The following is a 72,089-nucleotide window of genomic DNA, read 5'->3' as shown; positions in this document are numbered from 1 at the left end:
CCATTTGCCTACCTCCTGTCTTTTCGGTGTGACTACCTCCCGATAACTCTTATCTATCTCTGCCTCTGCCTCCCGAATGATCCGTAGTTCATCCAGCTCCCGCTCCAACTCCCTAACTCGGTCTGATAGGAGCTGCAGCTGGATGCACCTTTTGCAGGGGTGGGGTGTTTGCAGTCTGGAGAGAGTGGGGTATCAAAACAATCTTAGATCTGTACATCGATGGCCAATTTGCATTATTCACACAAATAAGCACTAAGTTCAACCTTCCAAGTTCACATTTGTTTTCAGTATCTCCAAGTTAGACACTACGTTAAGGAAAAGTGCCCACACTTCGAGCCGATTTCCATCACCCATCCCTTTCTTGAAAACCTCTTGCTCCCTCCAGACTCCAAACAGTTAATATCAAAATTTGTGAATTGCTTTACTCCCTTGCTTTCTGCAGATTTTATTAGGGAGGCCTGGGCTAGGGACTTGAACTCAGAGACATCAGCGGAACTTTGGGAGGAGGCAACGTCCCGGGTTCACTGTTGTTCTATTAATTCACGCTACAGGTTGATCCAGTACAAGGTGATGCATTATTCTAAAACAAAACTGAATCGTAGCTTCCCATCTGTGTCTCCTGATTGCGATAAGTGCCGCTCTGCTGAGGGCTCACTAGCACATCTTTCCTGGTTTTGCCCGACATTTGCCCGACATTTTGGACTGCAACTTCTGAGTGACTCTCAAAAGCCTCTTCTAGAGACACTCAGCCCAATCACGACCTCGCCATCTTTGGATGTTCTGCAGTGACTCTTGAGTTGCCACACGACCTGCAGATTGCTCTGCATCTCGGAATGGTGGTGGCTAAGACAATAGACAATAGGTACAGGAGTAGGCCATTCGGCCCTTCTAGCCAGCACCGCCATTCACTGTGATCATGGTTGATCATACACAATCAGTACCCCGTTCCTGCCCTCTCCCCATATCCCTTGACCCCGCTATCTATAAGAGCTCTATCTAACTCTCTCTTGAATGCATCCAGAGACTTGGCCTCCACTGCCTTCTGGGGCAGAGCATTCCACATATCCACCACTCTCTGGGTTAAAAGGTTTTTCCGCATCTCAGTTCTAAATGGCCTGCCCCTTATTCTTAAACTGTGGCCTCTAGTTCTGGACTTTCCCATCAGCGGGAACGTGCTTCCTGCCTCCAGCATGTCCAATCCCTTAATAATCTTATATGTTTCAATCAGATTAATTAAACTCCATGATGTGGGAATTAGAGGTAGAATTTTTAATTGGATTAAAGATTTTCTTAAGGAAAGAACAATTCAAGTAAGAATAGGCGGAACAAGCTCCAAGTCAGTTAAAATAGATAATGTTACCCCTCAAGGAAGCGTCATTAGTCCAGTTCTTCTTAATGTCATGATAAACAATATATTTGATCAGGTGGGGACAGGATTTGGCAAATCATTGTTTGCAGATGATGGTGCAATCTGGAAAAGAGGAAGAAATGTCAAGTATATATTAAAGCAGGTACAAAAGGCTTTAAGATCAGTTTAAAACTGGGCAAATAAATGGGATTTCAGTATTTCTTTTAAAATTTTTTAACATAATTTAAAAATATTTTAAAGTCTGTGTCTCCTGATTGCGACAAGTGCCACTCTGCTGAGGGCTCACTAGCACATCTTTCCTGGTTTTGCCCGACATTACACAACTTTTGGACTGCAACTTCTGAGTGACTCTCAAAAGCCTCTTCTAGAGATATTCAGCCCAATCACGACCTCGCCATCTTTGGATGTTCTGCAGTGACTCTTGAGCTGCCGCACGACCTGCAGATTGCTCTGCATCTCGGAATGGTGGTGGCTAAGAAACTTATTCTTCTGACCTGGAAGTCTACTACTCCACCTACCTTTGCACACTGGCTCAGGGAGATCAAACACGAGGAAATCTGCAGATGCTGGAAAATCAAACAACAACACACACAAAATGCTGTGTTTGACAGTGCTTCTCCCTATAGATGCTGCCTGGCCTGCTGTGTTCCACCAGCATTTTGTGTATATTGTTGGCTAAGGAAGATGTTGTCTATTATACAGATGGAAAGATTGTGTCTGCAAAAAACCAATACACAGAACATATTTGAGATTTCTTTGGCCTTACATATTTCTTTGGCCTTGAGTATTGAGTACAGAAGATGGAAAGTTATGTTGAAGTTATTTGGAGATGTTGGTGAGGCCTGATCTGGAGTATTGTGTGCAGTTTTGGTGATCGAGCTACAGGAAAGATGTAAACACGGTTGAAAGAATTACAAGAAAATTTACAGGGACGTAGCTGGGACTGGAGGACCTGAGTCATGAGGAAAGATTGAATAGTTTAGGACTTTATTCCTGTAACACCCAGCAACCCCTGATTTAATCCGAGCCTGACCATGGGACAAGTTACAATGACCCCCAGCACCCAGCAACCCCTGATTTAATCCGAGCCTGACCATGGGACAAGTTACAATGACCCCCACCACCCAGAAACCCCTGATTTAATCCCAGCCTGACCATGGGACAAGTTACAATGACCCCCCACCACCCAGAAACCCGATTTAATCCGAGCCTGACCATGGGACAAGTTACAATGACCCCCACCACCCAGAAACCCCTGATTTAATCCGAGCCTGACCATGGGACAAGTTACAATGACCCCCACCACCCAGAAACCCCTGATTTAATCCGAGCCTGACCATGGGACAAGTTACAATGACCCCCATCACCCAGCAACCCCTGATTTAATCTGAGCCTGACCATGGGACAAGTTACAATGACCCCCACCACCCAGAAACCCCTGATTTAATCCGAGCCTGACCATGGGACAAGTTACAATGACCCCCACCACCCAGAAACCCCTGATTTAATCCGAGCCTGACCATGGGACAAGTTACAATGACCAATTAACCTACCAACCAGAATGGGTTTGGACTGTGAAACTGGAGAACCCAGAGGAAATCCACATGGTCACGGGGAGAACGTACAAACTCCTTACAGGCAGTGATGGGACATGAACCCAGGTCACTGGTACTGTGAACCATTGTGCTAATCGTTATGCTACTGTACCGTCCATGCAGAAAACTGAAATGTCTGTACCTCCCCCGCTTTTCTCAACAGTCTATCTTCAGTAAATGGTCAACATTGGTTTCCCTCCAGTCTTCCGGTCCCTCACCTACAGCTATCGATGACACACATATCTGCAAATAGACTCCACACTTTCCTCCTGAGCTTCCCACAATGTCCTGGGACACACTTGATCAGGACCTGGGGATTTAAAGACGTTTCTGCATTTTCGGACCTGCAGCACATTTGCTTCTGTAATGTGGTAGAAAATGAGGTCGATCATCTTCTGTAACATGGGGGAATTGAGGGCCCTGCGGAACTGGTACAGAAGAGGAATTCAGGCCTGGGACAGGGAAATGATGACAGAAGGTTTAGAAGGATACGGGCCAAATGCAGGTAAATGGGCTGAGGGGTGATCTGACAGAAATATATAAAGTTATGAGAGATGTAGATTAAGAAAATGGTTGAAATCTTCTTCCCACAGGAGGGGATCAAATACAAGAGGTCACGTGTCTGAGGTGAGAGGAAGGAGAGGAAGGAGTTTAAAAGTGAATATTTGAACAGCGAGTGGTTGATATTGGAACTTGCTGCCAGAGGAGGCAATGGAATCAGATACGTGTTTAACAGACACTCAGACAGATCTTCAATAGACAATGCATAGAAGGAGACTGACCTAAATAGGTCAGAACAGAGGTGATGGGCCGAAGGGCCCATTTCACTACTATACAATGATGACTCTGTGACTTTAAGTGAACTGAATGACTGAGACCCCACAGCCTCCAGTTCAGAGAATTCCAGATACACCATCCTCTGAGGGTTCACCCCATCCTGAGACAGTGACCCCTGACCCTTGACCCCTCAGACAGGGGAAACATCCTCCCTGCATCCTGCCTGTTGCATTTGGAAAGACAAGGACAAATCAGGGACAGTCAGCACGGCATTGTGCATGGAAAATCATGTCTCACAAATTCCAGTTTGTTGAAGAGGTGACAGAGAGGATTGACCAGGACAGGGTGGTAGACATTGTCCACATGAGCTTCACCAGGGCCTTTGATGTTGATCATAGACCACACGTGGAGTATTGTGTGCATTTCTGGGTCCCCGACTCTGGGAAGATGTCATTACACCGGTCAGGAAGCTTCAGGAGGCTGTAACAATGGCTGGAGGGCTTGGGTTAAAAGGAGAGACTGGATAAACTGGGGACATTTCCCTGGAGCAATGGGTGTTGAGGGGTGATCCCTTACCAAAGTATATAAAATCAGGGGCAGACGTAGGGTCATGGTCTTTTTCCCCAGAAAGGGGGAGTCCAAAACCAGAGGGCAGAGAGGGAAGGTGAGAGGGGAGAGTTTTTTAAGGGAGCTGCAGGGCAACCAGTGACCAATCGTCATCTGGGATTGATTAGTAAGAGCAAATTAAAGGAAGACGGGCAAGCACAGCGGCCATCGTCAGAGTGGACACCGACTGAGTGGACATCGTCAGAGTGGACATCGTCTGAGTGGACACCGTCGGAGTGGACACCGTCAGAGTGGACACCGTCAGAGTGGACATCGTCCGAGTGGACACCGTCAGAGTGGACATCGTCAGAGTGGATACCGTCAGAGCGGACACCGTCCGAGTGGACATTGTCCGAGTGGACACCATCAGAGCGGACATCGTCAGAGTGGACACCGTCAGAGTGGACACCGTCAGAGTGGACATTGTCAGAGTGGACATCGTCCGAGTGGACACCATCAGAGTGGACATCGTCTGAGTGGACATTGTCAGAGTGGACATTGTCAGAGTGGACACCGTCCGAGTGGACATCGTCCGAGTGGACATCGTCAGAGTGGACACCGTCTGAGTGGACATTGTCAGATTGGACATTGTCAGAGTGGACACCGTCAGAGTGGACATCGTCAGAGTGGATACCGTCAGAGCGGACACCGTCCGAGTGGACATTGTCAGAGTGGACATTGTCCGAGTGGACATTGTCAGAGTGGACATTGTCCGAGTGGACATTGTCCGAGTGGACACCATCAGAGCGGACATCGTCAGAGTGGACACCGTCAGAGTGGACACCGTCAGAGTGGACATTGTCAGAGTGGACATCGTCCGAGTGGACACCATCAGAGTGGACACCGTCTGAGTGGACATCGTCCGAGTGGACATCGTCAGAGTGGACACCGTCAGAGTGGACACCGACTGAGTGGACATTGTCAGAGTGGACATTGTCAGAGTGGACATTGTCCGAGTGGACATCGTCAGAGTGGACACCGTCTGAGTGGACACCGTCTGAGTGGACATTGTCAGAGTGGACATTGTCCGAGTGGACATCGTCAGAGTGGACACCGTCTGAGTGGACACCGTCTGAGTGGACATTGTCAGAGTGGACATTGTCCGAGTGAACATCATCAGAGTGGACACCGTCCGAGTGGACATTGTCTGAGTGGACATCGACGGAGTGGACACCGTCAGAGTGGACACCGACTGAGTGGACATTGTCAGAGTGGACATTGTCCGAGTGGACATCGTCAGAGTGGACACCGTCTGAGTGGACACCGTCTGAGTGGACATTGTCAGAGTGGACACCGTCTGAGTGGACACCGTCCGAGTGGACATTGTCTGAGTGGACATCGACGGAGTGGACACCGTCAGAGTGGACACCGACTGAGTGGACATTGTCAGAGTGGACACCGTCTGAGTGGACATTGTCAGAGTGGACATTGTCCGAGTGGACACCGTCCGAGTGGACATTGTCTGAGTGGACATCGTCAGAGTGGACATTGTCGGAGTGGACATTGTCCGAGTGGACACCGTCCGAGTGGACATTGTCTGAGTGGACATCGTCAGAGTGGACATTGTCGGAGTGGACATTGTCAGAGTGGACATCGCCTGAGTGGACATTGTCAGAGTGGACATTGTCAGAGTGGACATCGTCAGAGTGGACTTCAGAGTGGACACCGTCAGAGTGGACATCGCCTGAGTGGACATTGTCAGAGTGGACATTGTCAGAGTGGACATCGTCAGAGTGGACATCTTCAGAGTGGACACCGTCAGAGTGGACACCGCCTGAGTGGACATCGCCTGAGTGGACATTGTCAGAGTGGACACCGTCAGAGTGGACATCGTCAGAGTGGACACCGTCAGAGTGGACACTGTCAGATTGGACACCGTCCGAGTGGACATCGTCCGAGTGGACACCATCAGAGTGGACACCGTCTGAGTGGACATTGTCAGAGTGGACACCGTCAGAGTGGACATCGTCAGAGTGGACACCGTCAGAGTGGACATCGCCTGAGTGGACATCGTCCGAGTGGACACCATCAGAGTGGACACCGTCTGAGTGGACATTTTCAGAGTGGACACCGTCCGAGTGGACACCGTCCGAGTGGAGATTGTCGGAGTGGACATCGTCTGAGTGGACATCGTCCGAGTGGACACCGTCAGAGTGGACACCGTCAGAGTGGACACCGTCTGAGTGGACACCGTCCGAGTGGACATCGTCCGAGTGGACATCGTCAGAGTGGACACCGTCAGAGTGGACACCGTCTGAGTGGACACCGTCAGAGTGGACATCGTCCGAGTGGACACCGTCCGAGTGGACATCGTCAGAGTGGACATTGTCCGAGTGGACATTGTCAGAGTGGACACCATCGGAGTGGACACCGTCTGAGTGGACACCGTCCGAGTGGACACCGTCCGAGTGGACATCGTCAGAGTGGACATCGTCCGAGTGGACATCGTCTGAGTCGACACCGTCTGAGTGGACATTGTCAGAGTGGACATTGTCAGAGTGGACATCGTCAGAGTGGACACCGTCCGAGTGGACATCGTCCGAGTGGACACCGTCTGAGTGGACACCGTCAGAGTGGACACCGACTGAGTGGACACCGTCTGAGTGGACATTGTCAGAGTGGACATTGTCCGAGTGGACACCGTCCGAGTGGACATTGTCTGAGTGGACATCGTCAGAGTGGACATTGTCGGAGTGGACATTGTCGGAGTGGACATTGTCCGAGTGGACACCGTCCGAGTGAACATTGTCTGAGTGGACATCGTCAGAGTGGACATTGTCGGAGTGGACATTGTCAGAGTGGACATCGCCTGAGTGGACATTGTCAGAGTGGACATTGTCAGAGTGGACATCGTCAGAGTGGACATCTTCAGAGTGGACACCGTCAGAGTGGACACCGTCGGAGTGGACACCGTCAGAGTGGACACCGTCAGAGTGGACATCGTCCGAGTGGACACCGTCAGAGTGGACATCGTCAGAGTGGATACCGTCAGAGCGGACACCGTCCGAGTGGACATTGTCCGAGTGGACATTGTCCGAGTGGACACCGTCCGAGTGGACATTGTCTGAGTGGACATCGTCAGAGTGGACATTGTCGGAGTGGACATTGTCCGAGTGGACACCGTCCGAGTGGACATTGTCTGAGTGGACATCGTCAGAGTGGACATTGTCGGAGTGGACATTGTCAGAGTGGACATCGCCTGAGTGGACATTGTCAGAGTGGACATTGTCAGAGTGGACATCGTCAGAGTGGACTTCAGAGTGGACACCGTCAGAGTGGACATCGCCTGAGTGGACATTGTCAGAGTGGACATCGTCAGAGTGGACATCTTCAGAGTGGACACCGTCAGAGTGGACACCGCCTGAGTGGACATCGCCTGAGTGGACATTGTCAGAGTGGACACCGTCAGAGTGGACATCGTCAGAGTGGACACCGTCAGAGTGGACACTGTCAGATTGGACACCGTCCGAGTGGACATCGTCCGAGTGGACACCATCAGAGTGGACACCGTCTGAGTGGACATTGTCAGAGTGGACACCGTCAGAGTGGACATCGTCAGAGTGGACACCGTCAGAGTGGACATCGCCTGAGTGGACATCGTCCGAGTGGACACCACCAGAGTGGACACCGTCTGAGTGGACATTTTCAGAGTGGACACCGTCCGAGTGGACACCGTCCGAGTGGAGATTGTCGGAGTGGACATCGTCTGAGTGGACATCGTCCGAGTGGACATCGTCCGAGTGGACACCGTCAGAGTGGACACCGTCAGAGTGGACACCGTCTGAGTGGACACCGTCCGAGTGGACATCGTCCGAGTGGACACCGTCAGAGTGGACACCGTCAGAGTGGACACCGTCTGAGTGGACACCGTCAGAGTGGACATCGTCCGAGTGGACACCGTCCGAGTGGACATCGTCAGAGTGGACATTGTCCGAGTGGACATTGTCAGAGTGGACACCATCAGAGTGGACACCGTCTGAGTGGACATCATCCGAGTGGACATCGTCGGAGTGGACACAGTCCGAGTGGTGACCTTCAGGCTTTAGCTCTTCGAGGATTCGCACAGAGAAAGCAAAGGAAAGAAAAGCTCAAATATTTTCCTTCTCTTCTTTTTATCTGCTCAGCCAGGACGGTAGAGATGCCAGGCAGGACAGTCAAATGCACCTCTTGCGGGATGTGGGAAGGCAGGGAGACCTCCAGTGTCCCTGATGACTGCAACTGTGAGATGTTCATCCAGCTGCAGCTTCTAACAAACCACGTTAAGGAGTTGGAGCCGGAACTGGATGAACTCCGGATCATTCGGGAGGCTGAGTGGGTGAGTGACAGGACACATAGAGAGGTAGTTACACCCAAGGTGCAGGACACAGAAACTGGGTGACAGTCAGGAAGGGGAAAAGGTTTAGGAGCAAGTGCAGAGCATCCCTGTGGCTCTCCCTCTCAACAACATGTATATCACCTTGGATACTGTCTGGGGGGGTGGGGAATTGACCTATCAGAGGAAAGTCACAGTGGTCAGGTCCCTGGTACTGAGTCTGCCTCTGTGACTCAGGAGGGAAGGGGAAGAAGAGGCATGCTGTGGTGATAGGGGATTTGTTAGTTGGGGGAAAGGACAGGAGGCTCTGTGGGTGAGAATGAGATTCCCGGATGAGATGTTGCCTCCCGGGTGCCACGGTCTGGGATATCTCGGATTGAGTGTCAGCATTCTTAATTGTGAGGGTGAATAGCCAGAAGTTGTGGTTGATTTTGGTACCATATTGGGTAGGATGAGTGACGAGGTTCTGCAAAGAGGGTTCAAGGCGTCAAGTGCTGAGTTAAAGGGCAGGACCTCTAGGGTTGTGAGCTCAGGATTGCTATCCGTGTCACGTGCTGTTTGGGCCAGAACAAGCAAGATTATACAGTTTAATATGTGACTGAGGAGTTGGTATAGGAGGGAGGGCATAAGATTTTTGGATCATTGGGCTCCTTCCAGGGAAGGTGGGACCTGAACAGAAGGGACAGTTTGCACCTGAACTGGAGGGGACTAATATCCTAGTGGGAAGGTTTGTTAACGCTGCACAGTGGGGTTTAAACTGGAGTTGTGGGGGATGGGAACCAGAGTGCCAGAACAGTTAGTGGAGAGGTTGTGGAGGTAAGAACTCAGACAATGTTAGGAATCAAAAGGTTGAGCACGGTGCAATAGTGTCCTGAGCTGCGTATATTTCAATGCAGGAAGTATCGTAGGAAAGGTGGATAATACTGTTGAAGATGAGGTAGCTGGTTTACAAACAGAGGCAATGAGTAGTGAGGAGAGGCTGTTGATAGGGCAAAATTGTATTCAACAGGATGAGTTGCAACGTAAAATTGAAAAAGTACTGAAGGTGTTGTATCTGAATACACACAGTATACAGAATACAGTAGATGAACTTGCAGTACAGATACAGAATGGCAGGTATGATGTTGTAAGCATCACTGAATCATGGATGAAAGATTACAGCAGGGAGCTTAATGTCCAAGGATAAACATTGTATCGACAGGACAGGCAGGAAGGGAGATGGGGTGCCAAGACTTAGGGACATATGATCATAATATGATCAAATTCACCCTGGAAGGGAAGCTAAAGTCAGATATATCAGGATGACAGTGTAGTAAAGGGAATTACAGAGGCATGAGAGAAGAGTTGGCCAGAATTGATTGGGAAAAGAACACTGGCAGGGACATTGGCAGAGCAGGAATGGCTGGAACTTCGGGAAGCAATTCAGAAGGCACAAGATATCGACAGTTCTATCTCCTGTGATCACAGTTCCATCTCCTTTGGAGAGGGATAGGAACAAGCAAGTTAGGAAAATGTTCAATTGAGTAAGGGGAAATATGAGGCTATCAGGCAGGAACTTGAAATTATAAATTGGGAATAGATGTTCTCAGGGAAATGGATGGCAGAAATGAGGCAAATGTTCAGGGGATATTTAAGCACAGTCCTACCTAGGTACATTCCAATGAGATAGAGAAAGGATGGTAGGGTACAGGAGCAGTGGTGTACAAAGGCTGTTGTAAATCTTGTCAAGAAAGCTTACGAAAGGTTCAAAAAACTGAGCAATGATAGAGATCTATAAGATTATAAGGATAGCAGGAAGGAGCTTAAGTAGGAAATTAGGAGAGCCAGAAGGGGCCATGAGAAGGACTTGGTGCCTTAAGGATTCAGGAAAACCCCAAGGCAGTCTACAAATATGTGAAGAGCAAGAGGATAAGATTTCAGAGAATAGGACTAATCAAGTGTGAGGTGGAAGCATGTGTATGGAACTGGAGGAGATAGCAGAGGTACTTAATGAACACTTTGCTTCTGAATTCACAACGAAGAAGGATCTTGGCGATTGTAGGGATGACTTACAGCAGACTGAAAAGCTTGAGCATGTAGATATTAAGAAAGAGGATGTGCTGGAGCTTTTGGAAAGCATCAAGTTGGATAAGTCACTGAGACCAGATGAGATGTACCCCAGGCTACTGTGGGAGACGAGGTAGGAGATTGCTGAGTCTCTAATGATGATCTTTGCATCATCAATGGGGTGTTTGCATCATCAAACGAGTGTTTGAAGGAAGTGTGAGGATCCAAAGGAGGTTATTTAGAGTGAGGATGTTCTGGTAGGCGGAGGAGAGTGGTGGTGGAGGGGAATGGATATGTCCATCCACGTGTAGGGTTCTCAGATTATTAGCTATTATGTTAACTGTTAATTGCATATATAAAATGGCTTCTCTGTAGCGTTATAATGAAATGGCCTCTTAGTAGGGAACTGATGAGGTAATGCTCTGTTTAGTTGAAATGTTTGGGTTATATTTATTGATAACGGAGGAACTAACCAATGGAAGCAATGTTGTTCTATCTGTATGTGTGGGAACCCAGAGTCAGTGGCGGGTTTTTTGGGAGGAGAATTGCAGAGGGAGGATATGCTGGACGCACTCTGGTCGACCACTGAGGTTGGTCCCGGGTGGAGGGTCGAAGAGGTCGAAGAAGATCGACTGGGGACGGAAGGTTTTGATAATTGAGCTCCAACGGTTGTGCACAAACTGATTGAACTTTGATAAGTTTTGGCGCCTTTTTCTTTCTTTTAATATTGTATCGCTATTAATTACCTTAATAATTACCTTGGATCTTCAACTTCCTCACAGACAGGACCCAGGCTGTAAAAATAGGGGACAAGCTCTCCTCTACAATCACTCTGAGCACCGGTGCCCCACAAGGCTGTGTACTCAGCCCCCTGCTGTACTCACTGTACACCCATGATTGTGTAGCCAAGTTTCCATCAAACTCACTATATAAGTTTGCTGATGACACCACAATTGTAGGCCACATCTTGGGTAATGATGAGTTTGAGTACAGAGAGGAAATTAATAACCTGGTGGCATGGAGTGAAGACAATAACCTATCCCTCAACGTCAGCAAGACGAAAGAATTGGTTGTAGACTTCAGAAGGAGTAGCGGACTGCATGACCCCATCTACATCGGTGGTACGCAGGTGGAACAGGTCAAAAGCTTTAAGTTCCTCGGGGTGAATATCACAAATGATCTGACTTGGTCTAACCAAGCAGAGTCTACTGCCAAGAAGGCCCACCAGTGCCTTTACTTCCTGAGAAAGCTGAAGAAATTTGGCCTGTCCCCTAAAACCCTCACTAATTTTTATAGGTGCACCGTAGAAAGCATTCTTCTAGGGTGCATCACAACCTGGTATGGAAGTTGTCCTGTCCAAGACCAGAAGAAGCCGCAGAAGATCGTGAACATAGCCCAACACATCACACAAACCAATCTTCCATCCTTGGACTCACTTTACACCACACGCTGTCGGAGCAGTGCTGCCAGGATAATCAAGGACAAGACCCACTCAGCCAACAAACTTTTTGTCCCTCTTCCCTCCGGGAGAAATTTGAAGATTGAAGAGAGCTTGAAGATTCGTACAGCCAGATTTGGGAACAGCTTCTTTCCAACTGTGATAAGACTGCTGAACGGATCCTGACCCGGATCTGGGCCGTACCTTCCAAATATCCGGACCTGACTTGCACTACCTTACTTTCCCTTTTCTATTTTCTAATTATAATTTATATTTAAAATTTTTATTATATTTACTTCGATTTGTACTTCAGCGAGCACGAAACACAGAAACAAATATCATTGTGATGATTGTATGCTCTAGTATCAATTTTTTGGTGACAATAAAGTAAATTATAAGTATAAGTACCTGGTTCTAGTAAGATTTACGAAGCGTAAACCGTAAAACATACATTGTGTGTTGTCTGATATTGTTTGTGTGAATTTGTTCCAATGTGCATTACACTGCGTCTACGCAAATGGGAGACACAATTTGGGTGGGTGGACAACTTTTCCCGTAGACAAACACATGCTGACAGCCCCACACATTACACTTGTGGGGTTTCTTGTCCCGGATTTGCATTATTTGAATTTGTCAGATACAATGTAATTCGCCCCGGTTTAAACGAGGGGGATGGATTCGGATAAGATTGAACTCTGGGTATAAGATTGAGGACATAGCAGTTAATCATGCCTGTGTATTAAGTGGGGTGGTTATGCGTATCTTGGACGAAGTGTTAATTCGATGTTTGAGTATAGTTAGAGCTATCGGTAAGGTCGAAATCATAGGCAGAAAGATTGGTAAAATGGGGGATTTAGGCTTTGTGTTAACACAGATTGGTGCTGACGTCTCAGCAGTGGGACTGCCACCGTCTATTGGTGACTCAGTGATGTGGGCCATGGGGCATCAACATTGTCATAAAGGAAAGGTTTGATGGGTCTGATGGGACACCAGAGGCGTTGCCAGCCGCTGGGGGTGGAGATTTTCATGAGCAGATCCTATCATTTTTGAAGGACGAAGGAAGAGGGACGTGGCCCGGGTGGGGAAGACACAACGGCCCAGTGTCTGTTACTGAGAAAATGGCCTCGATTGAGGTTGAAGAACCAAATGTTATACCGGGTAACGTCACCCCCGGACTGGTTGGGAGCTGGTCCTGGTTGAGAAATATGACGAACTGCATGACGACTCTAGACACTTGGGGGTGGAGAAGACCTATGAGTTGCTCAAGGACTGGTTTTATTGGCCTCAAATGAGGTCAGAGGACAGAGGTCAACAACTACTTCAGGTCCTGCATATGTTGCATACGCCGGAAGACGCTGCCCGGGGGGCAGGCTGCCCCTTTGTCCCACTTGCAGAGTGCGAGGCCTTTGGATCTGGAGTGTATGGATTTCCTGGCCATAGAACCCAATACCAGCAACACGGCGAACGTCTAGGCCATCATGGATCATTACTCCAGGTATGCTCAAGCGTTCCCCACCAAGGATCAGAGGGCGACTACAGTGGCAAGAGTGCCATGGGAGAAGTATTTTGTGCATTATGGCCTTCCCCGACAGATACATAGTGACCAGGGACGGGATTTCGAGAGTAAGCCCATCTATGAGTTACTGGGCATGCTGGGAATTGAGAAATCGAGGACCACGCCCTATCACCTGCAGAGCGACCCCCAGCCAGAGAGGTTTAATCGGACCCTGCTGGATATGCAGATCAGCAAAAAGAGTCAATGGAGTCAACATATTGGACATCTGGTTCACTGTTACAACTGTACACGCAATGACACTACTGGGTACTCACCCTATTATCTGATGTTCCGGCACGAGGCAAGGTTGCCCATTGACCTGTGTTTCGGGACGGCCGCAGGTGAAGTATCGCCGAAGCCTTACTTGAAGTACGTGGCTGATATGCAGAAGGAGCTGCAAAGGGCTTATGGGTTGTCTGGGGAGGCGGCCGCCAAGCAGAATCGGGGAAATAAGAGGTATGACCAGAACGTGAAGTTCTCCCAACTCCTGCCGGGAGACCGAGTCCTCACAAGGAATTTGGGATTACCTGGGAAGCAGAAGCTGGCTGATCGCTGGTCGGGCACATCCTCTGTGGTGGAGTCAGTTGCCCAACTTACCGGTTTTCCGAGTGCGGCCCGAGGATGGGAAGGGGCCCGTCAAGATTCTCCATCGGAATCACCTGTTGCCTCTGGGGCGAGATGTACGGGTACAGCGGGAGCCCGAGGTGCCAGCCGCACGTAGTACCAGGACTTTGCGTCCACTCAGGGTGGAGGAAGAGCCCACACCGGGAGAGACGGACCCAAGCCCAGACCCTGTGAGGGATAATGACTCACATGATTGGTACATGCTGCCGTTCACTGACGCCCCCGTGATGGAGGGAGAGGTTCCTGGCCCTTCCCCCACTGGGTTAGACAGTGATGGTCACTGATGAGCATTTGAGAGCACCACAGGGCGTTGGAGAGGAGGATGTGGGGGCTGAGCAAAAGATAGAGGGTTCTGAGGTGCAGAGGGGTTTGGGTGACCACTTGCAGGGAGGTTCGCCTCATGGTTTCCATCCAGATAGGTTGGCCCATGTGGCACTTGAGGAACAGGGTGTGATCTCCACTGTTTTGGGGAGTTAGGCCACTGCTTTCTGCTCTTGGATTGGGCTGTGTGTTCTGCAGGAGGGGTTGGTGAATTATCTGAATGTCATGAGGGCATGTCTTAATTCGGTGGGAGAAGAATGCAGGGTTCTCAGATTATTAACTGTAATGTTAACTGTTAACTGCATATTTAAAATGGCTTCTCTGTAGCGTTATAATGAAATGGCCTCTTTGTAGGGAACTGATGAGGTTATGCTCTGTTTAGTTGAAATGTTTGGGTTATAATTATTGATAACAGAGGAACTAACCAATGGAAGCGATGTTGTTCTATCTGTATGTGTGGGAACCCAGAGTCAGTGGCGGGTTTCTCGAGAGCAGAACCGAAGTGGAAGGAGGTGCTGGACGTGCTCTGGTCGACCACCGAGGTTGGTCCCAGGCGACGGGTCGAGGAGGTCAGAGAAGATCAAATGACGACGGAAGGCTTCGATAATTGAGCTCCAACGGTTGTGCACGAACTGATCGAACTTTGATAAGTTCTGGCTCCTTTTTCTTTCTTTTTATATTGTATCACTATTAATTACCTAGTTCTACTAAGATTTATAAAGTGTAATCTGTAAAACATACATTGTGTGCTGTCTGATATTGCATGTGCGAGTTTGTTCTGGTGTGCATTACATTGTGTCTGCGCAAATTGGAGACATGGTTTGGGTGGGTGGACAGCTTTTCCCCTAGACAAACACACGCCGATAGCCCCACACATTACACATGGTTGGGACGGGTATCCAGAAAGGAACGGAGAGCTCTGAGGCCTTCCTGATGTGGGATGGAGGTGTATAGGGACTGGACATCCAGAGTAAAAATAAGATGATGGGGGCCAGGGAACCTGAAAGTTCAAGCGCGTGTGAGGTGTCATGGATGTAGGTGGGAAGGGACTGAACTGGAAGGGGGGGGTTAAAACAGAGTCTAGAAATGCAGGTATGAGTTCACTGGGACAGTTTGTGGATTTTGGGTAGGAGGTAGAAACAGGAAGTGCGCGATGTGGGCTGTGAGAGTCTGTTGGTTTATAATAGACCGATTCCCTTCCTCCACCATCAACTGCATCTCTTCCATTTCACACACGTCTGCTCTAACCCCATCCTCCCACCACACTACCAGGGATAGGGTTCCTCTTGTCCTCACCTACCACCCCACCAGCATCCGCATCCAGTGCATACTTCTCTGAAACTTTTGCCACCTCCAACTGGATCCTACCACGAAACACATCTTTCCTTCCCCTCCCTACTTTCTGCAAGGATCTCTCCCTATGAGACTCCCTTGTCCGTCCGTCCCTCCCCACTGATCTCCCTCCTTTCTGCAAGCAGAAAGGTGATTCACCTTACCCTACATCTCCTTCCACACTTACATTCGGAGCCCCAAACTGTCCTTCCAGGTGAGGAGACAATCCACCTGTGTGTCTGTTAGGGTCATATGCTGTGTTCAGTGCTCCCGGTGTGGCCTCTTGTATATCGGTGAGACCCGACGTAGATAGATGCTTCATCAAGCATCTATGCTCCGTCTGCCGGAAAAAGCAGGATCTGCTGAGTTCCTCCAGCATTTTGTTTGTGTTGCTCAGATTTCCAGCATCTGCAGATTTTCTCTTGTTTGTGATTTGACAAATTAATGCATGGCTGAGAAGCTGGTGCAGGGGGCAGGGCTTCAGTTTCTTGGATCATTGGGATCTCTTCTGGGGGAGTTATGACCTGTACAAAAGGGACAGGTTGCATCTGGAACTGAGTGGGACCAATATTCTAGCGGGCAGGTTTGTTAGAGCTGTTGGGGAGGGTTGAAACTAATTTGGCAGGAGGTGGGAACCAGAGTGAAGGGACAGGATAGGAAGTATGGTAACAAACCAAAGATAGCTTACAGTCAGACTGTCAGGAAGGGCGGGCAGGTGATGGGACATGGTCTCAGTCAACAGGGTGAGTATCAGTACTTCAGGAACACAGAATCAAAAAGGGTAGCAAATACAGTACTCAAAGTGTTATATCTCAATGCACAGAGGATAAGAGGTGGATGATCTAGTTGCACTATTACAGATTGTTGGGAATGATGTCATGGACATCACTGAATTGTGGCTGAAGGATGGTTGTAGTTGGGAGATGCACGTCCAAGGTTACATGTTGTATCGGAGGGATAGGAAGGTAGGCAGAGGTGGTGGCGTGGCTCTGCTGATAAAGAATGACATAATTTCTAAGGTAAGGACATGTTCACAACAGCTTTGTGGGCTGAAGGGCTTGTATTGTGCTGTAGGTTTTCTATGTTTCTATGTTTCTAAATCAGTAGAAAGATGTAAAATAGGATTGGAAGATGTTGAATCCTTGTGGTTTGAGTCAAGAAACTGCAAGGGTATATACAGGCCTCCCAATAGTAGCTGAGATGTGGACCACAGATTACAACAGAATCTGGAAAAGAGTGTCAAAAGGGTAATGTTATGACAGTTATGGGAGATTTCAACATGCGGGACAACCGGAAAAATCAGGTTGGAAATGGGTCTCAAGTGAGTGAGTTTGCTGAATGCCTGTGAGATGGCTTTTTAGAAGAGTTTGTCATTGAGCCTACGAGGGGATCAGCAATACTGGATTGGGTGTTATGGAATGAACTGGGGACGATTAGGGTGTTTAAGGTAAAAGAACCCTTAGGAGGCAGTGATCACAAAATCATTCAACTTGAAATTTAATCAGGAGAATGTAAAGTCTGACATAGCAGTAATACAGTGGAATAAGGGAATTTACAGTGATATGAAAGGAGTTGGGCAGAATAATTTGGAAGGAGATGCTGGCAGGGATGACAGCAGAGCAGCAATGGAGTGAGTTTCTGGGAAAGATGAGAAGGTGCAGGATGGATGTATTCCAAAAACAAAAAAAATGGAAAAGTAGTACAAGGGTAGTCAAAACTAATGTAAAAGCAAAGGAAAGGGCATAAAGCAAACCAAAAATTAGTGAGAAGAAAGGATTGAGAAGCTTTTAAAAACTACGGAGCACAACTAAAAGAATAATTAGGAGGAAAAAGATGAAATATGAAAGTAAGCTAGCAAACAATATCGAAGTGGATAATAAAAGCCTTTTCAAGTGTGTAAAAGTAAACAAGAGATTAGTGTAGATGTAGGATTGCTGGATAAATGAGGCCAGAGAGGTAGTGACAGAAGCCAGGGTGGTGGCAAATGAACACAGTGAGTGCATATGATTTTACAAGGGAGGAGGTGCTCACAAAGCTGAAAGACTTAAGGGTACATAAGTCACCCAGACCAGATGAACTGCAGACTCAGGGTCTGAAAGAGACAGTGGTACAGATTGTGGAGGCATTAGAAATGATCTTTCAAAAATCATTGGAATCCGGCATGGTGCCAGACGACTGGAAAATTGCAAATGTCACTCCATTCTTTAAAAGAGGATGGCAGCAGAAAGGAAATTATGACCAGTTACCCTGACCTCAGTGGTTGGGAAGATGTTAGAGTCAATTGTTAAGTTTGAGGTTATGGAGTACTTGGTGACACAGGACAAGATAGGACAAAGTCAGCATGGTTTCCTTAAGGGAAAATCTTGCATGACAAACCTGTTGGAATTCCTTAACAAGATTAAACATAGGATAGATGAGGAGAATGTTGTATAAATGGACTTTCAGAAGGCCTTTGACAAGGTGCCACATGAGGCTGCTACCAAGTTAAGAGCCCATGGTATTACAGGAAAGTTACTGACATGTTTAGAGAATTGGCTGATTGGTAGGTGGCAGTGACTGGGAATAAAAAGATCATTTTCTAATTGGCTGCCAGTGACTAGTGGTTTTCCGCAGGGGTCGGTGTTGGGGCACCTTTTTATGCTGAATATCAATTATCTAGATGGTTTAGTTGCCAAGTTTGCAGATGATACGAAGGTTGGTGGTGGGGGGGGGGGGGGTCACGTGATGTTGTGCCATTGATCGGGCGCTTCCCTGAATAACTCCTACAAAAAGTTCTTTACAACCTGTTTATATTGCTGACATAAAACTTTGATATAAGCAATGGTTAAAAGGAAATATCACGGAAATCCTACTGGTGCTATCGCTGTCGGCCTTCCACTCCCAGGAGCATTTGGAGGTGAGATATGTGGGAGCAATGGTGATGAGGCCTGCTCGTTAGACAGTTTCTCTGAGCCTGTGGAAGGTCTGAGGATGGTGGCAGCACGGTGCGGTGACCTCGCGGCCATGGTTCATGAGTTGGCCGATGCAGTCCGGACTTTAGCCAATAGGATGGACAAATTTGAGAGTCACTTAGATCTTATCATGCAAGAATCTAAGGAAATGAAGCAGACTTTGGAATCTTTAAATTTGCAAACCCAGGACTTAGAAAATAATACAAAGGATGTTGTGAATAGATTACAAAGCCTGGAAAAAGAAAAAGATTCCTGGAGAACTGAGAAAGTAAAAATAATGGATAAACTGGACTCCCTTGAAATCTATAGCAGAAGAAATAATATCAAAATAGTGGGTTTAAAAGAGGGACTGGAAGGAAGAGACGCAGTAATTTTCTTTCAAGAATGGATCCCCAAAATTCAGGAGAAAAAGCATTTTAACAAAGAATTCAATATAGAAAGAGCCCACAGGACTTTAATCCCCTGACCACTTCCAGAGCAAAGGCCGTGCTCTATAATTAAACACTTTTTGAAGTATCAAGATAAACAAAAAGTATTATAAGCTGCAGCGATAGAGGCCAGAGAGAGAAATGGCCTATTAGAGTTTGAAGGGAGAAAGATATTTTTCTTTCCGGATATTAGTGTGGCCTTGTTGAGAAAAATGAAAGACTTTGACTTAACAAGGAGGTTATTAAAGAATAAAAGTCTTCAGTATTCTCTATTATATCCAGCAAAGCTGAGAATTGCTCTGTTGGATGGAGGGAGGAAATTTTTTACTAACCCCCAGGAGGCGATAAACTTTATTCAAAAAATATTTGAGACATCATGATTCAGAATATTCTTCTGGAACAAGCCTAGAAAGATGTATCTTGGACAAAATATATGAAGAAAATTTTTTGATTTTCTTTATTAATATAGATTAATTTTGACAACATTATAATCTTGAACTTTGAATCTATATGATTATGGATAAAGTCTATTATGATTTAAAATATTGATTATGGATGGTGTTTTTGAATTATACTACTTAGGAACTATATAGTTCATCTAATTTTGTTATAACTAGTATGAATAGCTTTGATTAGATAGATATCATCTTATGATATGTTGAATTTTTGGTATGCTGGATATGTATTAAGTTACAATAAGGGTTATATTTAATAAGTTTCTTTGAATTCTCTTCTTTGGATATATTGCTATATTAAAGATAATTATTTTCAATATTATAGATTATGTTAGATATCTACTAATAATGGGTGTAGAATATAATTTATTTTTACAGAAGTTTAATTAAGTTAATGGGGGAGTGGATAATTTTTTTGTTCTCTTTTTAAAAAGAAGATTAATTATGCTATATGTTAAAGAATGTCCATCTCCAGTGTGATGTTTATCGGACCTCACAGTAAGAGGGGTTAAGACACTGGGGACTAAGTGCCAGCTGGGAGGGTTTTTCTCTTTTTCTTTTTCTTTTTTTTAAATTTTCTTTCCTCTTTGGTTTCCTTTCTATTTTCTATACTCTGTTGAGAATGGCACCAAATATCTCAGAGTCACTCAAAGAAGTGGGATTAATTTATACGTTTTTTGTGGGCAGGATTTATCAACCGATACGATCTGATAATTATTAATAGAGCAATTAAATTTTTAAGTCTTAATGTTAATGGGATAAATGGACCAATAAAAAGGAAAAAGGTCCTGGCATATCTTTAAAAACATCATATTGATATTACCTTCAAGAAACTCATCTTACAGTGACAGAACATATCAAAGTAAAGAGAGGGTGGGGTGGTCAAGTAATAGCATCCTCCTTTAATTCTAAAGCCAGAGGAGTGGCAGTATTGATAGGGAGGAATTTACCAGTGAAGGTGGAGGGTACTATCATAGATCCTGCCGGAAGATTTGTTATGGTCAATTGTCAAATATATTTAGAATGCTGGACACTTTTGAATTTATATGTCCCCAATTATGATGACGAGAAATTTATCCAAATATTTTTTTGAAAGTGGCTCAAGGATATGAAAATATCTTAATTGGAAGGGATTCAGTTTCTGTCTGGATCCAATTTTAGATAGATCAGTTAAAAAAGTTGTGAAGATCAAGGTAGCAAAAACCACCCTGGCCTTCATGAAGGACTTGAATATAGTAGATGCTTGGAGATGGCAGCATCCAAGGGAAAGAGATTACTCTTTCTATTCAAAACAATATGATTCCTACTCCAGAACTGACTTATTTCTAAGATCAGCTAAATTAGAAAGTAGAATCATTCAAACAGTATATGCTGCTAGCCTACTCTCGGACCATCCACCTTTAATTTTAGCAATTGAAATGCCTGATAAACAAAAGACATTATATAGAAGGTGTTTTAATCCTTTGCTGTTGAAAAGACCAGAGTTTTGCAGTCTTATGAGAGCCCAAATAGAATTGTTCTGTGAAATGAACTCACTCAATAATTTCTTATTATGGGACACATTAAAAGCGTACTTAAGAGGACAGATAATTGGATATGTTACAGGTATAAAAAATAAATATGTACCAGAATTAAATGAATTGGAGAAAAAAATAACACAAATAGAAAAAGATTGTCAGAATTCAACAACTAAGGAAAATTATAAAAAAATTAATAAATAAAAAATAGAGTATAACACAAAGCAAACTTATAGAATAGAAAAAATGATACTAAAATCAAAACAACAATATTATAAATTAGGAGAGAGAACCCATAAAGTACTATCTTGGCAATTGAGGGTGGAAGTAACCTCCAGAACAATAAATGCGATTCAAACAGGGGAAGGTAAAATTTCATATAAGCCAAAAGAAATAAATGATACTTTTAAGCAGTTCTATTTGGAACTATATAAATCAGAATCAGTGGGTGACTCCCTGAAAATTAATGATTTTTTGTCTAATTTACAACTTTCCAAATTGAGTCAACAAGATCAGGAAGAATTGAATGCCCCTTTTTCTAGGTATGAAATTGGAAGAGCCCTAGGCTTACTACAGGCTAATAAAACACCAAGAGATGATGGTTTCCCCCCTGAATTTTATAGAGAATTTAAGGATCAATTAATGCCCCTTTTTATAAGGGTTGTGATCAGGCTGAGGAGACCCATACTCTACCAGAATCCTTTTCAACAGCAATTATTACGTTGGTTCTTAAGAAGGATAAGAGATTCGTTCTTTTCCCGTATCCATCTGGATTCCCATTTATATATAAAATCTTCTGGTATATTTTCTCCTATCTTATCTAACTCTAATAAACTTTCTAATCTAATATATCTCTAATATCTAATATAACTAATAACTTTCATAAGTCGAGGGAAAGAGTTTAAGAGACGCGATGTAATGATTCAGCTCTATAAAACTCTAGTCAGGCCACACTTGGAGTACTGTGTCCAGTTCTGGTCACCTCACTATAGGAAGGATGTGGAAGCATTGGAAAGGGTACAGAGGAGATCTACCAGGATGCTGCCTGGTTTAGAGAGTATGGATTATGATCAGAGATTAAGGGAGCTAGGGCTTTACTCTTTGGAGAGAAGGAGGATGAGAGGAGACGTGATAGAGGTGTACAAGATATTAAGAGGAATAGACAGAGTGGACAGCCAGTGTCTCTTCCCCAGGGCACCACTGCTCATTACAAGGGGACATGGCTTTAAGGTAAGGGGAGGGAAGTTCAAGGGGGATATTAGAGGAAGGTTTTTCATTCAGAGAGTGGTTGCTGTGTGGAATGCACTGCCTGAGTCAGTGGTGGAAGCAGATTCACTAGTGAAGTTTAAGAGACTACTAGACAGGTATATGGAGGAATTTAAGGTGGGGGGTTATATGGTAGGCAGGGTTTGAGGGTCGGCACGACATTGTGGGCTGAAGGGCCTGTACTGTGCTGTACTGTTCTATGTTCTATATTTTATTCTAATCCATGCCGGTTTATCTTCATCAGAAAAAGATGCAATGAATCTAAGTTGATTTGCTTTATAATAATTCTTCAAATTTGTGAGTTGTAACCCTCCTAGGTCAAATTTACATGTCAATTTTTCCAATGATATTCTTGACATCTTACCTTTCCAAAGAAACATCCTCACACATTTATTCAGCTCTTGAAAAACTTCTGCGGTAGTTGTATTGGTAATGTTTGAAATAAATACTGTAATCTAGGAAATATATTCATTTTTACAGCATTAACTCTGCCTACTAATGTTATTGGTAACATCATCCATTTATCTTCTTGAATTTTTTTCAATAATGGCAAATAATTAAATTTATATAAATTTTTATGTTGTTATCAATTCTTATACCTAAATATCTTATACCATTTATCGGCCATCTAAATTGAGGTACTAATCGACATTGACTATAATCTCCTTTAGTAAGGGGTAAAATTTTGCTTTTATCCCAATTTACTTTATACCCTGATATTTTCCCATATTCTTCCAATCTAAAAGATAATTTATGTAACAAATGCAATGGGTTTGTTAGATAAATCAGAACATCATCAGCAAATAGATTTATCTTATATTCCTCCCAATTAACTCTAAAGCCCGTAATATCTGAATCAGTTCTAATTAATTCAGCTAATGGTTCTATCGCCAGTACAAATAGGGCAGGTGATAATGGACAGCCTTGTCTAGTTGACCTTGTTAACTGGAATGATGTTGAAATTTAGCCATTTGTCACTATTTTTGCTTTGGGATTAGTATTTAAGGCTTTAATCCAGTTTATATAAGATTTTCCTAACCCATATTTTTCCAATACCTTAAATAAAAAGTCCCATTTCAATCTGTCAGGAGCTTTTTCTGCATTCAAAGCAACTGCCACAGTCATTTCCTCCCTCTTTTGTGCCAGATGAATTATGCTAAGCAATCGGGTTACATTGTCTGCTGATTGTCTATTTTTAATAAAGCCTGTTTGATCCATATGTATTAATTTTGGTAGATATTTAGATAATCTATTAGATAAAATTTTTGCTATTATTTTATAAACTGTATTCAACAAAGAGATAGGCCTATATTATGTTGGTTTTAAAGGATCTCTATCATTTTTTGGGAATACTGTTAAAATCGCTGTCGAAAAAGATTCTGTAAGTTTATGTGATCTTTCCACTTGATATATTAACTCCATAGAGGGAGGGATTAATAAATCTTTAGTTTTTTTTATATAAAATTCAGGCGGAAAGCTATCTTCTCCTGGAGTTTTATTACTCTGAAGTGATCCAAGAGCTTCTTCAACCTCTTTTAATGTAAAAGGCATATCTAATCCTTTCTGATCTTCTGAATTCAATTTTGGAAGAGTTATTTGTGATCTCAGCAACCGTATTTTGTGATTCTGATTGATATAATTTTTTTGATGAAGATAAACCAGCATGGATTGGAATAGAGTTAGATAAGATACGAGATGATATACCAGAAGATTTTATATATAAATGAGAATCCAGATGGATACGGGAAAAGAAAGTATCTCTTATACTAAAACATTTGATTGATTTATGGATAATGATAATGATAAGATAATGTTGATGATGAGATAAAGAAATCTTTGTAAGCAAAGAGATCTCTAATTCAAAATAGACTCATTCCTTTTACAATGGATAACCAACTTTTATATAACTGGGTTCAAAATGGGATTAGATATATAGGTGACTGTTTTGAAGGAGGTAAATTGATGTTGTTTGATCAATTAAAAGATAAATATCAAATAGCACTCTTTTCTGTTATTTCCAATTAAGGGCTTACTTAAGAGATAAACTGGGTCAAACAATGTTAATGCCAAAGCCTAATGAAATAGAAATTTTAATTCAAAAAGGAAAAATTAAAAAAATTACTTCTTGTTCGTACAATTTGATTCAAAAACAGACAATTAAACAAGGAATTCATAAGTCAAGACAAAAATGGGAAACTGATTTGAATATTAAAATTGGTGAAACAAGTTGGTCAAGACTATGTTTTGACAGTATGACAAATACAATAAATGTCCGACTTAGATTAGTTCAATATAATTTTTTACATCAATTATATATTACACCACAAAAAATAAATAGATTAAACCCAAATTTATCTAATCAATGTTTTCAATGTAATCAAGAAATTGGTACTTTTTTACATTCTACTTGGTCTTGTTTTAAAATTCAACCTTCTTGGATAAATTTAAGAGTTTTATTGGAACAAATCATTGGAATACAACTTCCACATAATCCAACATTATTTTTACTAGGTGATATTGAAGGGATAAACCCAAAACTTAAATTGAACAAATACCAGCAAAAATTTATAGAAAGTGCATTGGCAGTAGCCAAAAAGGCTATTGCAGTTACTTGGAAATCAGATTCATATTTAACTATGGACCGTTGGAATAATGAAATTTTTAGCTGCATTCCACTTGAAAAAATTACTTATAATTTAAGAAATGGACATGATATATTTCTGAAAATTTGGCATCCTTATTTACAGAAGATAGGATTAAGTATATAGGCCCTTTGAAGATAAAGTTATTAGCTATTTGGGGAAAGAAATAAATATATATATTAAAGTTATTTTAAACTCCATGGAGCATGTGGAGATCTTCTGACATCCAGGCAATCTTTCTTTCTTTCTTCTTTCTTTTCCTTTTTTCTTTTTTTTCAGATGGGGATATTAAGGGGGGAATGGTTAAAGGGAGGAGGGAAGGGCTGATACCATACTATTCACTCTATGTAATTATCTTAAAAAAAGAGAATAAAAATATATTAAAAAAAGGATAAGGATCTGCTAAAACCAGCATCTGAAAGACGTATCTCACTTTTAAATGCGGACTATAAAATTATAGCAAAGGCACTGGCTAATAGATTAGCTCGATATTAGTCTGATAATATTGGCAGACTATTGACTATATTACATTTAGCTAAGACAAAGGTGGACCCAACTGTAGCAGTGGCTTTAGATGCTGAAAAGGCCTTTGATAGACTTGAATGGGATTTTTTATTTAAAACAATGGAAAAATTTGGTCTCGGCCAAATATTCATAAATTGGGTAAGAGCACTTTACCATCAGTCTAAGGCCAAAATAATTATGAATGGGGAGATTTCACCAGTTTTCTCTCTAAATAGAGCTAGTAGACAAGGTTGCCCACTGTCTCCAGCTCTATTTGTTCTGACAATAGAGCCATTGGCTGAGGGTGTTAGACGGGATCCAGACTTTAAACACATAAAGGGTTTAAACACATAGGGCCTTGCTGGACAATTATAGTATAATCTTGGGATATAAAATAAATTGGAATAAGAGTGAAATTTTACCTTTAGGTAGAGGAGACTATGCCCAATATCAACATGGCACTCAGCTTAGATGGGTTAAATTCAACATGAAATATCTGGTGATTAAGTTTAATCGTTATTTGGATGACTTTTATAAACTTAATTATCTCCCCTTGCTGCAGAATGTCAAGGAGGACTTAACATAGGTGGATAACCCTTCCTGTTACACTGATGGGCAGGGTAAACTGTATAAAAATGAGGCTAATGCCAAGACTTCAGTATTTTTTTCAGTCTTTACCTATCCCATTACCCAAATTTTTTTTTAAGATTCTCAATGGACATATTCGCCTATTTTTATGGTCGGGTAAAACATCTAGAATCTCCATGGAAAAATTGACCTGGGACTATTAATTGGGAGGGTTAAAATTACCAGATTTTAAAAAATATTATTTAGCTGCACAAGCACGATTTATTGCTTCTTTTTTTGGTGAGACGACTATTCCTTCTTGGGTTACAATTCTCTTACATATGGTAGGAGAAGAGATGGCAGAAGAAATTATATATAAATGGGACTCCAAATTAATTAAAAAGAAAACTAACAATCCTCTACTGAGACATGTAATTTATACCTGGGAAAAATTAAACAATTTATGGGTCTAAAAAAAGGAATATCCTCAAAGATGCCTCTATCTCTGAACAGATTAACACCCATGACTCTGGGTAGTAAATTTCTAGTCACCTGTTATCAACATGGTATCAGGCACATTGGAGATTGTTATAATCAGCAGAAGCAATTTATGTCTCTTGAAGGATTTAAACATAAATATAATTTATCTAATAACACATTCTGCTGCTATCTCCAATTATGATCTTTTTTGAGGGACTGTTTGGGTCCATCACCGGCCCTACCAAGGTGCTCAGACATGGAGATTCTAATTCAAAAGGGGAATACAACTAAATTTATTTCTGATATGTATTCTTTAATCCGGGATCAATGCCCAAAGCTTGGTATATACAGATCGAGGGACATGGGAGTCGGATTTGGACATTGTAATTTGGGCATCTGGGCAGTGTTTCAGGTGTGGCATAGATGTTGGTACCTTTGTGCATTCCACCTGGCTGTGTACCAAACTGAGGTCTTTTTGGACAGATCTGGGGGAGGTACTGGGAAAGATTCTGGGGATGGATTTCCCTCTAGACCCAGAATTCATTCTTCTGGGGAACTTAGCAGTTTTGGAAGTTAACCTCCCCAGAAAAAAGATCCAAATTTATTAAAATTGTGCTATCAGTGGCCAGGAAACGCATAGCGGTAACATGGAAATCTTATTCCGTTGTACATATTGATCGTTAAGAAATGCAAAGTTGTAGACACCCCTTGAGAAGATTACTTATACCCTTAGGAATGGATACACTATGTTCATTGAGATTTGGCAACCATATTTGGATTACTTAAATGCCCAGATTGTTTAATCTATTTATTTAATTTTTTTTTTAAAATAATATATCCCTTATTATAAGCTAGTTTCTTTAATTGTATTTTAAACTGACTCCTGACAGCTGGACGCCGACTCTTCTTTTTCTTTATTTTCTCTCCTTTCTTTCCGCTGTCTTTTATGTTTTTTTTCTCTCTCCTTTTTTTCAGATGCAGGGAGATGGTGTTGGGATAGGGGTTCTTTTTTTTCTTGGACTTATTAATGTATTTAAACTAATTTTTTTTCCAATATGTATTAATTGAGTCCTTGTATTCCTTCTTTAAAATTTTAAATAAAATATATAAGATTGGTGGAGGGAAGGTAGTGTTGAAAAAATAGGTAGGCTGCAGAAGAACTTTCGACAGATTACGAGAATGGGCAAGAAAGGAGCAAATGAAATACCACGTTGGAAAATGCATAGTCATGCACTTTGGTGGTAAAAATAAATATGCAGACTATTTTCTAAATGGGAAGAAAATCCAAAAATCTGAGAATCAGAAGGACTTGTGCAGAACACCATGAAGGTTAACTTGCAGGTTGAGTCAGTGGTGAGAAAGGCAAATGCCATGTTAGAATTCATTTCAAGAGGTCTAAGATACAGGAGCAAGGATGTGATGCTGAGGCTTTATAAGGTACTGGTGAGGTTTCACCTTGAGTATTGTGAACAGTTTTGGGCTCCTGATCTGAGAAAAGATGTGATGGCATTGGAACGGGTTCAAAGGAGGTTCAAAGATGGGCCAAATAGATAATTCTGCTCCTATGTCTTATTGTCTCTAATTCCTCTTCAGCCCTATTATTACAGCCAAACTTTGTGTCTAATTATATCAAGGAGGCAGAGCGAAGTCGTGACGGCTCCCAACGGCAACTCCATTTTTAATATCTTTATTTTTCCCTTTCAGGGTTCTTTTGAAGACCCTGACCTGGAGTTACACGCTGACTACGGTTCTTTGCGAGATGGGGCCCGCTCTTGGGGTTCCACAATCGGCCGCTATTCGGCATGCTGAAGTCTTGTCCCACGATATCGGCACGTTTTCAGAAGTCTAGGTTCCCAAGCAACTGGAGATGGGCGAATCAAGGGTAGGTGTCCCCACAAGAGATCCGTGTGTCGTTGGAGGAGTCGAAATATCTGCTGGGACCCTGGGGACAGGGATCTTTGTGATGTCCAGGCACAGAGCTCGGGAAAAACTTTTAACATCGTAAACCAACAAGTTGTTTGTTCTCTCTCCAGATGGCTGGAAAATTGGAGTCACCTCTTTCTCCCTTATTAGGAGAGAGAGAGCCTGCAGTGTGTCGAACTATCGGGTGAACAATGTAGTCTTTGGGGTAACTGCAAGTCTGTGTCTTTGCTATCGCTTAGCTCACACTAGAGTGCTGGTAGCGGGTGCGCTTTATTTTTGCCGGTGGGGGGAGTGGGATTACTGTTTGCTGCCGCTTATACGCGGGAGTGAGGGGAGCATTGGGGAGCTTAGGGGTTCTAACATTTAACTGTCGTTCATTCTTTGGGGCACTTCTCTGTTTTTGTAGATGGTTGCAAAGAAAAAGCACTTCAGGATGTATACTCTATGCATTTCTCTGACATTAAATTTGAACCGTTGAAATTGTGTCTCATAAACAAGGACAAATGAAACTGTATGTTTTACCTTGTTTAATGCCGTCAAACACTTTTTCCGACGCTATCCGCAAATAGGGGTGATTGAATTTTTCAGCCAGTAGGGCACCATCTGTCACTGACAATGTCTGGGTATCATCACTGCTCCTGTAAATATTATACAGCTGGTTATAAACTGAGCATCAGCAATGTTTGAACTATTTTACAAAACCATACAGAGTACCAGTAAAGACCATGTCCTACCTCCTCTTCCGATGAGCTTCCTCCTGAAATAAATCAAACACAGATCTCAACTGACTGAGACTGACTGTCGGCATCCGAACAGCAGGAATCTGAGACAAGTTATTACAAACTGTTGAAAATTCCCAATTACTCCCACTGACACACATGGTGAAAGAAACATAGAAAACCTACAGCACAATACAGGCCCTTCGGCCCACAAAATTCTACTGAACATGTCCCTACCTTAGAAATTACTAGGGTTACCCTTAGCCCTCTATTTTTTTAAGCTTCATGTATCTATCCAAAAGTCTCTTAGACGACCCTATCAAATTTGCCTCCCCCACCGTTGCCAGCAGCCCATTCCATGCATTCACCACCCTCTGCGTAAAAAATTCTACCCCTGACATCTGCTCTGTACCTACTCCCAAGCACCTTGAACCTGTGCCCTTCTGTGGCAGCCATTCATTTCAGCCCTAGGAAAGAGCCTCTGACCATCCACACGATCGATGCCGCTCATCTTCAAAAGGCCGAGTTCACTCAACCTGTTTTCATAAGGCATGAAAGAGGGACACTGAACCATGAGGTTCGCACAAGGAGTGTTTATGAAATTTATACTATAACTGAGAGGATGGAACTTACTGGAGAGACTGGACAGGTTTTGTGTTTTTATGTCAGTGAGGGTAAGGTGGAAAAATTTAAGATTCTGAATGGATTTGATGGAGTGAGTGTGGAGAAAATATTTCTGCTTGGGCAGAGATCAAAAGTCAAAGTTAAAACATCAGTTGGCTGCTAATAAATGCCACAAGAAACGTAGTGGGGGGTCACCAGGAGACGCTCATGGAGTGAGCACTGTTTTAGATTTGCTCCATAACCTTTACTTTTTTAACCTATGATCACCCTTATTTAATTTATTTTTACCTACACCAGAAGATTCTTGTTACACTTTTGGACTTATCTTTAAGAGTATACTATGAATTTCGAAGAAATAAGTACAGAAATGGCTTTAAGATCTAAAGTGCGAGACCCTGGGAAAGATTCTAACGGACAATGTCCAGTTCTGTGGTGATTCCTGCAGACATATCTTTGTCATCGGCACAGCATAAGTCTCCTCACAGCAGATTCTCTCCACATCCCGTGTCCTATACCATTAACTGATTTAATAGTTGCTATAAATTTACATTAACCACCGCTTTCACACCTCAGTTTAACTATCTTCAGTCCTCGAGCTAAAAAAAGGGAACATTTGGAGGAACACCGACGGTGTGGCAGTTTCTGTGCAGAGAAATGGACAATTCAGTTTGAGAACCTTCACCTGGACTGTCTCAACCCGGAATACCTTCTGTCTGTTTTTCTCCACAAATGCTGTCTGAACCGCTTAGTTCCTTCCAGACTCTTGCATTTACAGTCCCTTATATCTCTCTTTTCAGGACTTGCCCCTTCAGTTCTGCCGTAGACTGAACCAAGCTCTCCTCTCCGGCTTTATCTATGTTAGACTTGTTTAATGTGTTTCTGATCGCTGCTGTGGAAATGAACACGATTCCTGCTTCGCTGAAAAGGAACATTCATTCCCGAGACTGCAGCGCCCCTAGTGGACAGCCGCGGTACTGCAGACGTTCAGCAGCTCCCCGAAGGTGAATGGACCTTGAACCGGGAAGTACCGGGAGTTAACATGGCTTCGAAAGGACAGGTCGAGAGCTTAACCGAAGAGGCAATTTGTCCCATCTGCCAGGATTTCTTCACCGATCCGGTGTCACTGGAGTGTGGGCACAGCTTCTGCCGCTCCTGTATCACACGGTGTTGGGAAAGTGGGGAGAGAATCTCCTGCCCGGAATGTAGAGAGGAGTTTGCAGACCGCACCCTCAAGGTCAATCGGGCCTTAGCAAATCTGTCTGAGAAAGCTCGAAAACTAAACCTGAATCCGAACGAGAAGGAAAGTAAACTTCACTGCGAGGAACATGAGGAAGAACTGAAGCTGTTTTGTGAGACGGACAAGACACTGATCTGCCTGATCTGTCGAGATGCGCGGGAACACAAGTCTCACAACTTCATGCCGATTAAACAAGCCGTTGAAACCTACAAGGTAAAACTAACCAGGTTTTGATCAGCTGTTTACTTAGTTGCATATTTTGGTCTAATGTCTTCACTCTCTGATTCCCAGGGTCGGGTTAAATCTTCCTTAGACTCTCTCACGAAAAAGAAATCGGACTTCGAGGAAATGGAGCAACAACAGAAAGAGAAGATTTCTGGAGTTCGGGTGAGGCTCCTGAGCAGAATTTACAAATTCGCTGTGTAGTTTTGTTCCATTCAATGCAGAATAGCGGAGTATCGCAGCTCCAGTAACCTGGAACCGATTCTGACCCCTGGAGCTGTCTGCGTGGAGTTTGTATGTTCTCCCCGTAACCAGTACCTTCCTTTAGCCGACATTGCATGGTTGAACGGTAAATTGGCTACTGTAATTAACCTTGTGAAGTTGGGTGGTCTATGATTCAGGTCGGAATTAGGGGGTCAGAGACAGTGAAAACGTTTTAGGGAGTCATGGGGCAATGTGATAGAGGGGATTGTTCTGAGAACCAACAGAGACTTTAATGGGCTGAATGGTTACCATCCATGTCAGAAGGAAATACAAAAAGTAGGCTCAAATAGTAAACTAGCCTCTCCTTTCATTTGACAGGAACAGTCACACAGCCTTCAGTCCCACATCACATCCCAGTTTGCTGAACTGCACCAGATTCTCACTGAGAAAGAGCAGCGTGCACTCCGAGATCTCAGAGAAGAAGAGGAGAGGATTCTGAATCCAATGGAAAAAAATCTTCGAGAAATTCAAGGGAATTTAAATTCTATTCAGGAGGAAGTCTCAAAGTTACAGGAACGGATGAGTCAACAAGAAAATATCACATTCCTCATGGTGAGAGATTTCAGTTTGTTTCTGTAAAAGTGCCCAGTCACAAAATGATGTATTTTATCACAAATACTGTAGTTGGAAACTGATTTCCACCATGTGGACATCCTGACTGTTCAGGATTGTTGTTGTCCCAAACCAGCCTCCCACAACATCTGTACATCACAGGACAGTCTGCAACCTTCTCAGGAATGAGTTACTCTGATCAGAGCACTGAGCTGGTGATCGTTTCTGTGATTCCCACGTATAATATCCCCTGAGACTCGGAGTAACACCCAGTTACAGTCACAGGCTGTGAGTGTGTTTCTGATGTTCTCTTCACCACATTTGTTGTGGGATTTATTAACAACCAACTGATGTTTTATCTTTGAATTTTGGTCTCACACAAGCAGAAATAATTTCTCCACTCACATCCCATCAAATCCATTTGGAATGTTAAATTCCTCCAACTGATCCTCTCTGACATAGTATCCAGATAAAAATGCACAACCTGTCCAGTCTCTCCTGTAAGTTCCATCCTCTCAGTTACGGTATAATTTTCATAAACATTCCTTGTAGTTTCTCCCGTGGTTCTCCTCTTTCTCCATTCGTTTTAGTGGGAGAGAGTTAAGTGGGAATTTTCAGCAGCTTGTAATAACTTGGCTCAGATTCCTGTTGTTCAGATGCCGATGGTCAGTCTCAGTCAACTGAAATCTGTGTTTGATTTATTTCAGGAGGAAGCTCGTCGGAAGAGGAGGTAGGACATGGTCTTTACTGAAACTCTACATGGTTTTGTAAAATAGATCAAATATTTCTGATGTTCAGTTTATAACTAGCTGTATAATATTTACAGGTTTTGTGATGAAGACCAGACATTGTCAGTGACAGACGGTGCCCTACTGGTTGAAAAATTCTCTCACCACTATTTGTTCGACATTGCATTGGGAGAAACGTTTGACGGCATTAAGCGAGGTAAGACACAGATTCTTTCCAGCACCAACCTCACCTGCTGGGACGCATCGCTGCCACATGGTCAGCTGGAGAGGTTAGACCCTTGAACACACCAAACCAGGGGAAAATCCAAGCAATTCGCTGGTCTATTAGGTGAATCATTGCATCCTGATCTCATTTGCACTGGACAAACAAGCCAATGCACGAGTTTGAATCCTGACGTGGTAGCTCTGGAATTAATATTCCATTAATGACCTTAAAGGGGATAAAATCTGGTATTACGGTGGTGACAGGGTTTGTTAGAAAAATACAACAGTCCTTCATGCCACACTCACGGTCTGATCTGTCTGTGACCGTAGTCTGATTGACTCAGCTCTGCCCCCTGTTGGATGCATGATCTCACTGTTGTTAACTTTCCAATATTTTTATTAATTTATATATATACGAAAACAGAGTACAGGAAAAATATATACACGTCAAAACATTAAACTAAATCGCATATAAAGACTCTTTACCCTATATTTGTTCAGTCAATTAGTTTGTAACATTGAAAAATAATAATTTTATTATATAAAAAATCTAACCCCCTACCAAGACCGAAGCTGATTAGTAGAAAAAAAATTAAAAAAGGATGTTAGTCATCATCTGTGCTTTAACAGCAAATCAAAAGTTTTAAAAATAATTCAGAAAAGGTCTCCACAATATTTGAAAGTCTTGATTAGATTCAAAGTTTGAACATCGAATCTTCTCTAAATTTAAACATGACATCATATCACATAACCATTGGGCATGATTAGAAGGGGCCTCATCTTTTCATTTAAGCAAAAGTATCCTTCTGGCCATAAGAGACAAAAGCCAAAATGTGCATAACAAACACAAGGAAATCTGCAGATGCCGGAAATTCAAAAAACACACACACAATGCTGGTGGAACACAGCAAGCCAGGCTATTGGGAGACGCACTCTTGACGTTTCAAGCCGAGACCCTTCGTCAGGACTAACAAAGTCCTGACGAAGGGTCTAGGCTCGAAACGACGACAGTGCTTATCTCTATAGATGCTGCCTGGCCTGCTGTGTTCCACCAGCATTTTGTATGTGCAGATCAGATGGCTCCAAAATAATATCCAAAATAATATCTAAAATAATATCCTTTCCTCCAACAATACCAAATAAAGGAGTCAAAGGATTAGGCTTGAAATTTACTTCTTTCGAAATCGAAAAGGTTCGAAATATTTCTTTCCAATATTTTCCAAGAGTCAGACATGTCTAAAGCATATGAATGAGTGAAGTTCATTATTACATTTATCACAATATGGAGATATATCTAAATAAAAAACAAAACAACTTATCTTTATTTAGATGGGCCCTGTGGACCACTTTAAATTGAAGGAGAGAGTGACGGGCGCATAACAATGAAGTGTTGACCAATTTAAAAATTTGATTCCAAGTTTCCACAGAAATTGAAGTCGGTAAATCTTGTTCCCAAAGATTTTTAATTTTATCTAAAGGAACACTTCTCATTCCTAACAGCATATTAAAAATATTAGATACTGATCCATTATAAAAAGGTTTCAGATTAAAGACTATATCTAGTAGATTCTTAACAGGACTTTTAAGAAATGTACTTATTTGAGACTAAAAAAATCTCTTATTTGTAGATATCGAAAAAAATGCGTTTTGGGTAAACTGTATTTAGTTGACAATTGTTCAAACGGAAAAAGACTTCTCTCTACAAACAAGTCCTGAAAGCATTTAATACCTAGTCTATCCCTTTCTTTAAAAGCCACATCAATCATAGAGGGTTTAAAAAAATAATTAGAAAAAATGGTACTTGAAAGAGAAAATCTCAATAAGCCAAAATATTTTCAGAATTGTATCCAAATTCTCAGAGTGTGTTTAACTACTAGATTATCAGTTAACTTACTCAAAGACAAAGGAATTGAGGATCCAAGAAGAGAAATAATAGAGAATTTATTAACAGAATTAGCTTCTAAAAAAAGCCCACATCGGGCAATCCTCACAATTTATAAAATATAACCAAAATGTAAGATTTCTTATATTAACTGCCCAATAATAAAGTCTAAAGTTTGGTAAGGCTAATCCTCCATTCTTTTTATCTTGTTGAAGATGAATTATTTAATCTAGAACGCTTATTCTTCCATATATAAGAAGATATAATAGAGTCAAGAGAACCAAAAAAGGATTTAAGAATGAAAACCGGCAATGCCAGAAAAAGAGTTATAAATTTAGGTAAAATATTAATTTTGATAGAGTTAATTTAACCAATTAACAATAACGAAAGAGGCGACCAATTTGTTAGTATACTTTTTACATGATTCAATAGAGTAAGAAAATTTTCTTTAAATCGAAACTTATAATCTTTAGTGATTGTTACGCCTAAATAGGTAAATTGGTTTCTTACAATTTTAAAAGGAAAGTTAGAATTTATTGGTATCAAATTGTTGAAAGGGAAAAGTTCACTTTTATGTAGGTTTAATTTATAACCTGAAAACTGGCTAAAACAGGAGAGTAAAGAAATCACATGGGGTAATGAAGTTTTAACATTAGAAATATATAGCAACAAATCATCAGCATACAATGAACGAGACTATGAACAGTGTCTCTCCTCAAAATACCAGTGATATCATTAGATTCTTGAAAAGCAATGGCTAAAGTTTCCAAGGCCAGATCAAAAAGCAAAGGGCTCAACAGACCACCTTGTCTAGTGCCACGTTGAATCTTAAAAACCACTATCTTTATTAGTATCTACTTAATGTAGGAAATTAAACAAGAATAATCTAAAGTTAACAGTGTTATGAGTATACATATGCGTCAATGTAACTCACAAACCACTGAGCTCGGGAAAAGGAAGGTGGGAGGCACCAGGCTTAAAATATTGTGATGGTAAGGTATGAAAGTTCAATGCATCCACGGATTAAATGATGTGAGAGAGATATTTGTAATCCAAGGTGAAAGTCGAGAGAAGGCATTTATGTCGTATTCCACAGGTTCCATGGTGGTAAAACAGAATAACAATCGCCGTAGGTTTTATCCCTTATCATTCCAAAACCACTTACGAATTATCACCAATAGTAGCTTATCACAGGGGCACAGTCATCAAAGGGAACTACCACCCAGGCAAGGGTTAACACACAGGTAGACTCCACAAGATTGCCCCAACCACTCAACGTGATAGCCAGTTATCGATGTGCTGGGTCGATGTTCAACCCACCCTTGTGGGAACTCAGAAGTTCCAAACAGTGACCCTTTAGTCACTGGCTTCCTTCCATTGTCCGACTCCAACTGCGACTGACTTTATGTGAGTGAGTGTTCTTGCTTAAATCAAAACAATCTGCAGAATCAAATAGTTCCGCCCCTCTGTCTCTCTCGGAGAGATTTAGGCCAGTTAGAAGAGTGGGCTGAACGATGGCAGATGGAGTCATCTGCTGATAAGTGCGAGGTGCTACATTTTGGTAGGAATAATCCAAATAGGACATACATGGTAAATGGTAGGGCATTAAAGAATGCAGTAAAACAGAGTGATCTAGGAATAATGGTGCATAGTTCCCTGAAGATGGAATCTCATGTGGATAGGGTGGTAAAGAAAGCTTTTGGTATGCTGTCCTTTATAAATCAGAGCATTGAGTATAGGAGTTGGGATGTAATGTTAAAATTGTTCAAGGCATTGGTAAGGCTGAATTTGAAGTATTGTGTACAGTTCTGGTCACCGAATTATAGGAAAAATGCCAACAAAATAGAGAGAGTACAGAGAAGATTTACTAGAATGTTACCTGGGTTTCAACACCTAAGTTACAGGGAAAAGTTGAACAAGTTAGGTCTTTATTCTTTGGAGCGTAGAAGGTTGAGGGGGACTTGATAGAGGTATTTAAAATTATGAGTGGGATAGGTAGACAGGCTTTTTCCATTGAGAGTAGGGGAGATTCAAACAAAAAGACATGAGTTGAGAGTTAGGGGGCAAAAGTTTAAGGGTAACAGGAGGGTGAATTTCTTTACTCAGAGAGTGGTAGCTGTGTGGAACGAGCTTCCAGTAGAAGTGGTAGAGGCAGGTTCTATATTGTCATTTAAAGTAAAATTGGATAGGTATATGGACAGGAAAGGAATGGAGGGATATGGGCTGCGTGCGGGTCAGTGGGACCACGTGAGAGTAAGCGTTCGACACGGACTAGAAGTGCCTAGATGGCCTGTTTCCGTGCTATAATTGTTATATGGTTATATAATATATATGTGATTATCATGTAACACATTGTAGAAGCGTATATAAATACCAGTTTTTTCTTGAACTTAGCTTAGTATCTCGACAGACAATCTGCAATGATATTGCCTGTGCCTTTCACATTCTTTATTACCATATCATATTCCTGTAAAATCAGACTCCAGTTTAAGAACCTTCTGTTTTTGTCCTTTACCTTACTCAGAACCACTAACAAATTACGAGCAGTGTAAACCACAAGTGGTTTCTGCTCAGGACAAATATGGATATCAAAATGAAGTAAAGCCACAATGAGTGACAACAACTCTTTCTCTAAAGTGGAATAATCCTTTGATTTTCATTAAATTTCCTCGAAAAGCAATCTACAGGACGTTCAACTTCACCATTATCTTTTAGTAATAACACTGCCCCGGTAGCTTCATCACTGGCATCCACAGCTATAGAGAATGACTTTGTAAAATCAGGTGGTCGGAGCTCAGGTTGATGATATAGAATAGCTTTTAATCGATCAAATGCCTCCTGACAAGGCTCAGTCCAAACAAACTTCTCACCCTTCCGTAGAAGATTAATTAGGGGAAGAGCGATATCAGCAAAGTTCTTACAAAACTTACGGTAATATACAACCATGCCCAAAAACCTTCTAAGAGCCTTCTTAGCCGTTGGAACAGGAACCTCAGCAATTCCTTGGACTTTTGCCTGAACAGGAGCCAGATTGCTTTGACCAACTACATAGGCGAGATAGGTCACAGTGGCATGGCCAAATTCACTCTTAGCTAAGTTGACTGTAAGGTTGGCCTTGGAAAGCCTATCAAACAGCTTTTCTACTGCTGAGGTATGTCCTTCCCAAGTGCCACTGCTTATGACTAAGTCATCAATATAGGCATATGTGCTTTCTAACCCTCGAATTACAGAACTAGTTATTCCTTGGAAGGTTCCTGGAGCATTTTCAGTCCAAACGGAAAACGTTATATTCATACAATCCAGAAGGTGTCACAAACACAGAGATTTCTCTGCCTCTCTCCATCAATGGAACACACCAACACCCTTTTAACAGATCAATCTTGGTAAGTAATTTAGCTTTTCCAACCTTATCAATTAAATCATCCACCCTAGGGATAGGGTAAGCTTCTGTCTTTGTTACTGCATTTACCTTCCTATAATCAGTACAAAATTTAACGCTACCGTCAGGTTTGGGCACAATAACACTGGGTGATGCCCAATCTGATGTTGACAGCCTGGTAATACCATTTTCCAGCATATATTCAATACCTTGCTCAGCCAATTTACTCTTTTCTATGTTCATGCGATAGGGGTGCTGCTTAATTGGGTCAGCTTGATCAACAACTACATCATGAACAGTGGCCAAAATTTGTTTGGGTACATTGGGAAACAAATCTTCATACTTTAGAATTAATTCTTTTAGTTGTTGTCGTTGCTTTGGCTGCAAATGGACCAATTCGTTACCAATGATTTCCAAAATAACTGAGTTCATAAGCTTCACTGAGACTATGTTCAGTTTGTTAAAATTATCAGACGAGTCAGTAATCCTATTCTCAGGCCCTCTAGTTTCACATGTTCCTACAACAATGCTCACAGATGGCGTCTCCGGGTCAAAATAACACTTTATCATATTTACATATACCACCTGTGTGAGTTTTCTTCAATCGGGTGTTTTAATAACAAAATTCAAAGAATCAATTTTAGAGATGATTTCATACGGTCTGCTAAACTTTGCTTGGAGCGGATTTGTCAGCATTGGAAATAACACCAGTACTTTGTCTCCCACGTGATATGTCCTTTCTCGAGCTCGCTTATCATACCAAGATTTCTTTTTGTTTTGAGAATACTGTAGGTTTTATCTTGCGAGGCTACAGACTTGCTGTAATATATTTTTTGAACTCCACAACCTGGCTTAACAAGCTATCATGCACTTTTTCATCAGTCCACTGTTCCCTCAGCATGGTCAAAGGTTCCCTCACTCTGTGACCAAATATGAGTTCAACTGGACTAAAACCCAGCGATTCCTGCACCGACTCTCTTACGGCAAATAGGAGCAAATGTACCCCCTCATCCCAGCCCTTTCCATTCTCAGCACAGTATGCCGTAATCATTGTTTTGAGGGTAGAATGAAATCTTTCTGAAGCTCCTTGCGATCCTGGATGGTAAGCAGACAATGTAATTTGTTTAGCTCACAGACTACCTGCTGGAATAATCCTGATGTAAAATTACTGCCTTGATCAGATTGAATTTCGTTAAGCAAAATGAAAAAATTAAAAAAAAACTTGGTGAGTGCCTTCACCAAAGTTTTAGCTTTAATGTTTCTGAGAGGGATCGCCTCTGGGAATCTGGATACAGTGCACATAATGGTTAACAGATACTGATGGCCAGCTGTTATCTTTGGCAATGGAACACAATCTACAATAACTTTGGAAAAAGGTTCACCCAATACAGGTACAGTTCGAAGTGGGGCCATTGGGATGGCCTCATTAGCTTTACCCACAACTTGACAAATGTGACAGGTTCTGCAAAAGGTCACAACATCTTCCCCCAGATTAAGCAAGTAAAATTCTTTCCTAATCCTGTTTACATTTTAATTCACCACAAAGTGTCCACCTAAAGGCATACTGTGAGCTAAAGTTGAAATTTCAGTCCTATAGACTTTAAGAACTACAACTTGGTGAACAATTTCTCATTCTTCATTCACAGGTACATAGGTGGTTTTCACTTCCTCATCATTACCCCATCCTTGAGATGGTATCCTAATGGCACTTTTTTAAATCTCATCATCTGAGAGAGCTGTTTCTTTTAAAGCTTCAATCTCAGGATCTCGATTTTGTTCTACAAACTCCATCCTAGACAAAGATAATCCTTTCTCATCAGACTTAATATCTGAATCCTGGTGAAGCAATGAAGCCAAAAATGTTCTTAACAAGTCATCACAACCTGAATCCCAATTTTGGCTATCACGGGTAGCAGGATCATGCTGCACAGAACTATCTGCCTTAGCTGACTTCTTAACCATACTTCGAGTTACTGCGCTGGAAGGGTAAATGTTAGGATCCATCTGCGGGTCATCAGGGATGGGCTTAGTTGTCCGCTGCACTGCAGGAACAACTTTACCATCTGCTAGGTCATCCTCTAACAGCAAAGTAACATCTTCCACTGGTAAACTGGGGCATAGTCATAACTTAACAGGTCCCAAAACCAATCCTGACTCGAAAATTACCTTGCGCAATGGCACAGACTCCAAGCTGCCCCCACTGCCTTTAATAAAATTTACCTCCCCGTTGTTAGTCTCATCACCAAACTTTAGGACACTATCTAACATAAGTGACTGGGAATCTCCAGTATCTCGAAGGATTTTCACTGGTACCGGGGTTGACCCTTCAATTACTGACACAAACCCATCTGACATAAAATGATCGGATCCTTTCTTAACTCGGTCAGACTTCTCAGTCCTTAACTGAGCCTCATCAGAATGTGCAGAACCCGATGGGTTTATAGGTGTTTCAACCTGCTGAATACAAGCATTTGGGACTGCCTCCTTTTCCTTCTTCTTCTTCAGGATGGAACAATTAGCCATAACATGACCAGCTTTCTTACAATAGTAACAAGTAAAACCAGAATATTTCTCCTTCACTTGTTTCCCTTCATCCTTACTTTTATCACTAGTCCCAGATTTAATTTCTAGTTTACCCCGATTATCCATGCTACTCTCTTGGAAACTTTTACTCGGGGAAAACTTAACCTTGTGGGTTAAAGCAAACTCATTTGCTGATTTAGCAGACTCCTGCGAAGTGGCAGCATCCTTTTCATCTATACCTTTATGTCATTAGGATCACACTTTTTGAATTCTTTAATCAAAACCAACTATTTCAAGCCGTTAAAATCATTGTTTACATTCTTAGATGTGCACCAACGATCAAAATACACATGCTTCTCATTAGCAAATTCCACATAAATCTGGTTCATAGTCTTCTTCAAATTTCTAAACCTTTGTTTATAAGCTTCCAGAACCAACTTGTAGCTTTAGGCACTGCCCGTTTCACCACATCTTCAAGTGATAGCACCACATCTTTAGCTGCATCTTTAAGTGATAGGACCGGATAAGCTTGTTGGGCTTAAATACACTTTGTAACAAAATAGGCCAACTTATTTTCGGTCACTTTTGACTCTGAGCCACCTTTTCAAAATGTAAGAAGTATTTATCAATTTCTGCTTTGTCAAACGGAGGTACCAAGTTAACCTCCCGATTGGCACTAGACCTCCTTGCTGCAATCTCTCTAACTTTTCCAGCTCAAACCACCTCTGTCTTTCTGCTTCCTCCCTCTGTTTTTCTGCCTCTACCCTCTGTTTGCCTGCTTCCTCGGCCTCGTGTTGTTTTGCTCGTAACTCAACCTTGAACTGTTGCTGTCTTCACCTGTCTTCAGCATCCATCTCTAATTTTTACATCTGATGCCGGAGCTCACGCTCAGCAGGTTTACCCTGTGGAAACAATTCCAACTCTTCCACTTGAACCCCGTTCTCGGATACATAATACTCGGCTATTACCCTCTGCATCTGTGCGCTGCCGGAAACTTATCAACATCCATTGCTGCTGATTTTCCCTCGCAAACAAATCAAAAAGGATCTCCCTGATCAAATTTGTATTTGATCAATCAATAATGCCCCAAATTTGTTCATACCCCGGACACAGGCCTCAATTTTGTTACGTACCTGTAACAATTTAAAATGAACCAGCAGCAATAGACCACACCTGGAGTCTGGTTTTGATGTTAAAACCACTATCGTTATTAGTATCTACTTAATATAGCAACTTAAACAAGAATAATCAAAAGTTAACAGTGTTATGAGTATACATATGCATAAATGTATCTCCCAAACTATTGAGCTCGCAGAGAAGGAGGGCACCAGGCTTAAATTCGTGAGATGGTAAGCTATGAAAGTTCAGATCATCCACAGATTCAATGATGTGAGAGAGATATTTGTAATCCAAGGTGAAAGTCGAGAGAAGGCATTTATGTTGTATTCCGCAGGTTCCACGGTGGTAAAACAGGATAACAATCACCGTAGGTTTTAACCGTCGTCATTCCAAATCCACTTGCGAATTTTCACCAATAGTAGTTTATCACAGGGGTGCCATCTTCAAAGGAAACTACCACCCAAGCAAGGGTTAACACATAGGTAGACTCCACAAGGTTGCCCTAATAACTCAACGTGATAGCCTTTTATCATTGTGCTGGGTCGATGCTCAACCCACCCTTGTGGGCACTCGAAAGTTCCAACCGGTGACCCCTTAGTCACTGGTTTCCTTCAATTGTCCGACTCCAATTAAGACTCACTGAGTGTGAGTGAGTGGGCTCAGGAGACCGACGAAGAGAACCGGAGAGGTTTATACAGTTACAATGATTTAAAAGACATCTGGACAGGTAGGTGGTTGGGAAAGGTTTAAAGGCAAATGCAAGCAAATGGAACTAGTTCATTAAAGTGAGTTGGTCGGCACGGATGAATTCTGCCTTACCTCCTCTTTAAATGCCTCCAGTGTTTACTCACCCCATCCTCATCTGGATCCAGTTGTTGCTCCACCCCTTCTTAATACTGAGTCTTCTCCCACCCCGATCCCCGGGGACTCTCTAATTCTCTGCTTCTCCCCCCAGTCTCTGTTACCCTGGATGTGGAAACGGCGCATCCGGCGCTCGAGGTGTCTGAGGATCGGAAGAGTGTGAGCTTGACCGGGACCCTGAAAGATCTCCCTGACACTGGGAAGAGGTTCACAGCCTGGCCTTCTGTGCTGGGATCGGAGGGATTCACGTCGGGGAGACATTACTGGGAGGTGGAGGTGATGGGGAGTCGGTGCTGGGAACTGGGAGTTGCCGCAGAGTCTGTGAAGAGGAAGGGAGGGGTCACAAGGAGTCCGGAGACCAAATTCTGGACCATCGGGCGGTTTAAAGATGCGATGAATGTTTACACCTCCCTTGTGTCCCGTCTCCCTGCCGGTCCCATCCCCGGGAGGGTGGGAGTTTATCTCAATTATGAGTCCGGGGCAGTTTCATTTTACAACGCGGAAACCAAGTCCCATCTCCACACCTTCGCTGGGAATAAATTCACGGAGAAACTTTATCCATTCTTGTGGATTATATATAAAAACGAGTGGCTGAGAATCTGCTCCGGTTCCACTCCTGGTCTGTAAACGGGTCATGTCCTGGGACCGGTGACAGGAGTAAGTCAGTGTAAATATAAATGTGCGGAGAGTAAAGTAAACACGATATGAGAATTATTGACCCATTAATTTTAAATTATTTACCGCATCCGTCAACGGAACAGAAACACTGCGTATTCAGCAGTAGCCGCGGGCGGTGGGTCCTGAGCACCCCGGCTCCCCCGGGTCCTGAAGTCCACTCGCATCGTGACAGGTGAAGTGGGACAAGTGGTGTTGACTGAAAGAGGGAGGTCAAGGTGAATCTTGGGAAAAAGGGACATGTAGTTGTGGTAACACATAAAGCGCCTGGGTCTCCCAGCGTGTCAGATATAATCTATGGAGGGAAATGGACAGTTGACGTTTTGGCTCGGGGCCCTTCATCTGGACTGAAAGTCAGAGTGAAGATGACCAGTGCAGGATGGTGGAGAGAAGGATGGAGACAGAGCTGGCAGGTGATGGGTGGATCCAGGTAGATGAGGGAGGGTGGAGTGTGGAAATGAGTCAGAAACTGGGAGGTGAGAGGTGTCAGTGACAAAGGGCTGAAGATTTTGCAATCTGAGAGGAAGGGAAAGTGGAGTCTGGAATAAATGGGAGGGAGGTGGGTAGTAGTGTGTGGGTGATGGGCAGATGGAGAGGGTGGGGAAGTAGGGGAAAGAGGTAGGGTGATGGGGCTGGTGGATCAGGAGGAGACAATTAAACAGGAGAAGTGACGGAGGGAGCGACTACCAGAAGTTTGAGAAATCGATGTTGATGCCGTCAGGTTGCCGGCCACACTGGTGGAACATGAGGAGCCATTGCTCGACATTGAATCATATTCATTTTAAGACCATAAGATATAGAAGCGGAAGTAGGCCATTCGGCCCATCGAGTTTGTTCTGCCATTCAATCATGGGCTGATCCAATCCTTCCAGTCATCCCCATCCCCTGCCTTCTCCCGATACCTTTTTATGCCCTGGCTAATCAAGGACCTATCTATCTCTGCATTAAATGCACCCAATCACTTGGCATCCACAACCGCTCGTGGCAACAAATTCCACAGATTTATCACCCTCTGACTAAAGTAATTTGTCTGCATCTCAGTTCTAAGTGGACGTCCTTCAATCCTGACGTCGTGCCCTCTTCTCCTAGAATCCCCTACCATGGGAAATAATGTTGCCATATCTAATCTATTCAGGTCTTTTAACATTCGGAATGTTTCTGTGAGATATCCCCCTCACTCTCCTGAACTCCAGGGAATACAGCCCAAGAGCTGCCAGACATTCCTCATATGGTAACCCTTTCATTCCTGGAATCATTCTCGTGAACCTTCTTTGAACCCTCTCCAATGTCAGTATATCCTTTCCAAAATAAGGAGCCCAAAACTGCACACAATACTCCAAGTGTGGTCTCACGAGTGCCTTATAGAGCCTCAACATCACATCCCTGCTCTTATATTCTATACCCCTAGAAATGAATGGCAACATTGCAGTTGCCTTCTATACAACCCACTCAACCTGGAGGTTAACCTTTAAGGTATCCTGCAGAAGGATTCCCAATTCCCTTTGCTTCTCTTGTTACGAATGCAGCAGCAATAGATATGAAAGTGAGAAAGGGTTTATAAATAAATCCAGAGATTTGTTAACTTCTGCTCAAAAATTAGCAAAGTAAACAAACGACTAACTTAACCGGAAGTTAATATTTTGGCGGCTATATCTAACAAACAGTCAAACGTAGAAACTGTTCTCAATGAGCGCTCATCCAAGCACAGACTTGAAGTGATAAGTTCAAATGTGCATGTGATTTATACAGTCATTAAAGTGAGATTTCCACGAAACAACGATTCCTTCGAAGTAATGACAAATCTGCCGATCCCACAGCCAAGAGATGCCTTGTTCGAAGAAATGAGGAGGAAATGAAAGGAACTGACCTTTTGACTGGAGGGTGGTCACTGCACAAACCTTCCCCACCTTGCAGGGGTTTAACTCAAATGTGCATGCCACAATTTTTGAACGAAGTCACAAAGGTCTAACAGTCCCAAGACGCTGAAAGACATTAACTTTATCCAACTCTTTGAACTCGGATAACTCCAGCAATGCCTTTACTCCGATACTGGACTGTAAGGGAAAAATAAACATGCAACAAACAAAACCGGTGGAGTCGCCACACCTCTGACCGGCAACAACAAGTTGCACTAAAATTAAAATGAGAACTGCGTCACAGACCACGGGCTTTGTCTTCTGGCCACCATTCGATCCCCTCCGAATTCCTCGACTCGCAGCTCAGGACCCTCCGAACTCCTCGACTCTCCAAACAGCTCAGGACCCTCCGAGTGGTCAACCAAGCACATCTAGCTTCATCCCCCCCCTCCTCGGAGAATCTCCCGGCCTCGGACCCCCCCTTTGGGGTCCGATCCTCGCCCAGCTTAGAGCATTGCGTCCTCTCTCTCGACCCCCTCGTGCCGATCTGCCCAAAAGCCCGTCAACAAAAGCTTACAGACTCAGAAGAAAGAACATTAATCCCCATTTGGTTTACAAAGGAATACCATTCTCGTTATCAGTAAATTAGCATTCCTGCTAGTTAACAAAAAGAAACCCTTTCCCAACAGTAACAAAGAAAAAAGAAGAAACCCCCTTTACATATGTATTCTACAACCCTAATATTTCAACAGTTATCTGCATTCTCCCTACACATGGGCTGTTCTGATTCTCACTGACATTTGGGATCCTATAGCACAATCCCAACAAAGTGACCATCTCCATATTTCTAACTCCTACCAATACACTCTCACTGGCCATTCCCCACAAGGATCTCTCTAAGTGCTGTGGTGATGTTCTCCCGATTCAACATCACAACTCCCCCTCCTCTCTCACCCCCACTTCTGTCACGTCCTTTGCATCTGTCGCACAGTGAGGTGGTTTTGATCTTATTCAATGGGAGAGCAGGTGTGAGGGGCTGAACAGCCTCCTCGCTGCTATTTCTGATGTTCAGAGCAGTGAACAGACTGAACTGACGGAGGATAGAAGGCATCAGGTAATAAATAAAGGTGTAGAACGGAAGGGTGGTCCCAAGTAAACAGACACCTGGCAAGTGAGCGGCTTCAAAACTAAGTTTAGAAGGATTCAGGATCAGCCTGTCCTTGTTAGAGTGAATAGCGAGACTGGAGGGATGAGGGAACCCTGGCTGACGAGGGTCCTTGAGGCTCTGGTCAGGATGGAGTCGTAATTCAGGGGAAATCAGGTTGGGCTTTCAAGAGGTAGAAGGGATGTAGGAGAACACTGAAGAGAGAAAATCAGGAGAGCAAAAGGGGACATGAAATAGCTTTAGCAGGTCAGATAAAGGTGATTCCAAAACGACTCTGTGAAAGGGTAACTGGTGAAGGAATATGTCCCTTGAAGGATCAGTGTGTTCATCTATGTGTGGAGAAACAGCAGATGAATGAGGTTTGAAATAAATACCTCTCATCTGTATTTACCGTGGAGGAGGTGATGGAAACTGGGGAATTCAGGGAGGAGAATGCTAATGTCCTGAAATATGCCGACATTGCAAAGGAGGCTGGCCAGATTAAAGACATTAAGATGAATAAATCCCGGGGTCTGACCCACAGTATCCTCTGTCATGGTGGGTATCCAGAGAAGAAATTGCTCGGTCCCTGGGTGTGATATTTCAAACACTGAACTCTGAACAGTACAGCACAGGAACAGGCCCTTCTGCCCACGCTTTCTATGCTGACCATGATGTAATCACGTTTGCCTGCAAAAGATCCAAAGCTTCCATTCCCTGTCTGTTCATTTCCCTGTTTAAATGCCTGTTAAGCATCACGATCGTATCTGCTTCCATCACTCCCCATTCCAATTTTGCATTCCAGTAAGATACCACCCATTGTGTCCAAAAACATGCCTTGAGAAATCCCGGTTCAACATTGACCTTCTTACTGTAAAGCTTTACTCTTCACGTAGTGTCCTCAGGGAGATTACACTGACTGAGACTGTCTGATAATCAGAAGAATAAGAGTTGGTCTCACTGATACAGACACAGTCTCACTGGGTATTGACAGGGTAGAGGCAGGAATGATGTTTCCCCTGGATGGGGTGTGGAACCAGGGGTCACAAACTCACAATCAGAGGTCGCCTCAGCAGGACTAAATTATGAAAAATTCCTCTCCCAGTGTGTGGTGAATCTTTGGAATTCTTTGCAAAAGATTTCTGGATTTAAGAGGAACAGCGATGATGGGATGATGCAAGAAATTGGCACCAAGGTCAATGATCAGCCATGCTCTGAGTGAAGGGTAGAACAGGAGAAACGGGCCGAATGGCCATAACTGTTCCTGTTTCTCATTTTCTTGAAACACAAATCGATCTTTGTGTCTTTCAATTTTTTGGTCTTCAGTCTGTTGGATTACACAGGGGAACGGTAACCAATGCACTCTGTGTAGAGCATCCTCCGTACCCCGTGTTGACTGTATTCACTCCACTGTCCCCAGTGTTTGTAACAGGATGCTGAGTTTGTTGTATTCATTGTTTTTGTATCCAGTGAGAAACACGGGACACTTTACTGCATTTACACAGCGACTGTACCTAAATACCAGTTGTTGTTGTTGACTGCTGCATCCACAACTGCTGAATATAGAACATTGAACAATACAGCACAGGAACAGGCCATTCGGCCCACAAGTCTGTGCTGAACATTGTGCCAATTCAATCTCATCCCATCTGCCTGCACATGGTTCACAACCCTCCATTCCCTGTCTGTTCATGTGTCTGTCTGAATGTCACTGAAACGTTGTTGTATCTGCTTCCACCACCTCCCCTGACAGCACGTTCCAGTCACCGACCATTCTCAGTTTAAAAAAAACTTACCTCATCAATCTCCTTTAAACCTTCTCCTCTCACCTTATATTTACTTCCTGCAGAAATTGACATCCCTACACTGAGGATAAAGAGACTCCGACTGTCTATCATGTCTGTGTCAGTTGTTGTTGGCTATTTTCTGGATAGCTGCTGAAGCACCGTGTTCCCACACTTCTGTACCTGTATGCCCCTTCTCTGGTAAAAAGACATGGAGTGTGGACTAGAGTAATTCCTCATAATTCCTGCAGGTCAGTGGGGAACAGGGAGTGTGCACTTGGCATCTGTTAGCACATTCTGTCACGACTCGGGAGAAAGCAGAGTGTGAGAGCGAATAACTGGAGCAACAACCCCACCTGCTGGCCAGATAGAGAGATGCACCTTCTCCTGCAGTCTCTCAGATTTGCCTGCAAAGTATATTGACCAGTCAGGGAACTATCAACTTCCACTTTAAAGATACCCACAGACTTGGCCGCCACTGCAGTCTGTGCCAGAGCGTTCCACAGATTCAAAATCCTCATTACCTCTGTTCTAAAAGGTTGCCCCTCAATTTTAAGGCAGTGCCCTCTCGTTCATGATACCCCCATCATTGGGATCACCCTCTTCACATCCACTTTATCTATTTCTTTCAACATTTGGAAGGTTTCATAGAAACAGAGGAACATAGAAAACCTATACCAGAATACAAGCCCCAGGCCACAAAGTTGTGCCAAACATGCCCTACCTTTGAAATTACTAGGCTTACCCATAGCCCTCTATTTTTCTAAGCTCCATGTACCTATCCAAAAGTCTCTTAAAAGACCCTATCGTATCCGCCTCCACCACCATTGCTGGCAGCCCATTCCATGCACTCACCACTCTCTGCATAAAACACTTACCCCTGATATCTCCTCTGTACCCACTCCCCAGCACCTTAAACCTGTGTCCTCTTGTGGCAGCCATTTCAGCCCTGGGAAAAGCCTCTGGCTATCCACACAATCAATGCCTCTCATTATCTTGTACACCTCTATCAAGTCACCTGTCATCCTCTGTCCCTCCATGGAGAAAAGGCTGAGTTCAACCAACCTGTTTTCATAAGGCATGCTCCCCAATCCAGGCAACATCCTTGTAAATCTCCTCTGCACCCTTTCTATGGCTTCCACATCCTTCCTGTAGTGAGGCGACCAGAAATGAGCACAGTACTCCAAGTGGGGTCTGACCAGGGTCCTATATAGCTGCAACATTACCTCTCGGCTCTTAAATTCAATCCCTCGATTAATGAAGTCCAATACAATGTATGCCTTCTTAACCACAGAGTCAACATGCTCAGATTCTTTGACCGTCCTATGGACTCAGACCCCAAGATACCTCTGCCAAGAGTCTTACCATTAATGCTATATTCTGCCATCATATTTGACCAACCAAAATGAACCACCTCACACTTATCTGGGTTGAACTCCATCTGGCACTTCTCAGCCCAGTTTCGCATTCCATCAATGTCCCACTGTAACCTTTGACAGCTCCCCACTCTATCCACAACACCTCCAACCTTTGTGTCATCAGCAAACTGACTAACCCATTCCTCCACTTCCTTCTCCAGGTCATTTATAAAAATCATGAAGAGTAAGGGTCCCAGAACAGATCCGTGAGGCACAACACTGGTCACCGACCTCCATGCAGAATATGATCCATCTACAGCAACCCTTTGCCTCCTGTGGGCAAGCCAGTTCTGGATCCACAAAGCAATGTCCTCTTGGATCCCATGCCTCCTTACTTTCTCAATAAGCCTTCGATGGTGTACCTTATCAAATGCCTTGCTGGAATCCATATAAACTCAACCTACTGCTCTACTTTCATCAATGTGTTCAGTCACATCCTGAAAAAAATTCAATCAGGCTCATAATGCACGGCCTGCCCTTGACAAAGCAATGCTGACTATTCCTGGACATATTATACCTCTACAAATGTTCATAAATCCTGCCCCTCAGGATCTTCTCCACCAACTTCCCAACCACTGAAGACTCACTGGTCAATAATTACCTGGGCTATCTCTACTCTCTTTCTTGAATAAAGGAACAACATCTGCAACCCTTCACTCGTCCAGAACCTCTTCCATCCACATTGATGATTCAAAGATCATCGCCAGAGGGTCGGCAATCTCCTTCCTCGCCTCCCACAGTAGCCTGGGGTACATCTCATCTGGTCCTGCCGACTTATCCAACTTGATGCTTTCCAAAAGCTCCAGCACGTCTCCTTTCTTAATATCTACATGCTCAAGCTTTTAAGTCTGCTTCAATTCATCACTACAATCACCAAGATCCTTTTTCAGATTGAGTACTGAAATAAAGTATTCATTAAGTATCTCTGCTATTTCCTCTGGTTCCATAATAAACACTTCCCCACTGTCACACTTGATTGGTCCTATTCTCTCACATCTTATCCTCTTGCTCTTCACATACTTCTAGAATGCCTTAGGGTTTTCCTTAATTCTGCCCTCCAAGGCCTTCTTATGGCCCCTTCTGTCTCTCCTAATTTCCTTTTTAAGGTCCTTCCTGCTAACATAATCTTCTAGATCTCTAACATTACCTAGCCCTTGGAACCTTTTGTAAGCTTTTCTTTTCAATGAGACACAGGTGGTAGCAACACAGGCAATAATGAGAAACAGGTGAGAGACGGAGTATTCAGTGATACGGGGGCTGGAGCAGAGCAGGAGCAGGGACAGGAGCACATGGGGCATGAAAACAAACAAGAGCTCATGGCAATACAAATCCACAGACTGACAGCTCGGGGGAAACACACAAAAGGACAGAGTTCAACTGGAGGTACTGACAGCAAAAATGCAATACAGATAGAACAATCAAAAACTCTGCAGTAGTTTCAGTGCAAAATCAAAATGATTCTTATCATCCACTGAGCTGATCTCTGCAATGTCAGAAGGGCGTCACAGATCCGACAATTTTCCTCACAGCTTCCCATACCTCTCCCCTCGTCCCTATCTTCTCTAAATCTCAGCACTAACACTGGTGGTGATCTAGCCTCAGAAAAACTCACCCATTGTACAAAGAAAATGCCCCTTTTTATACCATTTAAGATTCCATCAAAACATAACATAATCATCGCCCCAGTATTTTTCCGTACCTCGGTGGTTCCGGCTAAACCCTCTTATCTATAACGACCTGCAGCCCAGACAGAATTTTGGAAGAAGGTAACAACAGGGATGTAAGGAGGAAAACATTCTTCATTGGTATTTCATCTTCATGATGAGCATCCAAAATAGGGACAAGACATTGGTGAATCAGAGGGAAAACAGACCATTACCACATCTCAACCTGCCACCATTTTGTCTTTGAACCTCCATATTATTTTGGCATGTACCAAGTAGAAATCACAATTCACTCTTTCCTTACACAGGGAAATGCACCTTCTCCAGTGTCTCCCGGAGTTGAGGATGACTCATTTCCATTCCAGAACTGAGGTGACCGATGAGACCAAAGTGGGATCTGCAGTCCGGGATTAGTGTAAGAGTGTGGATAATGGTTGATGAGATTCAGCCTGTATCTGAGCTGCAGTTTGCATTTCAAACATGTCTTTTATTCGTAATAAAAATATAAAGTACTAATCACGGTGTGAAAAATATTTTACATATTTTACATTATATTTAACATGGTATATTTACATACATGCCATTAACATGGTAGACCAAAGAGCGTCTCTCACTGAGTTGATGATCTTCCAGCAGCAGTTTCCGTGCTGAATGACTCAATGACACTGAGATCACCGGAAACAGGAACGTCAGCACTGAGGCCGGCAAGTCAAATGTCTCTTGTTTACAGAGGGACGATGAAATATTGCAACCTGCAGGAGCCCTGGCCTGACTTGAGGGTCCTGACTTCTGTAAGATCTCACTGTTGTGGAGGGAAGGAGTTGTGTTTACAGTTGTGTGTGTGGGGAAGGGTGACCCGATGGATGAATGGAGAAATTATGGGGTGTTGGGAGGGTTTACACACACGATTGGTAGAGGTCGGATCAGACAGGTCACTGGGCCTGACTAATCTGCAGAAACAGAATCAGAATCGGGTTAATTATCTCTGTTAATATGATGTGAAATGTGTTGCTTTGAGCAGCAGTGCAGTGCAGAGACATAACATCACTATGAATTATAAAATAAATAGTGAAAGTGAAGGAATAATGGGGGAATCAGTGGGAATCTCTGTGTCATCCCCGGCACAAAGAAGATGGTTGTGGTGTTTGGAGCCGATCATCTCAGCCACAGGACATCTCTGCAGGAACTCCTCAGGACAGAGTCCTCGGCCCAAACACCCTCAGCTGCTTCCTCACCGACCTTCTGTCCATCGTAAGGTCAGAGGTCGGGATGGTCACTGATGACGACACAATGTTCAGCACCATCTGCCACCCCTCAGGTAATGAAGCAGCCCACAACACAAATGCAGCAAGACCCGGACAATATCCAGGCCTGGGCTGATAGGTGACAAGTGACAATCACACCACACAGTGTCAGGCAGTGATGTCTGGGAATCATGAGAATTAAGAAAGCTGATAAAATATTTAAACTAGGTGCCCTACAATCTGGGGAATGATGGTAAAATTAATTAGACCAAGGGAGAAGGTGACTGAGAGGTGACGATATGACAGTCAGGTCAGTGATTAGACTGGGGACGTGTTCAGTCAGCAAGGTGAAGCTCACTGGATCAAAGGTAAACAGGTGGAGGTCGGATTGCAGACCACGGCAGGAGAGTTTATCATCAGATAAGGAGAGTCACGGCAGGAAAACAGGGTCAGAAATGAAGACAATGAATTACAGAAAGCATTGGGAAATGGTTGCCAGTCAGATCGAAGAGAGACCACATAGAAATAATCAAAGGTCAAATACTACAGAGAAATGCAGGTTTCTGATGATTTTTTGTGAAATCCACTCGTCACCATTGTATAACAGGAACCCGTAAGATCACTGACTCAACGGACTATATTTGAGATCACACTCGAAGTGTTCCCCAGTGTTCACTGTAACCGGGTCTGAATAAACTGCCTTGTTCCCGAAACTCTCCACTGCTGTCTGGCAGGTTCTTTCTGTGCTGTTCCATCTGAACCGTGTTTAAGTAGGAGACAGGGCCCCACACCCACAACCCAACCCTCAGTCCCTCTGTCCCTCGAGCTGCTGTTGTGGACGCTGCCTGATAAAGACTGTCAGACTCAGCGAGGTGGAGATTGCAGAGCAACACACTCAAAATACTGGAGGAACTCAGGGGGTCAGGCAGCAGCTGTGGAGAGGATAACAGTCATCGTTTCAGACCGAGAACCTTCAACGCTGTTTATTCCTCTTCATACGCTGCCTGACCGGCTGAGTTCCTCCAGTATATTGTGTGTGTTGCTCTGGAATTCCAGCATCTGCAGAATCGCTTGTGTTTGTGAGTGGAGATTCCAGCCCAGTGCCCCTGCTCTCCGGGGCTGACGGGGTTCAGAAGACAGGCGGGGGAAATCATTTCCACACGTGGACCCTGTTCAGAACAAGTGAGACCGGACCTTTGGAGCCGGGCCGGGTCAAGCAGGGAAACGGAAATCAGGAGTTGAATGTATTCCACACTGTGAAGTACAATGTCCAGTCCTGTGGTGATTCCTGCAGCCACATCTTTGTCATCGCCACAGCATCAGTCTCCTCACAGCAGATTCCCTCAACATCCCACGTTCCGTACCATTAACTGATTTAATAGTTGCTACAAATTTACATTAACCACAGTTTTTACACTTCAATCTGACGATCTTCAGTCCTCGAGCTAAACAAAAGGAGCATTTGGAGGAACACCGAGGGTGAGGCAGCATCTGTGGAGAGAAATGGGCAATCCACAATTCATTTCGAGAATCTTCACCTGGACTGTCTCAACCCAGAATATCTTCTGTCTATTTTTCTCCACAAACGCTATCTGACCCGCATAGTTCCTCCAGCCATTTTATTTTCCGTCCAGGTTCTAGCATTTACAGTACCTTGTGTCTCTCTTTTCAGGACATGCCACTTCAGTTCTGCCGTAGACTGAACCAAGCTCTTCTCTCTGGCTTTATCTATGATAGACTTGTTTGATGTGTTTCTGATCGCTGCTGTGGAAATGAACACGATTCCTGCTTCACTGAAAAGGAACATTCATTCCCGAGACTGCAGCGCCCCTGGTGGACAATCCCGGTACTGCATGGGGTTCAGCAGCTCCCGAAAGTGAAAAGGACCTGAACCCGGAAGTACCGGGAGTTAACATGGCTTCGAAGGGACAGGTCGGGAGTTGGACCGAGGAGGCAATTTGTCCCATCTGCCTGGATTTCTTCACCGACCCGGTTATACTGGAGTGTGGACACAACTTCTGCCGCTCCTGCATCACACGGTGTTGGGAAAGGGAGGAGAGAAACTCCTGCCCGGAATGTAGAGAGGAGTTTGCAGACCGCACCCTCAGGGTCAGTCGGGCCTTAGCAAATCTGTCTGAGAAAGCTCGAAAACTAAACCTGAATCCGAAAAAGATGATAAGTAAACTTAACTGCGAGAAACATGGGGAAGATCTGAAGCTGTTTTGTGAGACGGACAAGACACTGATCTGCCTGATCTGTAGAGATGCGCGGGAAAACAAGTCTCACAACTTCATGCCGGTTAACGCAGCCGCTGAAATCTACAAGGTAAAACTAACCAGGTTTTGATCAGCTGTTTACTTAGTTGCATATTTTGGTCTAATATCTTCACTCTCTGATTCCTAGGGTCGGGTTAAACCTTCCTTAGACTCTCTCACTAAAAAGTAATCAGATATCGAGGAAATGGAGCAACAACAGAAAGAGAAGATTTCTGGAGTTAGAATGAAGCTCCTGAGCAGAATTTACAAATTCGCTGTGTAGTTTTGTTCCCGTTAATGCAGAATAGCAGAGTATCGCAGCTCCAGTAACCTGGGACCGATCCTAACCCCTGGAGCTGTCTGCGTGTTTACATGTTCTCCCTGTAACCAGTACCTTCTTTTATCCGACATTGCATAGTTGAGCGGTAAATTGTCTACTGCAATTAACCTTGTGAAGTTGGGTGGTCTGTGAATCAGGTCAGAGTTAGGAGGTCAGAGACAGAGTATATGTTTCAGGGAGACGTGAGGGAATGTGATGGAGGGGATTGTTCTGAGAACCAGCATAGACTTTAATGGGCTGAATGGTTACCTTCCACGTCAGAAGGAAATACAAAAAATAGCCTCAAATAGTAAACCAGCCTCTCCTTTCATTGACAGGAACAATCACACAGCCTTCAGTCCCAGATCACATCCCAGTTTGCTGATCTGCGCCGGATTATCACCGAGAAAGAGCAGCGTGCACTCCGAGATCTCAGGGAAGAAGAGGAGAGGATTCTGAATCCAATGGAGAAAAATCTTCAAAAGATTCAAAAGAATTTAAATTCCATCCAGGAGGAAATCACAAAGTTACAAGAACGGATGGATCAACAAGAAAATATCACACTCCTCATGGTGAGAGATTCCAGTTTGGTTCTGTAAAAGTGCACCATCACAAATGATATATTTTATCGTACATACTGTAGCTGGAAACTGATTTCCACCATGTGGACATCCTGACTGTTCAGAATTGTTGTTGTCCCAAACCGGCCTCCCACAACATCTGTACATCACAGGACAGTCTGCAACCTTCTCGGGAATGAGTTACTCTGATCAGAGCACTGAGCTGGTGATCGTTTCTGCGATTCCCATGTATAATATCCCCTGAGACTCAGAGTAACACCCAGTTACAGTCACATATATACCATATATATGTGGAAATCACAGAAATGATCACCAGCTCAGTGCTCTGATCAGAGTAACTCATTCCCGAGAAGGTTGCAGACTGTTCTGTGAAGTACAGATATTGCGGGAGGTCAGTTTGGAGACAACAACTATTCTGAACAGTCAGAAGATCTGTCTGGTTTCAATCAGTTTACAACCACAGTAAAAATCATTTTAAAACTACAGTGTTTGTAAATACCACAGAGTTAAAATACATCATTATGTGAATGTGCACTTTTACAGATCCAAACTGAAATTTCTCACCATGAGAAATATTACACTGTCTTTTTGAGCTACCTGTTTCTGTAACTTTGAGATTTCATTCTGAATAGAATTTAACATTCGTTTAATCTCTCGAAGATTTTTCTCCATTGGATTTAGAATCCTCTCCTCTTCTTCCCTGAGATCTCGGAGTAAATGTTGCTCTTTCTCAGTGAGAATCTGGTGCCGTTCAGCAAACTGGGATGTGATGTGAGACTGAAGGCTGTGTGACTGTTCCTGTCGAATGAAAGCTGAAGTTTAATTCACTATATTGCTGTGTTGTATTTCCTTATCACATTATGAAATTCGGTCCCTTAAAGTCTGTGCCACTTCTGAGAACATTCTCTTCAATCCCATCCGCTCACGTTTGCTCCATCAAGATGGCGGCGCGTATGGACGCAGCAGCCCCTCGGGGAGCGATAAGCGTATCTAGTGTTTGTTCTGTTTGTCCTAGACGCATAACATACAGTCGGAATATGCTCGTTAACATCAGGGCAAACTGTGTCGGAAAAACTGACGAGTTCTGGTGTGACATGGACAGTTTATATCGCTACGGACTACTGTCCGTTACCCAGCCGGCTGCTTCCCGAGGGAGGAGTGAAGACAGAGGAGGGGTAAGAGGGCCGGCATCCACGCTAGGCTAAAAGCTAACCCCACCAGGCCAGCGGTACCGTCCCTCCTGCTCTCAAATGTCCGCTCCATCGACAAGCTGGATGAGCTGCGTCTGCAGAGAGAAACACGCAAGGAATTTAAAGACTGCTGTGTGTATGCCTTATTTAACGGAATCCTGGCTCCATGATAACATATCGGACGCGGCGATACAGCTGGAGGGAATGGCATCGTTTCGTGCGGACAGAGAGGCAGCTAGCTCCGGTAAGGGCAGAAAAGGTGGTCTGTGTATTTATATAAACAAAGACTGGTGTGTGAACGCTACAGTAGCTGCTTTAAAAGTCAGTTTTGAAACTTGCTATTTGCTATGCATGTACCCAATTTAGTAGGAGAATGAAATCTTAAGAATGTAGAAGACAATTGTGTGTTAATGAGAAGTAGCTAAAGAGATGTAGATTTGAACATAATTAAGTCACATAATCCTGGGACTACTATTTGCTATGCATGTATCCTAAAAATGTAGAAGACAATGGTGTGTTAATGAGAGGCAGCTAAAGAGATGTAGATTAGAACATTGGTCAGTTCTGAGTTTGCTATTTGCTATGCATTTAGTAAGTAATTTAGTAAGAGAATGAAATCTTAAGAATGTAGAAGACAATGGTGTGTTAATGAGAGGTAGTTAAAGAGATGTAGATTAGAACATGATTAGATCAATGGGTAAAAACAATAGGGGCAAAAGATGTACCTGTGGTACGTGTAATACGCAACTATAGATCGATTACATATGCTAATGCAACTGGACCAGGATTTTGCTATAAAAATGCTGTGTCCAAAGGATCGGTGGGCAATCAGCGACTAGTTCAATGACTGTCAGAAACACACTGAGTCTCAGCAATTTGCAGAACGGTAAACTTTATTTTTCGAGTCTGCAGAGTCGGACCCAACCAGCTCCTGCTAGATTGAGTGCCGAATTACACTTTGCACAGTTTTTTATACCCTACATTCTTCTTTAATCTCATTACAAAATTACAAATGTGATTACCCCTTTGGCCCACTTATCAGCCTCAGCGCATTAACACCGTTATTGTTCAACCGTTAAGCATGTCTTCCCGTTACCCGTATCGCTTCTTTAATCAGCAAGCTATTGTTTCATCCTCATTTTGCAAATTGGTTTATACGTTGCCCTGCAAGTTGCTTTGCACGTTCTTTCTGTGTCAGCACATTCTAAATGGACTCCTTAAGAATCATTTCTCTCAATCCACCCTTTTTCTTTTTAGAATGTGCTATCAGTTGGGCTTTTGCCACGGGTTTACATAGGCTTCTTCCTCTAGCTCTATTTCCCTTTGTAGGAGTACCTGAACAGGATCAGCTGGGGCCCCTGGTTGCATGACTTGTCTTGCCACCCGAGCTACTAGCTCCCGCAAGCAGGGGATCAGACATGGTAGCAGAAGGAGGACCATCAATCCCCCTCCTATAACCCCTAAAGCGGTTCGCCACCAGCCTCCTTTCAACCATCCGTCCAGCCAGTCCCAATACCCCAGCGGCTTCCAGGTCTGTACCGGCACGTGGGCTAGTTTCCTTATTTTATCTGATATTTTTTTTGAACCACCTTTCCGTTGTCATCTATCTTTAAGCAGCAGTTGGTTAGATTAAACTTTCCACATACTCCTCCTTTTTGTTGTAGTCATAACATTTCTCGTTTACATGCGAGTGTGATACAAAGGACCCTGGAAAAACCGTCATGCCCACCCTTACCGTCGTCCTGCACTTATCACATCCCCCTTCAGCGCTTCTCAACAATAGCAGTATATACATTACAGTCCCAAAGTTCATTCTGTCCGTTTTTTGAGCTTTAGCACCATCGGGTCTTCTCCCTGGACGCAAGTCCATTCTGCACCTTCTTCGGGCTTTACGGGTCCCTTGATTCTCGCGGCGTGGGTCCACCCTTTTTCTTTTGTCCTTACTGCGGCTTCGGTGGTCAGTAGCACCTGGAATGGGCCTTCCCACTGCGGCTGTAACTTCTCTGGCTTCCAAGTCTTAATCAGGACCCAGTCACCGGGCTGAGTTCGGTGGAGTGCGAAGTCCAGAGGTGGGGTTTGTGCGAGTAACCCCTTCCTGCGCAATTCTGCAAAAGAACGAGACAGTGCCTGTAAATAGTCCCTTACAAAGACATCTCCCCCTTGCAGGGAAGGATAGCCCTCCACCTTGTTCCAATATGGAAGGCCAAACAACATTTCATAAGGGGATACTCCTATATCTTTTCGAGGAGCCGTGCGGATTCTTAGTAGGGCCAGGGGTAGACACTTGGTCCAGGGTAGCTTGGTTTCCATCATCAGTTTTGTCAATTGCGTCTTCAAAGTGCTGTTCATCCTCTCAACTCTTTCTGAGCTCTGAGGGTGCCAGGGGGTGTGCAGCTTCCACTGGATTCCTAAGGCGTCACAGATTAGCTGGTGTGTTTTTGAGGCAAAGTGTGTTCCCCTATCTGAATCAATAGACCCCATTATTCCATATCTCGGGACTATATTTTCTAATAGGATCCGTGCCACTGTAGGGGCGTCCGCTTTAGTGGTTGGGAATGCTTCCACCCACCGAGTGAAGTGATCCACAATTACTAACAGGTACTTCCATCTCTGAACTTGTGGTAGTTCCGTAAAGTCTATTTGGATCCGATGGGACGGTCGGTCGGCTAATGTTTGTCCCCCCTTATGGGTGGCACGCATCATTTTCTTGTTTACCTTTTGGCAGGTGTAACAGCCCCACACCTCCTGTTGAGCTAGTGTGAATATCCCTTTACAAACATAGTCCCTTAGGATAGTGTCGCACATAGCTTGCACTCCCCAATGGCTTTGTTGGTGTAGTTGTTGCAGTATATGACGAGTTACTTCCTTATTCAGTACTTGCCGTCCGTCGGGGTCTTCCACTCGCCTTCTGATGTTTGTCGGGCTCCCCTGTTGATTCCCCGTATAAGAACTGTGCCGGGTTACAACTATTGTTCCTTTCAAAGCTTACATCATCCCCGACCATCAGAATGGTTTCGTATTTCAGTATGCGAGAGTCCGTCAACCACCGCTGAGCTTTTTGGGCTAAGAGGGTGCTAACGGAGTGCTGGGTATACACCGTCATTCTTCCCCCAAAGGTTAATTTCCGTGCTTCTTCTACTAGTACGGCTGCTGCCGCTACGGCTTGTATGCACGTCAGCCATCCCTGGGATACCGGGTCTAACATTTTTGATAAAAAGGCCACAGGTTGCCGCTTTCCTCCTTTTTCTTGGGTTAGTACTCCTAACGCAGTTCCTTCATTGTTTGTTGCATACAGCTGAAAGGACTTTTCCAGTGCTGGCAGTGTTAATACCGGGGCCCGAATTAGTTGCCCTTTTATTTTCCTAAACTTCTGTTCTTCTTCTTCGGTCCAGCTGATTATTCCCCGGTCTTCCTTTGCCAATTTGTCGTACATAAACTTCACCAGGGAGGTATAATTCTCTATCCAAATCCGGCAATAGCCCACTAAGCCCAGAAATTGTCTTATTTCCTTCTTTGTCCTGGGAAGCGGTATTTTAGTTATTCCCGCTATTCTTTCTGGGGTTATTTGGCGGTGCCCTTTACTGACTCTGTGTCCGAGATATGTTATTTCCTTCTCGACAAATTGCAGTTTCTTCTTGGACACCCGCAATCCTTTTTCTCCTAGGTAATTCAGGAGTCTTATAGTATCGTCTCGCACTACCTCCTCTGCTGGTCCCGATAGTAGTAGGTCATCGACATACTGTAATAGTTGGTTCTTTTCGGTACAATGGAATCCAGCCAATACTTGCTCCAGTACCTGTTCGAATAGGTTTGGGGACTCCGTGAACCCTTGGGGCAAGACGGTCCACCGGAGTTGCTTCTTCCGCCCAGTGAAGGGATTTTCCCATTCAAATGCGAACATATCTCGGCTACCTTCCTCCAACGGGCAACTCCAAAAGGCATCTTTTAGATCTATCACACTGAACCATTCATGTTCAGGAGGTATTTTGCTCATTAATGTATAGGGGTTAGGCACTACCGGGTATCGTGTTTGGACTACCGCATTTAAGCCTCTCAGATCTTGAACCATTCGATACGTGCCGTCGGGCTTTCGGACCGGTAGGATGGGGGTATTAAAGGGTGACATACATTCTTCCAGGAGTCCATCTGATACTAATGTCTCAATTACAGGTTGTAATCCCCTCCTCCCTTCAATGGCAATGGGATATTGCCGTCTTCTCTCTTCTGCTTGTTTGTCCCACTGTGGGTCGTTTACTGGAAATTTCCGGTCCCCCGGTAACTCATTCGGCTGTTCCCTTCCCCAAATTGATATTGCAGCTTGTCGTATCATTTGCCTCTCTTGTGCAGAAAATAGCGTTCCCATAATCGCATGCATTTCTTCCCAAATGTAAACATTAGGTCCTAAGAATTGATCCAACTGTTCTGCCAGTCCCATTGGATCTTCTAATAAAGTTTTCATATCTTTCTTAAATCCTCGTACTTCGGTACTTGTCAGAGGGACGTTTACAAATCCTGTTCCTCCCCGTTCTCCTCCCATTGGAACCTCTCGAAGGGGACACAGCTGTACCTCTTCCTTTTTTAATTCGCCTTTCTTTTTCTTATCTGCTCCTGTCACACTCCTTGTTTCGATCCTTGCTTTTGCTTTTTCCCTAACATCCCTCTCTTCCCTCTCCGGGTCTATTTCTTCTGTTTTTTCACTTTCTTCACGTCCTCCCTCTGCTCCCGCAAGGGGCGCAGAAGGCTGGACATAGGGAGGGGGTAAATGATCGAGTGGGTCCCACTTCCGCTCCCCTTTAATGCCCAATTTAAAACTCTTTGTTGTTACTCCTGGCCAGGGAGCCCAACAAAAAGCATAAGCAATTTCTTCCGGTTTTACATTTGGTTTTGAATTAACGTAAATGTTTAAGGCTTGTCGTACCCAATCCTCCTCAGACCCAAGCCGCGGCCACCAGACCGCAGGTTTTTCTATCGGCTGTTTCGACCAAATTAAACAGTACTGTATCATTTTTTCTTTTGTTTCCCTTTTAGTCTTCCACATCCCCAATTCTCAAACATTCTACCGAGGGGGCTATCAGGAGGAACCCCCGGGTATGGTCCCGGTCTCTCCGTTTCCTCTTTCTTTTTAGAGCCACCCCCTCCCATCTTATTCCGCTCTTACTTAATCAGGAGGACCCCCGGGTAGCGATCCCGGTCTTCTCCGTCCTTACTTATTCCCGCACCGTTCTACTATAATAGTAGGCACTTACCCGGTGCGTCCTGGGGACTTCCAGTACCAGGTACTGTCCCCTTCTCCCCGTTTACCGCTCTGCGCTGTCCGGATATCACTCGCTCAAGCCGCGTTGGAGCGACGAGCAAGGAGTCAGGGACCGCCAAACTCGGCGGGGTGCACCGTCTCCGATGTCCTTCCTCGTGTCCACCGCGGCCGGAGTGTGGATCCCGGACGAGCCCCCACGTTGTCAGAAACACACTGAGTCTCAGCAATTTGCAGAACGGTAAACTTTATTTTTCGAGTCTGCAGAGTCGGACCCAACCAGCTCCTGCTAGATTGAGTGCCGAATTACACTTTGCACAGTTTTTTATACCCTACATTCTTCTTTAATCTCATTACAAAATTACAAATGTGATTACCCCTTTGGCCCACTTATCAGCCTCAGCGCATTAACACCGTTATTGTTCAACCGTTAAGCATGTCTTCCCGTTACCCGTATCGCTTCTTTAATCAGCAAGCTATTGTTTCATCCTGATTTTGCAAATTGGTTTATACGTTGGCCTGCAAGTTGCTTTGCACGTTCTTTCTGTGTCAGCACATTCTAAATGGACTCCTTAAGAATCATTTCTCTCAATGACTGTCTCAGCTTTGATTTGCAAATTAAAGTTTAACCCTCCTTGAAGAATCTTCTGCGTCTCCTGGTCATTTGTGAGGCACGAAAAACCACGACACTGACTACACATCCTGACAGCTTTGCTGGGGACTTTAACCACACCAGCTTAAAGACTGTGTTCCCCAAATTCCCGCAATATGTGGATTTCAAAACCAGGGGAGACAACACACTGGACTTGGTTTATACCAACACCCCACAGGCATACAAAGCAGCTCCCCGCCCCCATCTTGGCCACTCTGACCACTTACCTGTCATGTTAACACCAGCATATAAACCACTGCTTAAACGTGTGAGAGCAGAGAAAAGACAGGTAAGGGTCTGGCCAGAAGGAGCAGCCTCAGCACTACAAGACTGTTTATTCACACAGACTGGGACATATTCCAGACAGCAGCCTCCTATGATGACCATACAGACATTGAGGAGTGTGCGCAGGCAGTAATCAGCTACATAGCCAAATGCACGGAGGATGTCACTGTGGTGAAAACCTTCACCACACGTGGCTATAAAAAGCCATGATGACAACAGAGGTGCGTTCACTGCTGAAGGCCCGTGACACAGCCTACAGATCGGGGGACAGGAGTGCGCTTCGCTCAGCCAGGACTGAGCAGTCACTAGGGATCAGGAAAGCGAAAAGGGCCTACACGGGCAAAATACATGGTCACTTCTGTGACACAGGTGACACCAGATGGATGTGGCAGGGAATTCAAGCTCTGACAGTCTACAGGATCAGGCAGAAAATTGATCACAGCGACGCCTCTCTTCCTAACAGGCTCAACAATTTCTTTGCGCGCTTCGAAGCATCAAACACTACAGCAAGATCCCTTCTTACCATCTGACCAGCCGGCTCCAATCATTGATTCAGAGCAAACATGGAGCACCCTTGCCGGGGCTAACCCACGAAAAGCGGGAGGTCCTGACAACATTCCTGGACGAGTGCTCAAGGAATGTGCTGATGTATTAGCAGATGTCCTGACAGACCTTTTCAACATCTCCCTTAGTCAAGCCATTGTCCCCAGATGCTTCAAAACCTCCACAATCATCCCTGTAACAAAGAAATCAGTTGTAGCCTGTCTGAATGATTACCGTCCCGTTGCCCTGACCCCCATAGTGATGAAATGTTTTGAAAGGCTTGTCAAGCCTCATATCACAGCCAGCCCCCCCTCATCGCTGGATCCTCTACAATTTGCTTATCATCCAAATCACTCTATGGAGGACGCAATATCCACCACACTGCACACAGTTCTCTCTCACTTGGACAACACACAGCCAGAATCCTGTACATTGATTTCAGTTCAGCGTTCACTATCATCATCCCGCAGAGACTAGTGTAAAAACTGTCGCTGCTTGTCCTTAACTCTGCCACGTGTCGCTGGATTCTGGATTTCTTGACAGAGAGACCACAGTCAGTCCATGTTGGCAGGAACATCTCTTGACTCCATCACACTAAGCACTGGATCCCCACAAGGCTGTGTGCTCAGCCCACTGCTAACACATGACTGTGCAGCCAGATTCAAGGGGAACCTGATCATTAAATATGCTGATGATACCACAGTGGTGGGGCTCATCAGCAAAAACGATGAAACAATGTACAGGGAGGAGGTCAAACACCTAGAGAGCTGGTGCAGTGACAACAACTTATGCTTAATGTCACCAAAACCAAGGAGATGATCATCGATTTCAGACGGTCTCAGCCTGAGCACACACCCCTCAGCATCAGCGGCTCCACAGTGGAGAGAGTGGAAAACATCAAGTTCCTAGGGGTGCAGATCTCGGACAATCTCACCTGGTCCAGGAACACCACTGGGATTGTGAAACAAGCCCAGCAGAGATTGCAATTTCTGAGGAAGCTTAAACAAGCATCACTCCCCACTAACATCTTAACTACATTCTACAGAGGCGTGGTTAAGAGTGTGCTGACACTTTGCATCAAACCTGGTACTCCAGCTGCAGTGCTGCCGACAAAAAAAGCCTTGCAGAGGGTGGTTAGGGGAGCAGAGAAGGTTATTGGGGTCTCCCTACCTTCTGTCCAAGACCTCTTGCAGAGTTGATGCCTCCAGAAGACACGGTACATCATTAAAGACCCCTCACACCCTCTCCATGAACTGTTTGTTCTTCTGTCATCAGGTAAACGTTACAGGAGCATCAAAACTAAAACCACAAGGCTACTAAACAGCTTCCTCCCACAGGCAGTCAGACTGCTAAATAGCTGCTCTACCTGACTCTGCTTTGGACACTTTTAACTTGATTTTAACTGACATGTGGCTGTTGTGTTTTACTATTTCTTTACTCCGAGATTGATAGCTGTGTGGAATGAGCTTCCTGTAGAAGTAGTAGAGGCCAGTTCAGTTGTGTCATTTAAGGTAAAATTGGATAGGTATATGGACAGGAAAGGAGTGGAGGGTTATGCGCTGAGTGCGGGTAGGTGGGACTAGGTGAGATTAAGAGTTCAGCACGGACTAGGAGGGCCGAGATGGCCTGTTTCCATGCTGTGATTGTTATATGGTTATTTATTGTTATGTTTATTATTTAGTGTTGCGTTTGTTATGTTATGATTGCACTGCTCCTGGGAAACACTGTCTCGTTCTGCCCTGCAGAGCTGATGTACGGTTAGAATGACAATAAACTTTTTGAATCTTGAATCTTATGACTTGGAAGGTGACCATTTAGCCCATTAAATTCTATGCTGATTCTCAGATCCTCAATCGTATTTCCTCACGTTTCCCTAAAACCGATAGTTCCTCACTGACCTATTCACTCCAACTTGATTCACAGACCACCCGCCTTCGCCGCGTTAATTACAGAAGTGGAATATCCATTCAACAAGCATCTCTTGGCAATGTTTGCGAAACCATCGTGGTCACAGGGAGAACACGCAGACAGCAGAAGAGGACAGGATCGAACTGGAACTGTGATACTCCGCTATCCGTAATTAAAAAGGGGGAAAAAAAACTATGTAACAATATTGGAAATTCTTCTCAGAAGATCCTCACCCGAACTCTGGAGATTTTCTCTTCCTGTTGTTGCTCAATTTCCTCCAAGTCTGATTTCTTTTTTTGCGAGGGAGTCTAAGAAGCATTTAACCCGACCCTGGGAATTAAGGAGTGAGAGAATTAGACAAAAAGATGACACAATATAAACAGACGATGGCAAGTGGACTACTTTAACCTCATAAATTTCGAAGCCCTCTTTAATCGTCAGGAAGCGGTGCTCTCTGTATTCCTGGGAAGCTGCACAAATCACACAGGTCAGTTTCTTGTCCGTTTCACAAAACAGCTTCAGTTCTTCCCCATGTTCCTCGCAGTGAAGTTTACGTTCCTTTTCCTTCCGATTCAGGTTTAGTTTTCGAGCTTTTTCAGCCAGTCTTGCTAAGGCCAGACTTGGTCTGAGTATATGAGCTGCAAACTCCTCTCTACATTCCGGGCAGGAGTTTCTCTCCTCCCTTTCCCAACACCGTGTGATACAGGAGCGGCAGAAGTTATGTGCACATTGCAGCAACACCGGATCGGTGAAGAAATCCAGGCAGATGGGACAAATTGGCTCCTCGCTCCAACTCTCGACCTGGCCTTTCGAAGCTGTGTTCACTGTCGGCACTTCCTGGTTCAGGATCCTTTCAGTTCCGAAACCCCTGCAGTACCGCGATTGATCAATGGACGCGTTGCAATCTCAGGGATAAACGTTACGTTGCTACTTTTCTTCAGTGAGAAGATATCCTGGTCTCTTCCATCTAATCCCGTGATATAGCGATCAGGAAGACAACAAACAGGGCCGAAAATTACTTAACTCAGAAAGAAGTTTGCAGCCCGACAGAAAGCACCAGGCATTTAAAGGGGACCCAGTCGGAATCAGAATCCGATTTAAAATCACCGCCATATGTCGAGAAATGTGTTAACTTTTCGGCAGCAATGCAGTGAAATGCATGATAAGTAAATATAGATAAAACTGAGTTATATAAATATGCGTGTGTGTCTATTAAATAGTTATAATTGCAAAAACAAATGAACGACAGCGAGGTAGTGCTGATGGGTTCAATGTCCATTTAAAAATCGGATGGCAGAAGGGTAGAAGCAGTTCCTGAATCACTAAGCAAGTGCCTTCAGGCTTCTGCGCTTCTTTCGCGACGGTAACAGTGTGAAGTGGACGGTACCTTCTTTCAATCCCATGCAGTAGCCCGCCCGCCCCCACACCCGACAGTGATGCAGCCTATCAGCATGATCTCCACAGTACACCTGTAGAAGTTCTCACGTGTTTTAGTAGACAAACCAAATCTCCTCAAACTCCTAATGAAATATAACCGCTGTCTGGCCTTCGTTATAACTGCATCAATATATTGGGACCAGGGTAGATCCTTAGAGATCTTGACATACAGGAACTTGAAATAGCGCGTTCTCTCTACTTCTTTAACAGATTTGGTTTGTGTTCCCCCTTCTTACCCTTTCTAAAGTCCACAATCAGCTCTTACATCTTACTGAAATGGAATGCAAGTTTGTTGCTGCGACACCACTCAACTAACTAGAAACATAGAAACATAGAAAACCTACAGCACAATACAGGCCCTTCGGCCCACAAAGCTGTGTCGAACATGTCCCTACCTTAGAACTACCTAGGTTTTACCCATAGCTGTCTATTTTTCTAAGCTCCATGTAGCCATCCAGGAGTCTCTTAAAAGACCCTATCGTTTCCACCTCCACCATCGTCCCCAGTAGCCTATGCCACGCACTCACCACTTTCTGTGCAAAAAAACTTCCCCCTGACATCTCCTCTGAATCTAATCCCAAGCACCTTAAAACTATGCCCTCTCATGCTAGCCATTTCAGCCCTGAGGAAAAGCCTCTGACTATCCATGTGATCAATGCCTCTCATTATCTTGGACACCTCAATTAGGTCGCCTCTCATCCTTTGTTGTTCCAAAGAGAAAAGGCCGAGTTCACTCAAACTATTCTCATAAGGCATGCTCCCCAATCCAGGCAACATCCTTGTGTCATGGTTCGGTCTGAGTAGTCCGTGTTCCAGTTCACGGTCTGGTCTGTGGACTCCAGACACTTGGTCCTCCAGCTGTCCCTTGTTTCAGTTGGGCTTAATCATTAAGCACCTGATGCTCGTCTTGGAGTTGGGAATATAAGTGTCTCTGGGTTCGAGTGTGGGTGCTGGTGCTGGTTTGTATCGTCAGTATCCCGTCCTCACCTCTGAAGGGTAAGTCAGGCTGCCTTTGTTGTTACCCTGTGGTTGGATCTGTCCCTTTCTGTCCTTGCCTCTGTTGGGTAAGCCAGGCTATTTTTGCCATTACCCTGAGGCTGGAATGTTCCCTTCTCTTCCCCTTCCTTCTGAAGCTTTGCCTGTTTTGCCATCGAGTTCTACCGCTGGAGCAAGACTAGAGCCTTGCTGTGTCTAGATAAGGAACTGTCTATCGTTGTTTGGAACTATCTCTGTGTCCAGGCCTTTGCTAGGTAGGTCTGGCTGTTTGCTGTTACCTTGTGTTGGAACTGTCTCTGTATCTATACCTTCGCTTGGTAGATCCAGCCGCTTGCTGCTACCTTGTGTTGGGAACTGTCTCTCTATTTTCTGTGTATGATTCCTGGTCCTACATCCTGCTCCCTATGAGGGATCCTGACTCTGTGTAGAGTCCGGGCCCCAAATCCTGTTCCCAAGGAGGGATCCCAGCTCTGTGTTCCACATCTCTGTGTTCCTGCTCTGCCAAGACCAAGGCTCTTATGACATCTTGTAAATCTCCTCTGCACCCTTTCAATGGTTTCCACGTCCTTCCTGTAGTGAGGTGACCAGAGAGGAGCACAATACTCCAAGTGGGATCTGAACATGGTCATATATAGATGCAACATTACCTCTTGGCTCTTAAGCTCAGTCCCATGGTTGATGAAGGCCAATGCACTGTATGCTTTCTTAACCACAAAGTCAACCTGTGTAGCATTTTTGAGTGTCCTATGGACTTGGATCCCAAGATCCCTCTGATCCTTCACACTGCCAAGTCTTACCATCAATGCTATATTCTGCCATTATATTTGACCTACCAAAATGAAACACCTCACTATTATCTGGGTTAAACTCCATCTGCTACTTCTCATCCTAGTTTTGCATTCTATTAATGTCCCATTGTAACCTCTGACAGCTCTCCACACTATCCACAACATCTCCAACGTTTGTGTCATCAGCAAATTTACTAACCCATCCCTCCACTTCCTCATTCAAGTCATTTATAAAATTCACAAAATGTAGGGGTCCCAGAACAGATCTCTGAGGCACACCACTGATCACCAGCCTCCATGCAGAATATGACCCATTTTCAACCATTCATTGCCTTCTGTGGGCAAGCCAGTTCTAGATCCACTAAGTAGTGTCTTCTTGGATCCCATGCCACCTTACTTTCTCAATAAACCTTGCATGGGGTACCTTATCAAATGCCTTGCTAGAATACATATACACTACATCTACAGCTTCATCTCTCAGATCCTCAGAAAATTCAATCAGGCTCATAAAGCACAACCTGCCCTTGACAAAGCCATGCTGAATACTCCTAATCATATCATACCGCTCCAAATGTTCATAAATCCTGCCTCTCAGGATCTTCTCCATCAACTTACCAACCACTGAAGTATGGCTATCCCTACTCCCTTTCTTACATAGATAGAACATAGAGTAGTACAGCACATTACAGGCCCTTCGGCCCACAATGTTGTGCCGACCTTCAAACCCTGCCTCCCATATAACTCCCACCTTAAATTCCTCCATATACCTGTCTAGTAGTCTCTTAAACTTCACTAGTGTATCTGCCTCCACCACTGACTCAGGCAGTGCATTCCACACACCAACCACTCTCTTAGTGAAAAACCTTCCTCTAATATCCCCCTTGAACTTCCCTCCCCTTACCTTAAAGCCACGTCCTCTTATACTGAGCAGTGGTGCCCTGGGGAAAGAGGCGCTGGCTGTCCACTCTGTCTATTCCTCTTAATATCTTGTACACCTCTATCATGTCTCCTTTCATCCTCCTTCTCTCCAAAGAGTAAAGCCCTAGCTCCCTTAATCTCTGATCATAATCCATACTCTCTAAATCAGGCAGCATCCTGGTAAATCTCCTCTGTACCCTTTCCAATGCTTCCACATCCTTCCTATAGTGAGGTGACCAAAACTGGACACAGTACTCCAAGTTGGCCTAACCAGAGTTTTATAGAGCTGCATCATTACATCGTGTCTCTTAATCTCTATCCCTTGACTTATGAAAGCTAACACCCCATAAGCTTTCTTAACTACCCTATTTACCTGTGAGGCAACTTTCAGGGATCTGTGGATATGTACTCTGCCTTGGAATTTGTCCTTCCAAAGTGTACCACCTCACACTTCTCCGGGTTGAACTCCATCTGCCACTTCTCAGCTCACTTCTGCATCCTATCAATGTCTCTCTGTAATCTTTTACAATCGTCTACACTATCTACAACACCACCAACCTTGCCAACCCACCCTTCTAACCCCAGATCCAGGTTGTTAATAAAAATCACAAAAAGTAGAGGTCCCAGAACAGATCCTTGTGGGACAACACTAGTCACAACCCTCCAATCCGAATGTACTCCCTTCACCCTGACACTCTGCCTTCTGTAGCCAAGCCAATTCTGAATCCACCTGGCCAAACTTTCCTGGATCCCATGCATTCTGACTTTCTGAATAAGCCTACCGTGTGGAACCTTGTCAAATGCCTTACAAAAATCCATGTAGATCACATCCACTGCACTACCCTCATCTATATGCCTGGTCACCTCCTCAAAGAACTCTATCAGGCTTGTTAGGCACGATCTGCCCTTCACAAAGCCATGCTGACTGTCCCTGATCAGACCATGATTCCCTAAATGCCCATAGATTCTATCTCTAAGAATCTTTTCCAATAGGTTTCCCACCACAGACGTAAGGCTCACTGGTCTATAATTACCTGGACTATCCCTACTACCTTTTTTGAACAAGGGGACAACATTCACCTCCCCCCAATCCTCCGGTACCATTCCCGTGGACAACGAGGACATAAAGATCCTAGCCAGAGTTTCAGCAATCCCTTCCCTTGCCTTGTGTAGCAGCCTGGAGACTATTCCGTCAGGTCCTGGGGACTTATCCATCCTAATGTATTTTAACAACTCCATTCTTGAACAAGGGAACAACATTCACGACCCCCCAATTCTCTGGAATCTCTCCAGTCCTCATTGATGATGTAAAGATCATTGCCAGAGGCTGAGCAATCTCTTCCCTCACCTCCCACAGTAGCTTGCTGTCCAGGTGACTTATCCAACTTGATGCTTTCCAAAAGCTCCAGCACATCTTCTTTCTTAATATGTACATGCTCAAGCTTTTCAGTCCACTGAAAGTCATCCCTACAGTTGCCAAGATCCTTTTTCATAGTGAATACTGAAGCAAAATATTCATTAAGTCTCTTGACTATTTCCTGTGGATCCATACACACTTCTTCACTGTCACATGATTGGTCCTACTCTCTCACATCTTATCCTCACATATTTGTAAGAATGCCTTGGGGTTTTCCTTAATCCTGTCTGGCAAGGCCTGCTCGTGGCTCCTTCTGGCTCTCCTAATTTCATTTTTAAGCTCCTTCCTATTAGCCTTATAATCTTCTAGATTCCATCATTAGCTAGTTCTTCTTGACTACATTTACAACAGCCTTTGTACACTATGGTCATCCTTTCCATGTCTCATTGGAATGTACCTACTCTGAACCCCATTCAAATATCCCCTGAACACTTGCCACATTTCTGTCATACATTTACCTGAGAACATCTGTTTCCAACTTATGTTTCCAAGTTCCTGCCAGATAGCCTCATATTTCCCCTTACTCCAATTAAACTTTTCCCTAACTTGTCTGTTCCTATCCCTCTCCAATGCTATGGTAAAGGACATAGAATTGTGGTCACTCCCTCCAAAATGCTCTCCCACTGAGAGATCTGACATCTGACCAGGTTCATTTCCCAATAGCAGATGAAGTATAACTTTAGACATAAAATGCTGGTGGAATGCAGCAGGCCAGGCAGCA

General features: G+C 43.9%; 1 protein-coding gene across 1 annotated transcript; it reads left to right on the top strand.

The window, feature by feature from the left end:
- Positions 1-28,558: 28,558 nt before the first annotated feature.
- On the top strand, positions 28,559-43,746 carry LOC132394717 (zinc-binding protein A33-like). Its single transcript, XM_059971101.1, has 7 exons — positions 28,559-28,667; positions 30,849-31,501; positions 31,580-31,675; positions 32,093-32,326; positions 33,034-33,056; positions 33,153-33,271; positions 43,138-43,746. Exons 2-7 carry the CDS (start codon positions 31,091-31,093, stop codon positions 43,668-43,670), a joined length of 1,416 nt encoding a protein of 471 aa, XP_059827084.1. The 5' UTR covers positions 28,559-28,667; positions 30,849-31,090; the 3' UTR covers positions 43,671-43,746.
- Positions 43,747-72,089: the final 28,343 nt, after the last annotated feature.

Source organism: Hypanus sabinus, chromosome 5 (genome assembly GCF_030144855.1).
Source record: "Hypanus sabinus isolate sHypSab1 chromosome 5, sHypSab1.hap1, whole genome shotgun sequence".
NCBI classification, from domain to species: domain Eukaryota; kingdom Metazoa; phylum Chordata; class Chondrichthyes; order Myliobatiformes; family Dasyatidae; genus Hypanus; species Hypanus sabinus.
Note: the sequence above shows the minus strand (reverse complement) of the source record. Positions and strands in the feature narration are given on the sequence as shown.

What these genes read in the sequence shown, in the direction of transcription:
- LOC132394717 (XM_059971101.1), top strand. Translation starts at nt 31,091, where the DNA reads ATGGCTTCGAAAGGACAGGTCGAGAGCTTAACCGAAGAGGCAATTTGT. An exon ending in AAGCCGTTGAAACCTACAAG is followed by an intron (nt 31,502 to 31,579) that starts GTAAAACTAACC and finishes TCTGATTCCCAG; the next exon opens with GGTCGGGTTAAATCTTCCTT. An exon ending in AGAAGATTTCTGGAGTTCGG is followed by an intron (nt 31,676 to 32,092) that starts GTGAGGCTCCTG and finishes TTCATTTGACAG; the next exon opens with GAACAGTCACACAGCCTTCA.